The following is a 72,089-nucleotide window of genomic DNA, read 5'->3' as shown; positions in this document are numbered from 1 at the left end:
CAGCGACGGGCTTTTACGAGTAAGATTATGGGAGGTGAACTCAGCACTTTGGTTACATAATGGGAGATGATTCAGGTCAGAATTCTGTAAGGAGAATCTGGCCACCCAAAAACTCTCTCTCAGAAGATCTTCAGTAACCCATCACCTGTGAGTTACAGAAGACCCAGCCCAAGGGGAGGTCCTTTGTGATATTGCCCACCTTCTCCATTGGGGTTCAACCCTATTCCTCATTGAAATCTTTAGTGTTCCTCACTAGCCCACTGTCTGCTGCTTGAGCTTCCCTTGGGCTAAGCTCTGACCCTGGCAACGTTTCTTCCTCTTCCTGCCACCTCTCTCCCCTTAGAGCTCTTCCCTCCCTTCACAAGTGAATCAATACAAACTCCACCGCCTCACTGAATTTGGCCAGCCTTCCCTGGGCTTCTTCCCTTTCCACACCATCTCTCTTTACTCATTCATTCCACATCATTAAGAGCCCACCCTCTGACAGCAACTCTTTTCAAATTGCCTAAAGCATGTGTTCTTCTCTGGAAAATGTATTCCATGTGCTATTGGTCACAGTTCCATCTCCAAATCATCTTGAGGGTCCCAGTCTACCCATCCTTGACCCCTTCTCTTATCATTTTCTCTTCCTAAATTTGAGCAATCCTTGAAATCCATTTCTTCCAAGGAACTTACTACCATATGAAAACAACAGCAAAATCTCCCAGGCCACTCTCCCCAAAGTAAACATGAATGCTCACAACCATACTCACTCACTACTACCTTGCTACTTAGTGATGAGGCTAGTAGCTCACTTTTTCTTTTTCTTTTTTTGCTGAGGAAGATTTGCCCTGAGCTAACATCTGTACCAATGTTCCTCTATTTTGTATGTGGGACACTGCCACAGCATGGCCTGATGAACGTACGTCCATGCCCAGGATCCAAACCCATGAACCCCGGGCCACCAAAGCAGAGCCCACAAACTTAACCACTATGCCCCTGGGCTGACCCGATAGTTCACTTTTCAAAATATTCATCTAAATGTTTACATGGTTGACTTTACATTATTTAGTCTCTCATCTCAGCAGTGTATTCTATACATCAAGCTTTTAAGAAAGTATAAATACACCCTTATATTTTGTAGTGTCACCTTCTGACAGATGTTATTATCTTTATCTTAATGATGAAACAAAAAGTCAAGAGTACGTTGGTGCTGTCCTAATACATGGAAAACTGGAGCCAATGCGGTCACCACTATTCACCATTGGTCTTTGAAGGTAGGAGTTGTGCATTTTCCAGAGAACAGATCTAAACTTTGCATTTTGCAGGTCGCTACTGCATCCACCCACATTTGCCCTGAACAGATATAGGAGCTTAAAGCATGTTACACTCATTGCTTTTAAGTGTAGTTACTCCAACAGGCCTTGAAGGAACCATTTGCATATCAGTGCCGTGGAAGGATGCTCATCAATACCCCCGGGCTTCTTCATTAATCTGCTTCCTTATAATTATCATAATCAAAGAGCAGCTGCAAATACTGCACAATTTCTCAGCAGTCTGCCAATAAAGCAGAAAGACTTAGAGGATTCAACTCTTGGTGCCAGAAGTTGTGTTAAGCACAGCTGGCATTTTTCATGTCCTCCTCTTCTACTCCTCCCATGGTCTCTGCTTGTTTGGTGGTGGAGTCAAATAGGAAAAGGAAAAGCGAGATGAAGCTCCCTGAGGGAGAGGCCTCTGATGCCCTGAGTCCTTGCTCCTTGACCCACTGTCCACAGTGCAGAGTTCAGGGTGAGCACAGACTCATCTTGCAGTTTACAGCATCCCACCTCAGGTAGCCACCTTGAGTCTTTCCCTGTTTGTGGTCCAAGTTCTTCTCAGCAGCTGGGAGGGAGGAAGAGGTCAATGTCCGCAGTCAATGGGAATGGGGCAGGTGAGCAAAGGCTGCAGCCTCCTGTCCTTCAGATGGATCTTTCTGGGGGCATCCATACGCCTCACAGGAACGCCCTGGGGCTGGAGCCCTCATTGTCACAGCAGCAAGCCCTATTGTCTCTACATACTATATTGATAACATCCATGCCCAGATATTGGCTTTTCCTCCCTCCCTTCCTCACTGCTTCCTACTTCCTGCTTCCTGCTATCACCTTCTTTAGTGGGGAATGAGACTCGAACTAAAATGCTCCCCTTCATCGATTTTGCTACATTTGTAGTGAGGAACTAACTGAATTATGAACCAATTATAATAAGTGACAATTTTGGATCATCCGAAAAGTTTCCTAATACCTCAAAAAGTCCTGGCCTATACTTTGGCTGCAATACAGCCAAAGAAGTGTAAAGCAGGCAAACCTGAAAAGCAACGAAGATGCTTCTCTCTTTCAGGTAATATTAGCTCATGTGAGAACCCAGACGCAAATCCACTGGGATATCCTCGTAAGCAACAATCAACCTTAAAACAACACCCTGACAAAACCAGTGACTTGAAAACTCTGTGTGGACAGTTATTCTTTGTGTCCTAAGGAACCTTGAAAAATCAATAAATGTTTATTGACTGACTCTGAAGCTTCGATTGAAGATGCAAAATAAAGGTCCTGAAGCAAATTTGGCCCTCCAACCATGTGATACTTCTGCAGTCCCAGAGAAGCTGTATCCCAGAGTGAATCAAGGGTTTATCTTGGAAGTTGGGTCACTCAACAATGGTAAGTCTCTCCTCAGCTATTCATTTTCAATTTTTATATAAGTTTCACTCACAGTATTTGCTGACTCACACGACAGAAAAATGTTTTATTGAAGTTTCCCTCTTTATTTTGCAAACCAACACAAATCATGTCATAGCAACAAATATTTAAATAACACCCCTTCTGTATTAAGATACATAAAAATATACTTCAGAAAAATATTTACATTAAAATATTTATGGGGTTTAGGCATGAATTTCTAGAATTCTGGGGATTTTGGTTTGGGCGGTTGGTGTTTTTTTGTTTTGGTTTTGGTTGTTTTTATTATGTGTGTGTTTCCTGGTACATAAAAGGAATGATCTAAAAAAAAGAAAGAGAGAAAGAAAGCAATGTCAGAATTAGGGGACTGCTTTGTTATTGACAAGCTTAAATTTACAAAATCCATGATTTACAATTATGGGATACCAGTGCTAGGATCTGACACATATCTTCATAAATTATTTAAATGAGGGACTATATTTGAATATCTTAAGTTTATAGATGATAGAAAATCAATTCAGAGGGCTAGGCACAGAAAACCTTAAGTAAACAGCCAGAAGAAAAGCAGGTGACTTTTCACATAAGCAAGGACACTACAGATTAGCAATGCATGTGTACAAAATGGGTGTAATAGTCTGCTCAGGCTGCCACACAAAATATTGCAAACTGGGGGGTTTAAACTGTAGAATCTATTTTCTCACAGTTCTGGAGGCTGGAAGTCCAAGATCAAGGTGCCGGGAAATTCAATTCCTAGTGAGGTCTCGTCCTGGCTTGCAGAAGGCTGCCTTCTCACTGTGTCCTCGCCGGGCCCTTCCTCTGTGGGTGCACACTCGGAGAGAGCTCTATGGCGTCCCCTCCTCCTTTTATAGGGGCACCAATCCCATCAGATTAGGGCTCCACTCTTACGGCCTCATTTAACACAATTATGAGGCAATTATGCCTCCCTAAGGCGGCACATCCAAAAATCATCACGTTTCGGATTAGGGCTTTAACGTGTGGATTTTTGGGATGACACAATTGATCCCATGACAGAGGTCACGCCCTTTGATGCAATAATTTCTCTTTTTAGAATCTATCCTAAAAGAACATTCCAAACTACAGAAAAACGTGCATACAGAAATTTCCTTGCAGAAAAAAAAGGAATTAACCATAAAATGTGCAACCAGAAGAGAGGACATAAGTATAGAATGAAAAATCTACTCGAAGAAATATTATGGAGCCATTCAACATGGCAGCTACAAAGACTGTGCAGCAATAGGGGAAACACTTATAGCATAATGACAGGACATTTTTTTAAAAGTAGGGGGGTTGAGTAGATCTAAGTGGGGATGAACTGGGCTTGGGCTTTGTTTTAGTTATAGTTACCATTATGAACTGAATTGTTTTCCCTCAAAATTTGTATGTTGAGCCCTAACCCAGTGTATTTGGAGATACAGCCTTTAAAGAGGTCATTAAGGTTAAACGAGGTCTTAAGGGTGGACTCTAACCAATCTGACTGCTCTTATAAGAAGAGGGAGTCACCAGGGACACGCAGAGAGGAAAGGCCATGTGAGGACATCGAGAGAAGACGGCCATCTGCCAGCCAAGGAGAATCTGCTGACACCCGGATCTTGGACTTTCTGCCTCCAGAACTGTGAAAAAATAAATTTCTGTTAAAAAAAACCCCCAAATTTATAGAAAAAGAGATCAGACTCATGATTAACAGAGATGGAGGATGGAGGGGAGGAAGAACAGGAAGATGGTCAAAAGGTACAAACTTCCAGTTGTAAGATAAATAAATACTAGGAATGCAATATGCTAACACTGTGTATAATATATGGTAACGTTGTTAAGTAAATCCTAAGAGTTCTCATCACAGGGAGAAAATGTTTTCCTTTTTTCTTTTCTTCTTCCTTTTCTTCCTATTCTATCTGTGTGTGAAGATGGATGTTAGCTGAACCTATTGTGCTGATCACTTTACAATATAGTAAATCAAACCATCATGCTGTACCCCTTAGACTTATACAGTGATGTATGTCAATTGTTTCTCAATAAAACTGGAAAAAATTCAAAAAAAAAAAAAGAATTCTAATTGTTCCACATCTTTGTCAACACTTGGAATTGTCAATTCTTTTAAGTTTAGCCATTGGTGAGGAATTTGTGGGTTTAACTTGCATTTACCTAATAAATAATGATGCTGAGCACATTTTCACATCCTTATTGGCCATTTTCATATCCTTTTTGTGAACTACCTATTTAAGTCACTTTTAACCAATTTTTTATTGAATTATGTGTCTTATTGATTGAACAGTTCTTTTATATTCTGGATACATTCTAATATACAGGCATACCTCATTTTATTGTGCTTCACTTTATTATATTTCCCAGATATTGCATTTTTTTACCAATTGAAGGTTTGTGGCAACCCTGCATCGAGCAAGTCTGTTGGCACCATTTTTCCAACAGCATTTGCTCACTTTGTGTCTCTGTGTCACATTCTGGTAATTCTCACAATATTTCAAACTTTTTCATTGCTTTTATATGCATTAGGTTGGTCTGTGATCAATGATCTTTGATGTTACTATTGTAATTGTTTGGGGGTGCTACAAACCACTCCCAGATGAGACAGCCAACTTAATTGGTAGATGTATGTGCTCTGGCTGCTCCACCAGGCAGCTGTTAGCTCATCTTTCTCCCTCTCCTCAGGCCTCCCTATCCTCTGAGACACAATATTAAAATTAGGCCAATTAATAACCCTGCAATGGCCGCTAAGTCTTCAAGTGAAAGGAAAAGTCATACATCTCTCACTTTCAATCAAGAGCTAAAAATGATTAAGCTTAGTGAAGAGGCATGTTGAAAGATAAGACAAGGCCAAAAGCTAGGCCTCTTGAGCCAAACAGTTAACTATATTGTGAATGCAAAGGAAAAGTTCTTGAAGGAAATTAAAAGTGCTACTCCAGTGAACACACGAATGACAAGAAAATGAAACAGCCCTATTGCTGATATGGAGAAAGTCTTAGTGGTCTGGATAGAAGATCAAACCAGTCACCACATTCCCTTAAGCCAGAGCCCAGTCCAAAGCAAGGCCCTAACTCTCTTCAATTCCATGAAGCCTGAGAGAGGTGAGGAAGCTGCAGAAGAAAAGCCTGAAGCAAGCAGAGGTTGGTTCATGAGGTTTAGGGAAAGGAGTCCTTTCCATAATATACAGGCACAAGACAAAGCAGCAAGTGCTGATGTAGAAGCTTCGGCAAGTTATTCAGAAGATCTGGCTAAGATCATTAACAAAGGCAGCTGCACTGAACAACAGATTTTCAATGTACACAAAACAGCCTTATATTGAAAGAAGATGCCATCTAGGACTTTCATAGCTGGAGAGGAGAAGTCAATGCCCAGCTTCAAAGCTTCAAAGGACAGGCTGACTCTCTTGTTAGGGACTAACGCCACTATTAACTTTAAATAGAAGCCAATGCTCATTTACCATTCTGAAAATCCTAGAACCCTTAAGAATTATGCTAAAGCTACTCTGCCTGTGCTCTGTAAATGGAACGACAAAGCCTGGACAACAGCACGTTTGTTTACCACATCGTTTACTGAATATTTTAAGCCCACTGTTGAGACCTACTGCTCAGAAAAAGAGATTCCTTTCAAAATATGACTGCTCATTGACAAGGCACCTGGTCACCCAGGAGCTCTGATGGAGGTGTACAAGATTAATGTTGTTTGCACACCTGGTAACACAGAGTCCATTCTGCAGCCCATGGATCCAGGAGTCATTTCAACTTTCAAGTCTTATTATTTAAGAAATACATTTCACAAGGCTATCGCTGCCATAGATAGTGACTCATCTGATGGATCTGGGCAAAGCAAATTGAAAAGCTTCTGGAAAAGATTCACCATTCTAGGTGCCGCCATTAAGAACATTTTTGATTCACGGGAAAAGGTCGAAATATCAACATTAACAGGAGTTTGAAAGACGTTGATTCCAACCCTCATGGATGACTTTGAGGGGTTCAGGACTTCAGTGGAGGAAGTAACTGCAGATGTGGTGGAGACAGCAAGAGAACTAGAATTAGAAGTGGAGCCTGGAGATGTGACTCAGTTGCTGTAGTCTCATAATAAAACTTTAATGGATGAGGAGTTGCTTCTTATGGATGAGCAAAGAAACTGGTTTCTTGAGATGGAATCTACTCCTGGTGAAGATGCTGCGAAGATTGTTGAAATGACAACAAAGGATTTAGAATATGACAGAAACTTAGGTGCTAAAGCAGAGGCAGGGTTTGAGAGGACTGACTCCAATTTTGAAAGAAATTCTACTGTGGGGAAAATGCTAACGAACAGCATCGCATGCTACAGAGATATTGTTTGTGAAAGACAGAATCAATCAATGTGGCAAACTGCATTGTTGTCTTATTTTAAGAAATTGCCAGAGCCACCCCACCTTCAGCAACCACCACCCTGATCAGTCAGCAGCTGTCAACATCGAGGCAAGACCCTCCACCCGCAAAAATTATGACTCATTGAAGGCTCAGATGATGGTTACCATTTCTTAGCAATAAAGTACTTTTTAATTAAGGTGTGTACATTTTTTTAGACATAATGCAATTGCACACTTAAAAGACTACAGTATAGTGTGAACATAACTTTTATACGCACTAGGAAACCAAAAAATTCTTGTGACTTGCTTCATTGGAATATTCTTTTTATTGAGGTGGTTTTGAACTGAACCCACAATATCTCTCAGGTAAACCTGTATGTAGCTCGTGTTTTAATTCTCTAAAAAGTGTTCTTTTATCTCTAGTTCTTAATTTTAATGAAGTCAAATTTATCCAAATTTTTTTTATGGTTAATGTTTTCTGAGTTCTATTGAAGTAATCTTTACCTATTCCTCATGTTACTGAAAGTTCAGTCCAAATAAGGAGAAAGGAGTCTTGAGTGGAAAGAAAAGGCTTTATTTTCTTTGCCAGACAGAGGGAACAAAGCAATGGCTAGTGCCTTAAGAATTGCTAGGTACCTGTTAGGAAGCGGGTAGAGGTTTTTAAAGTGTGGGAATGTGGCTGTTTGTAGAGAGGGGAGCATGTAACCTTGTTGGCTGACATTTTCCCACCAGTCTGCATTTGGCCTTGTGGGGCTATTTGCAGGGGGAGATAAGACAATCCACTGATGGGTGTCCTTGGCTGTTGGTCTCCATGGTGGACTCTGGTGCCAGGAAGCTGAGTAGTTGGCCCTGAGAAGCTTCAGTGTCTTGATATTCTCTGGACATTAGGTTCCTTGTAATAGACTTCAAGGACCTGTGACTAGTATAGGGCCAGCGTGAGGCCATCTGGGCTTTTAACCATTTATAACTTCTATTTGGTTGTAAAGCTCAGGGGATAAGAGGTTGAAGATACAAATATTTACATATGAGTGCAACTAAAGAAGCAGGGAACAGGGACGTCTGCTTTTGGTTGTAACCCCATATACGCTGAGTTCAACATAAGGGAATAGATAGCAGGGCCAGTATTAATTAAGAGCCTGTGACACTAAGGTCACAGAGACTTTTGCCCCTATGTTTGCTCTTAAAAGCTTTGTATCTTTCAAAGATAGGACCATGGTCTGTCTGGGATGATAAAGATGGCCCAAATTCTTTGCTGAATCTCTTATTGAGAGGCCAAGTCTATATCCCACCCCTGTGAATCTGGGCTGCCCTTAGTGGCTTACATGACCAATAGAATGTGCCACACACGTCGTTCTGAGACTTCTGAGGCTAATTATAAAAAACCTTGCAGCTTCCATCTTGGCGTCTTGGAACACTCTCTGGGAGCTCTGAGCTGCCACATTATAGGTCTGATTATTTGAGACCATCATGCTGGAGAAGCCAAGTATATGCTCTGATTGACAGCCTCAGCTGAGACTAGATTTCCAGCCATCCCCACCAAGGGGCCAGATGTAAGAGTAAAGTCATTATGGTCCCTCCGGACCATCCCATCCACTAGCTGACCACCAACACCTTATGGAGCAGAAGAGTTACCCACATGAGTCCTATGCAGATTCCTGGCACACGAAATTGACATACAATAAAAGGACTGCTGTTTTAAAACAAAATAACCATAAATTTCTGTTGTTTTAAGCCATCCAGTTTTATGGCACTTTGTTACGGCAGCCTGAGCAGACCAAAACAGTTACCTTCCTCACACCAAAGGCTGGCATGCTCTGCCAATGTTTAGTGCTCAGGGCAGGGGTTGGAGTGTGGAAAGGTTTTCCTCCATGTTCATGCACCACCCTCAGCTTTCGCCCATCCCTGTACGCCAGCCTTTCTGAGCTTCTCTGAGCTCCAAGCTCTTGCTCCTTCCCCTGTATCAGCCTGCTGTTTGTTACTCGGTTCTTGCTGGGCCGGTGAGAGGATGTGATGGGCAACTCTGTGGACCAGCCCAGAATCAGTCTCAGATGGTCCTGTGTGCTTGGGACTTCAGGGTGCAACTTTTTGAGCATCTTCCCCATGAAGGCCAAAGGGCTCTATATCTGTAGCGAGTCTCACACAAGAGTGTTTCCTACCCTCCCCCAATCCTGACGATGTTGGTGTCGGATTCTGGACCCACGGCTTTCTCCATCCATCTCCTAGATGCAGGGTTTATTTTCTCTCCTTCCCTCAGCAACAATGGTCTGTACCTGTACCTTGGAGGCTACAAATCTCACTGCCGCCTTTCCCAGCAGCTAAGGCTGTCGCTCTGAGTGAAGGATCAGGCATTAGGGAGGGAGTTTTTGCTTTTTCCCCCTACACCCACTCCCTGCTCACTCGGCCCCTGCAGTGGTGCCTTGTCCTGTTCTGCAGATCTGCACCACCAACAAGGCTCTCCAGCCTCCCACTCCCATCTTTCGGGGAAGCCCCTAGGGAAGGTCCTTAGAAAAGAGTCTGTGCACAAGTGTGACTGCCCTTGGGTCTGGTGCACCGAGGGTCTCTGCTGCCATGCTGGTCCCCAGTAGGCCTGTAGCAATTAGTAAAGTCTAGCTGTTGTCCTTGAAACACTTTTACAGCAGCCGAGAGTTGCCCTTGCGTCCTGTGCATTGCTTGTGTCTTGCCTTTTCTTGGGGGAGAGACTCCGCCTTCTTGGATTTCAGGTTCCTCGATTGCGCCATGATCTCGGCTCTCTGACTTTCTGATGGGTTCAGGAAAAGCTATGATTTTGTAGTCTATCTGGCTTTTTCTCCTTAAAGTCTGAGTGACGTTCTTTCCACCTTTCTACACCCTGGACAGAAGTGGAACCCAAGTCCAACTTTGAGAGGCAACTTAGCCACATGGAAATGCTGCATAAAGCACCTGCAGAAATGTATTTTGTAAGCAAGACAATGTCAGACACAGCACTATAATTACCCTGAAGCTCTGATGTCACTGATAATTCTCCATCGCATAAAAAATTTTCAATATGTAAATATTCAGTTAAGAGGAATGACAGCTGGAAAAAGAAGAAATCGATACTTAAATGTGTTAATTTGGGGATTCCTCTCTTTTCCCTGTGCCAACCCTCCTTTAGAAGTCAAATATGACACTTGAATGGGGGAAATACAGGGATATTCTAAAGCTAAGAAGACATTCACAGGCAGGTAGTCTAAAGGTGAAACTGAGAACAAGTGAGTTAAAACTTTCTCTGGGTTAAAGCACAAAAGAGAGAGAGAGAAATTTGACATAAGTTCTGCAAACTGCAGCTGTAGGTGCACATACTCAGCTACTAAAACTAACCAGGTCTTTCTTATATGAGTGAATTGTTTTTCCCAGACAGTCAAGGAAAAAAGAGATTCAAACTCACAAGGCCAAACGCAGGCTGAAGATGACCCCAGAGACTTAAGATAAACTTCATGAGAAGGTGTCAGGCAGCAAGGCCACTTGCTCCCCCTCCCGTACCTAAAACCCCAGATGAAAAACCCCTACCTTTTTCCCTTCAAGGAAGTGGATTTAAGTTGTTTACTCCCATCTCCTCATCTGGCTGCCTTTCGATAATAAACCTCTTTCCTTGCTATAAGACTGACATTTTGGTGACTAGCTTTGCTGTGTGTCAGAGAAATGAACCTATGTTTGTATTCAGCAACAAAGGCTCTTAACCTTTCAAATGCAACACTATTTTTAATAATAATTATTTTGCAACACCTAATTTACTATTCTGAAATTAAATTCATACATAACTTACTGATTTCTATGTAAATTTCAAGACAAAAACTCCAACTTAATCCCCTATACGTGGTATAAAGGAAATACAGAAGGGAAGTCATTTATAAGATAGCAATTGTAATGCTCAGCAGGACTCCACTGGAAGACATATGAAGGAGTCCACTGTATCTACAGCTGCAGCTACTCTTAGAATCACGAGGAATGCAACAGCTATGAATCCACGTGGACCCCTGTGTGTCATATTAGCAACTCAGATACTACAAGTGGCAATGCTATCAGTGATGCAGTTTTCCAAAAGGGTAAACCACTCTTGAAGAAGCTCCTCACAAAACCTACTTTAATCTTCCCTTGCTTTGCAAGCTAGTTGCATTCATGGAAAATTCAGTGTATCTTACATACATGACGTACATATTTTATGTTTTTATTTATTATGAAATATTTATAGTGAAAAATAGGCTCAGATAAATAGATTTATCACTTACATAAATGTCTGATGGGACATTTGAAAGTTTCTCAGGCTTTTCCCAAGCATTGGAGAACGTCTAGGAACCTGTCCTCAACTGAAGGTCACTAGCACCTGTCCTCAACTGAAGGTCACCGGCACCTGTCCATATTTAAGAAATTCAAGCGCTTACCCACACACCCACTGGAAGAAGAGCCATTACCACTGAGCGTATGGCTCAGATGTGTCAGATGACTTGCCCAAGGTCACACAGCAAGTCAGCAGCAAGCCCAGTTGCTCCTTTCCAGGCTCTTTCCTCTGCATCATGCTTCTGGGGGGCCTCTAGACTCCAAAGAGGGAAAATGAAACTCTACAATGACACCTGACCAAAGAAATCATGGTGATTATCTTAGAGGGATGTCCTTCAGCCACAGGTGGGTATTTGTGTCCCCTCAGCTTGAGATGCTGTGGCACTGGGTGAGCCAACGAGTGGAAAGTGGCGCTAATGTGCATTAATCAATGGCCCTTGACAGCCTGGAGATTCTGAAAACAATGTGAATGAATGCCTAAAAGCAACATCAATTTTCACGTCCCCTGGCTGCTTTTGGAATAAATCATTCACCCTACGAGTATTTATTGACCACACGGGACGTGCCTGCCCTGGTCAAAGTAGAATGAGGGCCACAGGGCAAACAAGGTGAACACAGAGCCCACCCACCTTCACAGAATTTAATGAGAAAGTAGGCATTCAGTAATTAATCATACAAGCAATTGAGTCATTGGCTTTAAGCACATCGAAGGGCCAGCATAAGATAGCATATTAATATAGTCAAGGCACTAACCCAACAGGGAGGATGTCAGAGTCCCATCCAGGAAGAAGCATGTTCCAAGCAATACAGAAAAAGGGACTCATTGTAGGAATTCACCTCACACAGTCATAGGAGATGCTGGGAAGAAAAGGCCCGGAAGGGGAGCAGGAGAGGATCAGAAGAGTCACCAACCAGGGCCAGTAAAGGGAAGCTGACGAGAAGTCCACGGCGAGCTGCTGCCTCTGCATCTGGGATTGGCCTGCAGCCACTGCCCTCAGCCAGAAGGGTTAGACATGACGTGCGAGTCAGCAGAGACACAAACCTGACCTGGGAGGAAAAACTGAGCACCCTGCCTTTCTCTCAGCTCACCTAACCCAATGACTCAGGCAGCCTGCAGAAGCTGGCACCCTTCCCCAAGAGCTGCTCACGCCCCCGCTCAGGAGCCACGGAAGCAGAGGGAGAAGGTCCTGGGCGAGCTGGAGGAGCTGCAGCCCCCACGGCTGCCCAGGATAGTGAGGTGAGCAGGCAGATCAGCCTCAGCATGTGCGAGCTTCAAGGGCATCTGGTCCACCACACCCATCCTTCTGAGCCTAAAGTCACCGGCCTTCACATCTACCTTCCAAATCTTGGACATATTTCTCTGTGGCCAGCTCCCACCCAGAACCACAGAAGGAAGAGAACTTAATTGACATAGTACAAAACCATCCAGATGGCTTCATCAAGGAGGATCTGAAGGATCAGCTGTAGCTGGACAAAGTGAAGAGGGAGGAGGTGAGTGTTCCAAGCAGAAAGACCAGCATGTGCAAAGGGCCTGAGGTGGACAGGACCACTGATCCCAGCAGAACTTCCTGCACTGTGGTGACTGGAGCATGATTTGTGGAGAGCAGTGAATGGCAAGGAAAGGCTAAGGGTAGACCCTGCAGGGCCTCACAGGCCACGATAGGATTTTAGATTTTATCCTAAGAGTGGTAGAGACCCAGGAGAAGATGTCACCCAGCACAGAGAGTAAACAGAGTACCAGCTTCAGAGTCAGAAAGACCTGAGGTCAGAAGACACGCATGTCACTCTGTGACTGTAGGTTTGAACCACTTTGCTCATGGTTCAATGGAGACAAAAGAGCACCACGGGATGAAGTGAGGATTAAGAGAAATAATCCAAGAAAGAGCCTGTGTGCTGGAGACCGGGGTTGGCACACTTTTTCCACAAAAGGCCAGACAGTAAAGATTTTAGGCTTTGTGGGCCATACACTCTCTGTCCCAACTGCCCGACTCTGCCATTGTGGTGCGGAAGCAGCCACAGACAATCCATAAATGTAAATAAGTACTGGCTTGGTTCCAACCAACCTTTACCTGTGGACACTGAAATTTGAATTTCATATGATTTCACATGTCATGAAATAGCATTCCATTTTTATTTTCAGCCATTTAAAAAAGTAAAAACCTTCTTAGTTCATGGGCCACGTAAAAATAAGCAGCAGGCTGGATGTGGCTCATGGGCTGTGTTTACTGACCCCCGTGATAGACACGAAACAATTGTCTCTCCCCTTCGCTTGTTCTTTATACACACACACACACACACACACAGAAGCACACACACACACACACACACACAAACACACACACACACACACAAGCACAGCACACACACACACATATGTGCCACACAGTTGTGAGGGCAGAAGGCACAACTGCGTTTTTCAGTCACCTGCTTCTGCCATATGACAAGCCTTCGGGCTGACTGCAACTCACCTAATCCAGTCCAATTTGCACTTTCTGAGGAAAAAAAAAAAGAAAACAAGATCAACTGTAATTTTTAAAATTAGTTTTTTATTTAGACAATAATTTCCTATTATTTGAACTACCTCAGACTTTATTAGCCATGATATTGAAACATAATATTACCAATTGCTTCCAAATTAAGTTATGCTATGAAATATCATCCATTCTTAAGCTTTCTGAAGAGCCATATAATCAATACATTCTGTGCTACATTTTCCCCATAGACTTTACTGGAATCTTATAAATTTTCTGCTTTGTCAACCCAATATGATCATAAGGCCAGGCGTGAATCTCTCAGTCCGAAGCCGTTGACTGGGCAATAAATCTCACAAGTCTTTTCAACAGTCCCCAGGTTCAGCATCTCATTGTATTTTTAGAAAGAACGTGGCTCACTCAGCAGAAAAGGGAAGACAACTATGGGGTCGCTTGCAGCTCAGCACCCAGCCTGCGGCCTCAGACCCAGCGTTTCATCCAGATCCAGGCTGTCAGGCTGGAGCGCCAGCTTCATAAATGCTGGAGACGAGTCTCAGCAGAGGCCGTAGCCCATGGCATGATTTACAGGCTGTGCTAGGTGAGAATTAAATATTTACCATCTGCAGAGAGGCGAACGCAGCTGCCTCCCAGGGCTGCGGGGATGAGACGCCTGCACGCATTCGGATGGAGCAGCCTCGGTTCTAACAGCTGGGCCGTGTCGGATGAGGATGGGACAGGTGCGTGCGTGTGCGTGAACATCTCTACATAGCTAGGCACCAGAAGGGACTTAGGGGTCCACCATCCAATCCCTTTGTTCTACTGATGTGGCACCGAAGATGCGACCTATTCAAGTTCAATACAGCCAAATGCCTTTCTTTCCACTGGCATCCTCTTTGGGTAAATGGATTCATCCTTAAAGAAAGGAAAAGCAGAACACAACGAGGCAAAGCATCTTTCCCCATGACTTTATAAACACACTCCCATTCCTTGAGTTCTGTTTCCTAAATGTTGCCTGGTCCTCCTGGCTGGTAGCTTCTGCCTGCCCCTCCACATCCATGACTTCAGTGGGCTCCCTGGACCTCTGGCTCCGGTCGGGCTTGGTCAACAGGAGACATGAGCAGGAGAGTGAGAGGATGGAGGGTTTCTCACCTGACTCTCTCCCCGTGGGGTTTCCATGGCTTGGCTGTGTCCCTCTACCTAAGGCCCAGCACTGTTGGGGGCCCTCTGCCTACAGATCTAGCCACTCTCCCTTCCCCATCATCCCTATGGATGGTAACAGCTCCTCAGGCCCACTAGTCCTGCCCCAGGCCTGCTAGGCCACCCATCTATTCCATTCTCCTTCCCCCTGAACCCTTCCTTACTGTCTTGCCTCTCGCCTACTTCTCTCCTCTCTGAAGTCCAAGTTCTCAGCTGTTCCTCAGAGAGGAACATCCGCCCTCTTTACACAGGATGGAGTGTTCTTCCCCAGTGACACCAAAAGCCCTTAAACGGCGGGTCCAGATGTTGACACAGCGCCTCCTGTATGCTCGGCAGCACTCATTCACCTCTTAGGTCATCAAACTCCTAGGAACTGGCAGCCCAAATGTAAGCCTTCTCACTGTTTTCCAAGGTCAAGACAGCACAGCGCAGAGGAAGTGCTTCTGTCAGAGCTCTCCAACTATCTTCAGTGTATTGACATTACCACTTCAGTGCTGCTCTAAGTGAACCATGGAAGATCGTTGACTTCATGGGCTTGGAATCTGACAGAGTAACCAAGGTGAAAGCCCCCTGTGACGATGGGCAGATGTGGTTTCCCTGGCTAGGATTTTATGACACAACGCTTTGAGAGAGATTTGTTTAGAGAAATCTGTGGCCTCATAGCCGTTCATTAGCAGAGAGCCGCATCTATCGTTCTGAGAAACACCCTTGGCCATGATGTTTTGCTGTGATGGACTCCTCTCCCTTCATCCCCCCGAGCCTGCTTCAGCTCTCTGCATTGCAGAAGAGAGAGGTGAATTTACCACATCAGCAAAACGCCATTTTCAGTTGAAAGCTGCCTTGGGGTTTGCAGGATTCCTAAATAGAAATTGGCGAGTGCACAGACCTAACGCTGAGAGAAAACACAGGTTGCGCGATTGTGTAAAAGAGACCTCGTGGACACGTCAAGGTCATTTCCGATTAGCTAACTCCAGGTCAGCACTGTCCAAGAGAACTTTCTGCAACAGTGAAAGCTGTCATCTGCACTGTCCAACACAGCAGCCACTAGCCACACGTGGCTGGTGAGTACTTGACAAGAGGCTAGTGGGAGTGAGGAAATGAGTCTTACATTTTATTGAATTTCCAATAGTATACATGGAAATAGCCACATGTGGCCGTGGTATTGGACAGTGCAGCTCCAGACAGTTCTCTTCAAATAACTTAACTACTTCTTGTGAAATAAAACCTGGCCACGGATCCCTTGGAGAAAAGTTACTCCTAGAATAAGCTACTGTAAGAACCTGTTCATTAATGACACACGGAAATTCGCCAGAGTCTGATAAATAAAAAATATTTTAAGGGTGATTCAACAAGCACATAGTAAGTTGGCGAAATTTCTATGACGATCATTTCGCATTGTTCTCCAGAGTTCAAAACTTAAAGTTCAAGTATATTCTTCATGAGACCCCCCCCGGCTCCTAAAATAATCGCAGAAATATGATTCTTACAGCAGGCAGATGGCAAATATGATACTTCAACATACAGTCTTTCTCAATATTGACCTGTCTGGTATCAAAATTTACCAAACGCCTACAGAATGCTAGGTTCTGTAAAGTTTGCATCAATGACATGACATTTGCCTTGTTTCTAGATCTGGGGTCTGCGGTAGTTTAAGGAGAGCAAACTATTAAGTGAGGAGAATGGAGTTTACTCATTGAACAGCTCTGCCCAAAGGGTCTCACGTACCTTCTTGCTTTTCTCCTTGACTTGTACTCATGCAAGGACGGTGGCAGGAGAGAGAATCACACTGGCAGGGAGTAAAGAAGTTATTGTACTAAACAAGAGTCTCATTTTTAAATAGTCAAATTGGCAATTTTTTACATATAAAGGACTCTTTGGAAAGCAATATTCACGGGTTTTTGAAATTCTGCATTTTTAGTCCTTCTCCAAAGGAAAGAGGCAGCCAACTCCCTCATAATAGGAACACAGCCCTAGAATACATGACTTTTTTTTTTCAGAGTCCTCTAAGCAGTGGTGATATTCAAAGAATATGACAAGCTGTAAGGCACGAACACCACCCAATCAGAGTAGACATTGGATGGGCATCGACCAATCAGAATAGAAATGCTATATGGGCGTCAGCCAATCAGAACAGAAACCTGCCCCGGCCCCATGCTCTGCCAGCAAATACCCCTTGTTAGTTGCTGATTCATAGGAGGGGGTTCAGGGTAAGAACTGAACGTGATTTAAGATCATAAAAATATTTTATAAATCATGGTAGTCTATAGACTTATCTCCCATTTATTGGATTAGCAAGCAGGAGTGCTGAGTGATGAGAAACATCGTCACAATGAATTTGCATCTTCTACCTAGCAACTTTAAGGAATTCACTAAATTCTTAACATTTTGAAAGTCAAATTCTACTTTGGCAATAGCATGGTTGGGCATGGGGAGCTCAGAGCAGTTGCTAATTACTAACCATCGTATAAATCTATTCTAACCAGCTCAGAGCTCAGCCAAAGAATAGCCATGCCTCTAGGTTAATATGGAGCGATGCGGTGGGCAGTGAAACACACTGAGAATATCTCCATGAGAAAAAACTTTTTTTTTTGCGGAAGTCTCCTGTTTTGCTTCTTGGACAATGTTTGATTTCTAAACACTGTGATTCTTTAAACTACCGTCTGAACAGTAAAGAGTTAAAAAAAAAAAGGCAATACAAGTGTCTTGGTGTTTTCTCTTTTATTTATTAAAGAACACATTACCCATCTCCAGGTTTTTCATGGCGTTTGTGGCGTGTGAGGGTGGTCCCCTCCAAAGCGTGATCCACATCTAACTCATTTGAGGACATGAGAGCAAGACGGACAAGGGAACAGAAAAAAAGGAATAACTTCATGTGAATATCCAATAATGAGATATTTTGCAAGGTATACATCAACTTTGGGATTTAATCGTATTTTTAACCTATGAGTTCTGATTTTCCAGGCAATTTTAGACGTCTGATTGATCCTAATTTTTATCCTCTTTTTCCACTGACAATACGCAATAATGCCCACATATTAAACATACATAAATATCATCTTCATATGATTTAAGATAATAAAGACATTTTAAAAGTCCTGGTTGGTTACAGACTTATCTACCATTCATTGGATTAGAAGCCGGAGTGTTGAATGATGAGGAACATTATCATGACGAATGGGCAGCTTTTACTGAGCCGCTTTGGGGAATTCACTGAAATCTTGAAACATTTTAAAAGTCAAATTCTCCTCTGGAAGCTGGGAAAATAGATTCCTTCTCTCACTATAAAAAATCCGTTCTGAGGATTCCAATATCACTTCTTCCAGGTGGTGCTGGTGAAGCTGGAGCACGGCATCGGGACAGAGAAGAAGGATGACTTGGTCGTGATGGAGGTTGTCAGCCAAGGGCGACATGGAGCCCAAGGGGCATCTGTCCTATACCAAAGTCACATTCCTGACCTTCCGAGGGCTGCCCATGATAAAGGAAACCTGTGGACGACTTGTTGGGCCCTGTTGACGGTCATCAGGTCCCTGGTAACAAAGGGAAAGAGATCGATTTAGTGGGTTGAGATCCATATAAAAGACTCACTTGAGAAGGAAGCTCCACTCCTCAGATAAGATAAAGGGAGGGTGCAGAAAAGAATAAAAGTGTTAATGCAGGCCCTGCCTTTATTTCACTATTTTCACTAACACACACTCTGGAAGTTTGCAAGTTCAGGGCCTAAAGAACCATCTACTTCAAAGAATCCAATGGTTGTTTGCATGAAGGCAAATTACTGCAAGGATTCACTAGTTTGTTTTTCAATTATCTTACGGAATTCTAGCTTTTGTATGAAAGTAGAAAATATTTCTAACCTTCTTTAAATAACACACATTCCTGCTAAAAGAAAGGGGCAAAATTTAGAACTGACTCCATGTAGATCGCCTATTGGTATCCTCGGACCATGCATGTTGCTGGCTCCCATCAGGGAGGCAAGGAGTCTTTGCCACTCTCGTTCTGAAATGTCCTCCCAAGCAAACCGCTTACTCCTCCAGACAGGCCAATGCCTGTGTCAGAGTATTGCCCTACTTAAATATATACAACATGCTTTCCTGCCAGTCCTGAGAATGCCAGTTCAGGTTCCAGGGCATGGTAGCTGCATTTAACATCTTAAATAATGCAACCAGGCACCATAAATTATTTACATTGCAATGGAATGGCAGTGAGTCTTGAGGATAGAAACTCTCTGGCTCGTGGTCTCGGCTTGTTGACTCCCCATCACACCAGGAGAACTGGAGAGCTGACGGGGCTACCTCAGCAACGTGCTTTACGAATTGTGCTTCTGCTGGGGCTATACCTGACATTTTGGGTCTTGTTTTTGCTTTTTGTTGTCATTGTTGGGTTGCACAAGGGCATTGCTATTTTCTAAATTTATCAGGAGTTTATTTCTGTTGATCTCAATAGGGGAGCAATTAGTGGGGAGGTCTTGATCCAGGTTTTGAGTTGTTCATCTGCTCACCCCCCAAAACTGACAGACTCAGGAGGAAAGAGAGAGTTGCCTAAAATAACCAGAAAAATTGACTGACAGTGAGTCCAGGCCCGGAAAGAGGAGAGGAAAAGGAGGGATCTTTGTTTTAAATATTCATCAAGATGCAAAATGTTTGTAAACCCTGCGGCTTTGTGTAAAAATAAAAGACACTTGCCTGTCTCATTAACTGATTGCAATTTTTACTAAAAATCTCCAATTTTACTTATTGGTTTTGTCCTAATGTGTTTCACAGACAGTTACACCCGAGTTAACCGTACTTCATCAACGGAAACCCTTGTCTGGAAAATAACGTCAGCATGATATATCCTAACTGTTGATTCATCCAGAATAGAAATAACGAGAGAAGAAAAGTGTCATGTTTTGGTATATGTCAGACTTGAAAATCAGTCTCTATTTCCTCCTTCTGATCCTTCCTACAATTCAATACATGATCTGGGGTCTCCACAGCCTGACATACCATTTCTTTCCTTCATATCGAATGCGGTGTGCCTTAAGACCCATCTAAAACTCCAGAGGTGTAAAAAAGTCTTCCTCAACTATGGTGCCACTTGCATTGTGGCGCATCTCAGTCTCAAGACTCTTCCATTTGACATTCATCACTGCCCCCCACAAGAATCTCAAAGTCTTCTCAGTGTTGTGGGGCCACGCAATACAAGCCATTCTAAATGCACGGTTTTAAGAAAGCCCCTAAACTTTCTGTCAGAGATGATTTTCCCTTGGAAACAACACTATTCACATCTGTGATGTTTTCACACTGGGCCACAAAAACGTTTTCTTCAAAGCAGATCATCTGCGGAACATAGCAAAAATATCCATTCTTTGGCCCTATCTCCCAGAGATTATGATCCAGAGTGTCTAGAAGAGGCTTAAGAGTTTGCATTTTAACAAGCACCTGGAGAGCTTCTGGTCTACCGCTATAACGAGAAGGACTGCTAAACCAGCAGGGTCCCAAGATATTCACATTTGTAGGTGATAGATGCATCTCCACGTGCATCAGGCTTTCTTTGGGAGCCAGGATACAGGAAACACATCCCCATTTCTGCCAGCTGGTGGCGGGAACAAGGATTGCCCCATCTCTCAGCCTCTAGTGAAGAGTTCCAAGTTCAGGTAAGACCCCAGCAGAGAGTGGGCTGAGAGGTGGGGATGAGCAAGGGAGCGGGCTCCAGGCAGCCACTAGGCGCCTCTTCTCATGGTATCTAACCTAGCATCACCCAACGGACCTGACCTGCATCAGCCATCGGCCCCCTTGTAGCTTCTGCCCACGGTGGCTGGCCTTCTGTGGGGCAAACCTCCAGCACACAGCCTGTCCCTGATGACACCGTCCCTGAGACGAGCCCTCACGCCTTCTGAAGTTTTCTAAGAACTGTCAGCACTGAAAGCATCAGGAGATAATTAGAGATTTGAAAAAAGAGCTTCCCCATGACATCTCATCTTGATCTTCCCCATGGCAGTGGGGGCCTCTGGCATTCTGGACCTTAACTGAAAGGATGTGGAAGGAGCAAGAGTTATGGGGGGCTGCTGCAGAGGCAAAGGCCATTTTCTATTCCTTCCTAAAAGTATCAAAATTCCAGCTTCCTGTGTTAGTAACTATTGAGTGTGGGATGTAATTAAATTCATGCTTGGTGATGCACGATGAAGACATGGCGTATAGAGCTCACTACAGCCTGGAGGTGTAGACACAGATGTGTAGAACCCTGAGTGGGACTGGAAGTCGTGGCATTGAAGGCGAGGGTGAGAGGAACCCAGAAACGCTGCCTGCTCCTCAGAGCCTGTGCTCAGCCCTGAGCTGGCTGTGGTCACATGCTCCAAGGCTCGGTGTCTGCAGCACTCTCCTCTACTTGTAGGGGAGGCCACATAATTCCAGCAAGAGCCCAGGCACCATCACCCCCTGGGAGGAGCTCCCTCTCCTCCCCAGTGTAGTTAGCACAGGTATCATGAATGGCTTTGGACTCTGAGCAAATCATAATTATTGGGTGGCGTGAAATTTCAAAGTAGGCAAGGTGATCTTTGGCAATGTCCCACTCGCCCTTCCAGCAACCCCCTTTTCTGTCTTGCTATGAGATAGCCAATAACCCTTGAACCCAGTTGTGTGTCAGAACCACCTCCAGTTGTCTAAAACACCGAGGTGCTCAGGCTGCCTCCTGAGCCAGGAGGTCAATAGGTGGAGACCAGGAATCTTGGCATCGCAAGGCCACCTCGATGATTCCCGTGTGCAGCCTCTGGCCCTTCAGACCTCCCCTGTCTTGGATCAAGGAGACCCTTGAAGGAAACCAAAGTGCCCCAGACCATAAAGGAGGGAAACGGCAACTTGACATGGAATTATTTACCTTTTTTCAAGAACCCAAAAGAAACTGTTATTTTTATGTTGCAGACTCACGTATACCAGTTTGATAATATTTCTTGTCATGATTGGATTGTGATTATCAGCAAAGGAACTGTGTCTACATGCATACAGGCTCCTTGTATCGCCTTGCTGTGACAACGTAACACTGAGCGTTTAATGAGCGCCTAGGAATGCTGTGCTAGACTGTGCATAGTCAATGGTCATCCATTGGATCTTCTGAAAATGCTGAGGGCAAATAAGGCCACCAGGTTGAGCGGATGAGAAGGCCAGCATGGGGAAAGTACAAACACAGGGACTCGACAGTTGCTGCCCTGTTGACAAAACCAAGATGGCCCTGCTCTGAGACCTATTAACACAGAGCAGAAGCTTCCATTGCTGCCATACAGGCTGTGTCTCCACAGACAGGACATGCTTCTGACCCACCCGGTCCCACAGCGATGGGGATTGGGAAGTGCTGTTGCTGGAGGCTGCCTCACAGCTTGAGCTCTCTCAGCTTAATCTACAGGCTTTTCAGGACCGAAGCCCAGTGCAGATTCTCTGCAAAATAGTGTAATCTGTAGTCAACAACCCTGAACTCTAACAAGCCAGCTTTCCGGGAGGAGTCCCACTGGGCCAGCGGTGGAAACACCTCACAGCAGCACAGGTGGCTCTGTGACAAATTGGAGTCACAGTGAGGCACGTGGAGAGGAGGCCAGGATGAAAGGACAAATGAAGGGGTTCTGAATAGCTCTCAGCTGCCTCTCCTGGGCCCTTTAGGGAGCAAGGCTCAACGCAGAATGGAGAAAGTTTATGAAAAAAGAAAGCACAGATTGCGTTGCCCTTGCACCGTGGCCTAATGAGTTCTGAGGAAGGTCCTCACGGCCTACACAGCAGGAACACGGCCACATAGGCCAGGCAAGGCTTCCTTTTAGAAAAGGAAGCTGTGTGCTAAGAGTCGCCTTGACCTGATTCCACAAGCTCTGGCTCAGCCACCTGGCAGCTCTCAAGTGGCCAGTTGACCACATGCAGGACTGCATCCTCTTTGGGCCAAGGACACAGAAGGGAGCCATCATGCTCCTAGGCCTGGCCCTTTCAGCTCCAGCCCATCTTGCTCCCTCCTTCCTTTGCCTCATGGGAAGCACAGCTTGTGTCCAGGTTCTCCAAAAGGGCATCCTGGAAACAGTGCCTTGGCTGGTACCTGCAAAGGCACCCTTCGGTTAATGATCAAAGATGGACCTCTTCAGAACTGTGCTTGTTCTAAGTTCCTCCACTCTAAGTAGAAAAATCCTGCTATTGAATAAACCCTCACCAGTTTTTAGCCCAGGCAAAAGCATCTTTCCTGGCATCCTGATTTGTTTCTTAAGGACCCTGATGCACTGCTCTCCTGGGAGCCTTACAAACACTTTAGGAAACACAGGTGTGTGTGACCAGCCCCAGGACTCAGCACCGCGATGGCCAATTTCCACCAATAGATTATTTAGCTGGTTGCATGTTTAAGTAGCAGACAGTTCTTAAATTTCTCTCCCTATGTACTTTCAAAACAACACTTGAAGCTTTCAGAAGCATCCACTCCCAGCTCTGAAATGTCATTCTCCATTCCTGTGTCCAAACGCACTGAGAGTTCCCCTTTTCCCTCGTTGATTCTTCCAGGGCAATCATCTGACATGACCCTCTTCTGAATCTCGTCCCCACCTGCTCCATCACCCCACCCCAGACCTGATCATTGTGGCTTGTCTAATGGAAAGACACGCGACAGAAAAAGGTAACCACAGAAAGGCCACAGAAATAATGGTTGGCTTGAATGTGTTCTTGGGGTGACCATGTTTGGCGCTGAGTGGGCAAGGACCCTTCATTAGCCTGTGGCCCCCACTCAGGTCTAGTCATGGGGGTTCCAGAGAAGAAACATCCTTCCCAGCCCAGCAATTACTCCCTTTCACCCCCACCTCTTAGTTAAGAGGCCAGACTTTCAAAAGGGAACCTATTGCATCTCTACAGCCATCCCTCCCAGTGCCAAATTAAATGCATTAAAAGATACGCATAGCAAAAGAGCAGCGTTGATGGGTAGACGTTTACCTCTCCATTTTCCTGACATCCAGCCTGAGGAAAGCAGCTTGAACTGGTAGCAGGAGCTCACCATTTGTCACTCAGGCCCATCTTCTTTTGTGCCGCAGACCCTTATCTGTCTGCCTGCCTGGCTACCTGGGTTGCACTAACAGCATCACTTAGATCCTCTCAATGATACACGGTTGAGCATCCATCAAAGCTCCCCATTCCCCAAAGACCTGGGAGGCACACATCACCAGGAAGAGGTATGTGTTGAGCTGAATCCCAACTGCATGGGGGAATATTACAGCCTGGAGCTGCCTGGAAACTCAAGTGAATATCTATGCCAACAAGAGTGATGGGGCTGCGAAGGCATGCTCTCCAGAGCAGCACGTCCATCATGCTAATAGCGACTCCCAGGCAGAACAAAGCCAAGACCGTCTGACCCAGCGTGGTGTCAGAAATGCAATCTGTGAGCTTGGCGTTTCCAAAGGCTACCAGTGGAGACCATCCGTACTTATCGCAGACACTATTGCAGAATCGCATCGAAGTACTTCTCCTTTGAAATTGCAATTATACAGGTCAGAAAACGGTGCCCGTTATATATTTTTTGCATAATATGACTTTGCATCTAAAGAATCGTGTTTTCTGCATGTAAACTCTAATGCATTTATGTATGAAAACCAACGCTGATTCTGTATCAGAAAATTAACATACTGTGTCCTCATGGCTCCTAATCGGCTCTTTTCTTTGAGTTAATGCCCCTTGGAAGGACAGTGCCCATCAAAATTTGGCCAAGAACTGACAACATCTACAACTCATGCCTCTCCTTGGACTCCAGACTTGTACATCCAGCTGCACACTCAACATCTCTATGTAGACGTCTAACCGATGAATCAAGATCTACAAGGCCCCAGGTAAACGTCTCATCTTTCCCCCCAAAACTAGCTACAAAGGGCAAGAGATACCACATGTCCCTGCCCCGTTCCCCCCAAGCTGAGCGGTTGACGTGGAGGTGAGCAAAGGTCACGTGCTTCCATCATGAACATTAAAAAAAAAAGCACTGTTTTATAAGCACTGATGACAATGCAAGAGTTTCTAAATGGCAGAAAAAGAGGAAAAATGGTCTAAATCACCTGATAAGGTTGCCTACTGCTGCGGTGTTCTGGAACACTGGGTTCAGAGGACCTCGGAGGGACAGAAGCACTCTCTGCAACAGAAGAATGATTTTAGAGCAAGAAGTGTCAAAACCCAAACTTGAACAATTCTGTTTATAAAGAAATCCATTTGCTTTTGTGTGGTACCCCTGGTATGAAATAATCCTTAACCATAAACAGACATTTTTTAAAGTTCCCTTGAAGTTGCATATCTTTAGAAATTTCTGATGAAATAAAAATATGCAAACAAACTCAAAATCAATTCCTTGCCTGACACAATAGTCTCATCCAGAGACAAGGATGAATTCCTAGCTTTCATGGCTGATCTGGGAAAACAAACACAGGGCCAGTGGGGGAAAAACAAGGCAGCAAGGTTTGGCTTGGGCCATGATTTTGGTCAAGGTATGGGATTAATTGCTCAAAATCCTAATGAATAAAATATTCACTCACAGGAAATTTTGCAAGAAGCTGTGATCAGATCATCCAAGGAAACAACCAATGCTTTGTGGAATTTTTTTAAATCTGAAGCACACAGATTGGACGTACATTGAAGACATCCATAATAAAATGGGAAGAATGGGGCAGGGGAGAATACAATCAGAATCTTAGTGAAAATCAGTTGTCCAGGCCTCTCAGGAGGAGTTGATTAATCAAAAATCTTTTGTGGGATTTATTTTGCCGGGTAGCCAGGTCTCCCTCCCCCACTGCTAAGGAGTAATTTGCACAGCCTTCCTCTCTGATCTGCCCTACAAAGGATCTCGGTTCAAATCCTGCTCCTGCCTCTTCCTAGTGTGAGTGCCTTCAGAGACGCTCGCCCGTGATGACTGCATCCTCTAAAAGCAAGACATTTAGGGGCTACAAAAGGCTGTTCAAAATTGAGCTTAGTCTTTCAACATTCTCCAACACCCTTTAAAGTGGAATAAGAACAGATTTCCTGCTGAGCGTCAGTTTTAATTGAAGTTTGGGGTAAGCTACCCTCAACATACTAAAATGCCTCTTCACACACTTTAAGGTAGAAGCTTTGAAAGAACGAGAAAGCCTGAAAAAAAAAAAAACTCAGAACTTTATTTTTTAAAACTCTTAGATGTCCACCTCACTGTATTTTAAACTTTAGACAATTATGTGGATTTTTACTGTTAATCTACTGCTAGAATATTTCTGGAGTTTCTCCTTCTTCTAAAAATTACCCGAAAAATAATGACCACTCATGGCTAAGTCATCTGCCTTGTGACGCTGCTGTTGGATTGGCCAGCCCCTCTCTGGACACTCTCCTTTCCAGGTCTTTCCACTGCCCCACCTGTCCACTCACTCGTAGTCCTTGGTTCATCAGAACTGTATCCATGGTTTTCATTTCCACTTTTTAACTTTGTCTGAAGAGTTTCTTTGTTTGTCTTTACAGTTGCAGATTTCCTAGAATTAGACAATTTTAAAAGCCAGACGTTAATTGGCCATGGATGCTGGGTTCACATGTTGAACTTACCACAAGGCCAAAGCTCAGTCGCTGGCCTGTGGGGAGTGGAGAGCATCAGGATGGACACTCACAGCTCTGAGCACAGCTGCGTAGACAGCCTGCATGCTCACACACTCCCATTATGGGGAGACAGGCAACTTCATCACGATAGGCCCATGGAACTCAACTCTCAGAAACCAGTGACCAAATAAAGCAGGGTTGGCAAACGATGACCCATAGGCCAAATCCGGCCCGCCACTTGTTTTTGTAAATAAAGTTTTATTGGAGCACAGCCACATCTGTCTGCTTCCATATTGTCTATGGCTGCTTTCATGGTACAGCAGCAAAGTTGAGTAGTTGTAACAGACAGCGTTTGGTCCACAAAACCGAAAATATCTACTATCTGGGCTTTTATAGAAAAAGTATGCCCAACCTCTGAAATAAAGCAAAAATTGGTGTAGGGTAAGGAAGTTTGGCATTGAATATCAAAAGATTTAAAAATATTTATTCTTGACCACTAAGATTTTATTATAGGGAAATAATCAAGGATATGTGCAAAGATTTACTTGAAAGAATGTTCATTCATGAGGTATTTATAACAGCAAAAACTGCAAACAATCCAGGCGCAGAACCATAGAGGACTAGTAAAATAAATGATGATACATCTCACCTATAAAAATTATTATAGATGAGAACTCTCATGCACTGCTCGTGGAAGCATACACCTGCTGGTACACCTACTTTGGGAAACTGTGTGGCAGTATCATCTAAAGCTGAACACATACCTCTCCTCTGACCCAGCTTTCACAGTAGATATATACGAAATGGAATACAAGACAGGAAGGAGTGCATGGGTATATGTCACCAAAAGACACCCACAAGAATGCTTAGTGCAGTAATATTCATAATGGCCCCAACCTGAAAACTATCCAAATGCCCACTGAAAGAAAAATGGAAAAATAAATTGCATACATGCCCAGAACATAGTCTTATATAATAATAAACAATCTACATTGACATTCAGCAACGTGGATCAGTCTCACAGCGTGAAGCTCAAGAAGGCAGATGTGAGTGAGTGCACACAATATGACTCCATTTATGTCAAGTTTACATGAATCTGTTCTCTGGGGCTCTGCAGACAGACGTCAGAAAACATGACCTTTGAGGCAGGGGAAGGCAATGATTTGACGGAGGCCTGAGGAGGGTTTGGGGTGCTGGGGGTGTTCCAACTCTGCACATCGGCCGTCGAGGTCCAGATACATGTTTTGTGAAAACTGTTCAAACTCACCTTCATATCGTGTACTTTTCTGTATTTATGTCACACTTCAATAACATACTTTATGAAGCAAATGAAATAAAAGTGTTGTGGGCAAGTATTTGTTAACAGAAACAACCTTCGGAATAGCGTCAAGAGAGAAGAACAAGCTATAGAACAATGTTTATGATGTTGCAAATTTCACAAAACGCATGTGAGTGTGTATCTATGTGCATCTATGTGAACACATGTGGGTAAGTATACACATACTCAGATGACAATGATTACTTCTGGACAATAGAATTATGGGTGATTTTAAAACCATTTGGTTTACCTATCTTTATTTTTAATCTTTTCTATAATAAACATGCACTGATTCTACAGGGAAAAGTATATATGTTCTTCCAATGCAGAATTCTGTGGGCAGCTGGAGTCAGCACGGTCGGCTCAGTGGGAGGAGAAGCAAGTGGGATACGGGAGTCCCAGTGAGTCACTCCGTCTTTCCTCCCCGGGCCTAAGTGTGAGAGCTGCATGTGGACAAGAGCACAGGCCCTGAGCAGGACTGCCTGGGTCACCTTCTGGCCTGCCCACTCTCTAGACGGACAAGCTGAGCTCCTGATCTAACATCTCTGTACCCTACAGTTTCCTCCTCTACAAACCCAAGACATCACGGTGAGGATGAAGTGAGAGAACAACCCTCCCAGGTGCACAACAGCCCCTGGCACACATATTAAGCACTCAGCATATGCCAGCTGTCATTGTTGCTACCATTGTCATGATTATTATTGCTGCCCTTGTTATTATTATTCTCCCCCGTTGCCCTGAGTAGCTGTTGATCACTGTGCTGTGTTTTGAAATCACCTAAGATCCCAGAGAAGGGAAATGCAAGCTGTTACACTGTCATCAATGCTGAACAGAAGAATGCAGAATGCCATCCTGCCAGTGACAGCAATCAAGAGAGATGCTGGAGTCGTGACCAGGCTCAGCTCTCCTTCCTCTCCTCTCGCCTCCCGTCAGGCCCCCGAGGAGATGCATTTTCAGATTCCTGCTCTGTGGTGTCCTCAGGGAGAGCACGGCCACCACTCTCAAAACCAAGTTATCACCAGGGAGTGCCCGACCAGGTCGGAGGAAGAAAGGACCGTATCCGTCATGCGATGATTACACACGTCTTCATTCACCACATGTAGCCGAAAGATATTTTAAAAGCCCAGCATTTCAAAAATTAAAAGTATCAAATAAAATACTGAAAACCCCATGTGGTTTTGTTATAACACCCCCAACAAAACCACTGCTGTCTAAAAACCCCTGCTCTTAGAGCACTCATGATTATGGAAACATTGCAGACGTTTAAACTGGTTATGGTATTATTGTAAGTCCCTGACAGAGTTACCTTAAAAGTGCTTGCAGCTACTTCTGGACAGCTGTGGGGATGGCAGGAATTTTTCTGTCCCCTCCCCCATCAGTGGTACAAGCAGTGAAAACTACTAATTTGTCCGCCTGGTCATTTCATGTGCCTCAAGCCATCCAGCTCTCCTCACTGTCCACCGCCACCCCAGAAATTCCAGCAGGACCTCTGCCTGGTTCTTTCACGTCCTTGAAAATGTGCTCAAGTCCCTAGCCTTGACTCAAAGCAGGAGGGCCAACAGTCATGGCGCAGAGTGTCCTCTTGTGGAAAGAGATGCAAATGCCAGACACCAAGTAGAAAATCCATTTTCTTAAGTGAGTGGTTGGCAGTAATAGCCCACCTACTCTGTTCCACAATTAATGCTGTCCTGTGAGTCTGTGACTGGCATACGTGTTTTTCACAGTGATCCACTTGCAGTACCTAATTCTGAGTAACGTAATCCTAAAGTCCCACAGGTTGGGAGCGGGGAGGGAGTTTGTTTATTTATTTTTGTTTTCAGAAAAATTGATGTGATTTCAAGCTTACCTTACTTCACTGTGATAACTAGATCCTGCAAAAAAAAAAAAAACACATTAGCAAATCAAGATAGTTATTCTGAAAGCAAAAATCTCATAGATTATTATAGACCCCCTGATTTTAATACTGACATTACTGAATATTTGTGATCCACTGAGTATTATGAAGTTCCCCAACATGCAGTTATCAAATGACTTTCAAGCATAAAGAAAGTAGGATCCACTATCAACTATCATAGATATAAATAAGCCCTAGGTACCTGAAATATGGTAGGCCCCTAATAAGCACTTACTAGCATTGCATTTGATTAGCTAAATTATAAATACTCCATTCACCACCAAGAGGTGCTCTGCATCCCCAGTCTTCGCTGACATTCACTCAGTACTTACCCTGCGACAGCACCCAGCCAGCACTGTGCAGTATTATTTCATTTAATCATTACAACAACCCAAGAGGTAAGCATTACACTAGTGTTGCTATATTTTTAACAGACTAGACATTGTTACACAAGCAGAACCATATTTTTAACAGATAAAGAATTCTACTGCTGACGCACTATGGTTCTTTAATTCTAAGATACATTTTCAATCACTATGTATCAATGGTACCAATCTATACAGTTGCGTCCACCCCCAAAAGCTGTCATTAAATTGCTAACGTTTTTACTCAATGGATTCTTGGACTAGAGGAAATGTGGAATTTGAAAATAGGGACTAACAGAGCCACACACCAGTCCCCCACCATGCGTCTCAGAAGTCAGTGTTCTTTGTAACTTTGCCTTCCTGTTGGGTCGTCTATTCATAAAGCTTTATTGGAATCCAAAAAATATCCATTTTCCTTATTTTTTAGATGATGTTATCACTTATTTTCAGTTGTAATAACATCTGCTGACTCACACTCCAGAGGGAACCTTGGGCAATCTTATTTGAATTGAAGGAGAGATATTGTCTGGTCCCCTTCTGATGAGAGGGAGATGTCGCTAGTATTCCCATAAGGGCCAGGCTGCAGGAGACGGCCTCTGGGTCCCTCTGCTGCAGAAGCTGTGATCGCAACTCCTCCAGGCCCCGCTGAGTGGGGTCCTCAGACGCCCTTAGTCAATCCCCAGTTAACCAGTTGGAGCACCGAGAATTCTCCAGGCACCAGCAAAGCAGAATGCCAGAAAATGCTTTTAAAAAAACTTAACGTTTAATATTTTTAAGCATGGAAATAATTATCATGGGGAAATCAAAGATTTCACTGCATCCCTTTTTTTTTCATTGATTTTTTTTATTGTCACATTGGTTTATGACATTATACAAATTTTAGGTGTGCAGCATTATATTTCAACTTCTGTATAGAAGCATCGTGTTCACCACCAAAAGGCTAGTCACCACCCATCGCCTTACCCATGTGCCCCTTTATCCCTTTCACCCTCCCCCACACTTTCCCCTCTGGTACCCACCAATCTGTTCTCCGTCTCTATGTGTTTGTTTGCTGTTGTTGTTGTTTTTATCATATACTTATGAATGAAATCATACAGTATTTGACTTTCTCCATCTGACTTATTTCCCTTAGCATAATACCTTCAAGGTCCAACCATGTAGCTGCAAATGGCAAGATTTCATCTTTTTTTATAGCTCAGTAGTATTACATTGTGTATATATACCACATCTTCTTTATCCATTCATGCATTGATGGGCACTTAGGTTGTTTCCAAGTCTTAGCTATTGTGAATAAAGCTGCATTTATCTTTATGCATCTTTATGCATTCATATTTTCATGTTCTTTGGATAAATCACCAGAAGTAGAATAGCTGGATCATATGGTATTTCCCATCTTTAACTTTTTTGAAGACTCTCCCTGCTGTTTTCCGTAGTGGCTGCACCAGTTTGCACTCCCACCAGCAGTGGATGAGAGTTTCCTTTTCTGCGCATCCTCTCCAACATTCGTTATTTCTTGTCTCATTAGTTATAGCCATTCTGATGGGTGTGAGGTGATATCTCCTTGTAGTTTTGATTTGCATTTCCCTGATAATTAGTGATGTTGAACATCTTTTCATGTGCCTGTTGGCCATCTGTATATGTTCTTTGGAAAAATGTCTGTCCAGATCCTTTGCCCATTTTTTAATTGGGTTGCTTGTTTCTTTATTGTTGAGTTGTATAGAGTCCTTTACATCTTTTGAATATTAAGCCCTTACCTGATATGTGGTTTGCAAATACCTTCTGCCTATTGTTAGGTTGTCCTTTCATTCAGTTGGTGGTTTCCTTTGCTGTACAGACCTTTTAGTTTGATGTAGTCTCATTTGTTTATTTTTCCCTTTGTTTCCCTTGCATGTGAGACATGATATTGAAAAAGATGCTGCTAAGACCGATGTCAAAGAGTGTACTGCCTCTGTTCTCTTGTAGAAGTTTTACGGTTTCAGGTCTTACATTCAAGTCTGTAATCCATTTTGAGTTAATTTTCGCATGTTGTGTAAGACAATGGCCCACTTTCATTCTTTTGCATGTGGCTGTCCAGTATTCCCAACACCATTTATTGAAAGAGACTTTTCATTTTCCATCGTGTGTTCTGGCTCCCTTGTCGAATATTAGCTGTCCATAGATGTGTGGGTTCATTTCTGGGCTCTCGATTCTGTTCCATTGATCTGTGTGTCTGTTTTTGTGCCAGTACCATGCTGTTTTGGTTACTATAGCTTTGTTGTATATCTTGAAATCAGGGAGTGTGATACCTCCAGCTTTGTTCTTTTTTCTCAGGAATCCTTTGGCTATTTGGAGTCTTTTGTTGTTCCATATAAATTTTAGGATTCTTTGTTCTATTTCCATGAAAAATATCATTAGGACTCGGATCCTTTACATTTATGGCAAGGTGAAGTGCCCATTGTGAATTACACCTGGTGGAGACTGGTGTCAGTGGGTTGTCACAGGCCCTGTTCAAAGCACTTACCTGGACCTGTTACAAACCAGGAGAACAAAAATAACTTGCTCTCATGTGAGATTTTCATCTCAAAGTTAAATAAAGGATAAAACCTAGAATGGATCACAGAACTATTTCATACATTAATTTATTTAATTCTCACAACCAATCTACAGGGTAGGACTTATTCCCATTTTGTAAATGAGGAAGCTAAGAATCAGAGAATCACCCTTCTGCACATCCTACATGGGCCACCAATGTCACAAACCTCACTAGGCTGTTGTGGAACAGAGAAAACCCTAAGAGAAGCAGAAATCCGAATAACCAGAATGTTCTCCAGCTATGCCACAATAGCTAACGTTGAAAATAATCATCTGAAGACACTGAACAATCCTGGTCACTTCTGAATTAAAATTTAAGTTATCCAATAATTTTCACTTAAAATTTGGTGTATTTTATTTGAGTAATCCATCTGTGCCATATAGGGTAACTCCCAGGCAAAAACAAATTCCCATCAAATCTGAGTCAATAGGCGTTTGCTACTTTTCATTTTATGTTTCCCAGGGAATAAAGTTATATCACAGAATTAATTCCCCAATCACAAAACAAATCTATGCAGGAGTTAAGGCTAGACCATTAGCCTGGTTAAGGTTAGACCATACACTTTACATGGGATATCTCGCTAAGACAGACATATTCCATGTAAAAGAGTTAGTTAACACAGTGCTTGGCACACACACAAAAAGTTCTCATCCAGTGGCAGTTAGTGTAATAAAATTAAAAATGTAGGCAGGCCCCGTGGCCAAGTGGTTAAGTTCGCACACTACACTTCAGTGGCCCAGAGTTCGGATCCCGGGCTCGGACATGGCACCGCTCATTAGGCCATGTTGAGGTGGCATCCCACATGCCACAACCAGAAGGACCCACAACTAAATGAAAATATACAACTATGTACTGGGGGGATTTGGGGAGAAAAAAGCAGGAAAAAAAAAAGAAGATTGGCAACAGTTGTTAGCTCAGGTGCCAATCTTTTAAAAAAATAATTAAAAATATAATTAAACTGGCATGCCTCCTAACATCAAACCTCTCATTTTAAGAAAAATGATTTAACTGTAGAAGATATTCAAATTGGAGTCGGTGAAGCTTTTATGAGAGAAGGAAAGATAATGTTGGACACACATACCCCACACTTGGAAAGCAGTGAGCTGTCCCCATGACAAAGATCCTTTTATTTCTGAAGTCACACACTGCCAAACTCTACAAGAAGCCCACCCGCATGTGGATGAGCCCACCCCCACGTTGAGCCCGACCACAAACAAAGCCACTGCATTCATATATCTTGGAGGACCTCAGAAGATCTCGTTCAGAAGAAATGCGTAATTATTTTTATTAATTTTATTTGTACTATTTTGATTAATAAAAGACTATATATTTCTCTCTACCACATCAACATTCACCCACCAAAGGTGATTTGGAATTATACAAAACAGCAAATGATCTTTTAATGTGCTCAGATAGGTAGGTATGATTCTAGAAAAAACACAGCATCTAAATAACAGATTACAGTAACCTTATTATCTTTGCAAATAAGCGCAAAAATCAAATAGTCAGTGTCTTTTGTAAGAGAGGTGCTGCCTCAAAACTTTCTCAAAAGTGTGAAGATCTGTCTTCCTGGAGGGGTTGCACCAGGCCCCGAACGAGTGACTTCCTTCCTTGAGAAAATCCCTCCCCTCTCTATGAACTTCACACATTTCCTTTCGAGGATGCTGAAAGTCAATGTATCTTTCCAAAGAGCTAATGAGCTAATGAATTTCAACCGCTTGTACCAAAAGTTCGAAAATACATACAAATCTATACAAACAAAAAAATTACCTTTTTTCTCTCTCCCGGGGACACGACAGCAGCAGAATATTATAATCAGAACAATTATCAGGATCAAAAGCAATGAAAATGAGACTGCGAGTAGAGCTATGGCCCAGGTAGGCAAGGATGCACCTGGTTTATCAAGACTGCCTATAAGGTTGAAAGGAGAAAAAAAAGATATTTTAGTGATGTTTGCCGCTGTCTAGGGGACGTAATCACTGATTCTCCCACACAAGAATTAGATCAGGTCTTCCAGACAACAACAAATGATCACATAGAGATAGAGATTGGATTGGTGGTTACCAGAGGGGAAGCGGGAGGGGAGGAGGGTGAGAAGGGTGATGAGGCTCATGTGTGTGGTGATGGATTATAATTAGTCTTTGGGTGGTGAACATGATGTAATCTACACAGGAACTGAAATAGAATGATGTACACCTGAAATTTATACAATGTTATAAACCAACGTGACTGCTATTTAAAAAAAAAATTTTTAATTCTTATGTTTTCTATTATTATTATAACTATTCAGCCTGCTATAGCCAGGTGTCCTAGGCCAATTTCTCTTTGTGCTTAAATACTCAACACTCTACAGTATCATCCACAATATTTATTGCTGTCAATAAATACCTGCTTAGTAACACAATCCAAGATCTAGTTGGTTAATGTCGCTAACATTCCTGAGAGGCGGATAAGGCTGGGGTGGGCAACGACTCCCTGAGATTGGGGTATTGATCACCATGTTCCACACCCTTTATTTAGTCAAGAAATGCTTATTGAGCAGCTACTGCTGGACAAGACCGGAAGAATGCCATCTGGCTCTCACTTCCGTATCCCCATCCATTGAGAGTCCAGAGCCCAAAGGAAACGAGGACAAATTGAGGAAGAGCCACTCCCAAAGGAACTTAGCGAAAGGCCTCACTCCAGTGCCATCCATGCCCCACCCATAGAATTCCTTTCTCATCTAGTAATTGCTCTCTCCGTGGCCCTTCGGAGGCCACCTTCACTAGTTTCTACTTTGCCCTCTTGTTTGATCCAGTAGTCACGGAGTCAGGAGACAGAAAGATTAAGGTGAGGCAGGGCCAGCAGGAAATGAAGGCGAGGTAGAAAGAGAAGGAGACAGAGAAAAAGCCATTTTGATTTTTTTTACAGCCACGCCTTAGCCAGAGCTGTCGGATAGACTTCATGTGGTTATCTAAATTCAAATTTAAATTAATTAACATTATAGACACTTAAATACTCAGCACCTCAGTCACACTGGCCACATTTCAAGGGTGTAGTTGCCGCAGACTAGAACGGTGCCTTCACCACGGAAAGTCCTGTCGGACAGCACGGCCTGGCTGTGGGTTTGTGGGAACTGCATGGATGTTCCGAAGAGCCCTTATGGGCATTTCACTCCCCGCTACTGAACCACGTCAAAGTCAAACCACGTTTAAGTTGATCTGTCTGAGTGTGAATTGCTAGTCAATAAAGTCCGTCACTCCTCCCTGAGTGCTCGGTACTATCTCAGTGTAAACGCATGCTATTTTGCTAAATTCTAGTCGTTCGAAAATAAAACAACAGACTTCCTATGAAGAAGATAAGATTTGCTTTGAAATCAATGGCCTTCCAGCACTTCAGAACCACAGGTTTGTAGCGGAAAAACAGCTCTTAGGGGTTCTTCCTTAAGAGTTTTCCTTGAAATCATAGTTTGCTATTCCTGCGTCAAAGTCAAGTGCTGGGAATAAGCTGTAGTCAGAGATGGTTAGAGATGGTCACTAATGCTCTGTGTCTACAGTCGTCAACCACCGGGGTGCTGACTCATGGAAAAGCAAGGATCCGATTGCAGAGCAATCCACAGACATCTCAAGAAGTTTGCTTTGAAGAATTACATAATATAAAAAGATATTTGTCTTCTGCCCTTTGTGCAAAGCTTCTCCGCATTACCTGTGATGGTTTTTAAAGTTTCCTTCTTTTTTTAACGTCTCACATTCATTGCCATCTTTTTCTTTTTTTTTTAAGATTGGCACCTGAGCTAACATCTGTTGTCAATCTTCTTTTTTCTTTTTCTTCTTCTTCTCCTCAAAGCTCCACAGTACATAGTTGCATATTCTAGGTGTGAGTGCCTCTGGTTGCGCTATGTGGGACGCTACCTCAGCGTGGCCTGATGAGTGGTGCCAGGTCCACACCCAGGATTGGAACCAGCAAAACCCTGGGCTGCCAAAGCGGAGTGCATGAATTTAACCACTCGGCCACGGGGCCGGCCCTCATTGCCATCTTAAATGTCCATGAAATTGACTATTGTGGCTTCCATTTCTTCTTACATATCTGCTACTATCTAAACTAGACTTTGTCCCCTCAAGGTCAAGGACTGTGTCTTACTCTACCTATGCCACAAGCACCTGGCACATACTGGGCACCTTGAATGAATGGACGGATGGATGAATAGGTCGATGGATGGATGGATGGATGGATGGATGGATGGATGGACCTCCGGATTACCCACCATTTTTCTGAGATGAGCTGGGACAGATAGAGAGAAGAAAAGAGTTCCCCAAAAAATGTAGGGGGGACAGGCTTATACCCTTCCTATGCCACCTTTCCCCAGCCCCAGAATTGGGCCTTTAAAACAGTCCCTTCACATCCAAAGAGTAATACGGCTTATCCCTTTGTTCCACAGACAGCAGGATCCCAAGCGTCACCTGGAAAGCTTTCTGCACACGCAGATCCAGAGCCCACCTCCAGTGGAGCTGAGTCGGGCATCTGGAATGGCACCCAGGTAATTGTGATGCAGGTGGGTGGTGACCCACACTTTGAGAATCCCTGGTGTGCAGGCAAAATGCTAACACTGCCCAAGCAAACTGCCACCTTACAGGATGCTCCCATACTCTCCCTCTCACAGATGTGATAATAAGATTATGAAGTCCAGACTGCATTTATGATACTCACAATCTGGAGTTCAAAATCAGACCACCGTACAGAAGCTTCGTGACTGACAAAAAGCTTTGGGCTTCGCATCAATGGAACCAGTGAAATCTCACGGCCACCACTGACTTGGGCTCCCTTTGGCCTCTGGCTCGCTCATCCATAACAATTCTTGCCCCACCAGGCTGTTCAGAGACTCGAGAGATGCACGTGAACGAGCTGAGAACACCGTAAGGTACAAAGCACACATTCGAGATTGCCGCAGCCATCCTAAATTCAGTCTGACGAGGTCTTTTACAAACCGAAGTTTGCAAATATTAGAGGTTTTCATAATAAAAGAGCCAGCTGGGGTGAAACACTAAAGTCTGGCTCAGGACTCAAGAGATAGGCCTGGAATTCTTACTGGCATAAGTCAACATACTTGTTGACTTCCCAAACACTCGCTCTCAGGGCGTTTTCCTGCCCGCTGGAGGAAATCATAAGCATGCCAAGTTCTGTCAACCGAGTCCTGACATACAACCCTTTCCTCTGACCCAGCACAGAGACACCTGCTTATCCTCAGGGCAGACCTGTTTAAAGGAAGGGAGGGGCCACCTTGCTGGGGTTGCAGCCGAATCAAGGACGACCTCACTCACTCTCATGTCCATAATTCAACCACCAAGGCAAACAAAGTGATGCCAGCACTCACCTCAAAGCCCCAAACTCTCACCGAACGGCAACTGACATCAGGAACCACACAGCTCATTCTTTCACTTCCTCTTTGCTGGGACCGCACCCCACTGGGGGTCAAATCTCCCACAGAGTTTCACATCTAGGAGAGGCTTGCTCTCCCTCTCCTCTGGTGGAGCCCAGAGAAAAGTGTGGGCTAGGTGCCATAAGGAGGCACGATTGGTACTGGAGCCACACGGAAGAAACTGTCTTATTTTCATAAAAATTTTTGATTTGTCATCTATTACATATATACATATACATATATGCAGATACATCTTGGGTATTTTGTTTAGTATGAGGCTAATTTTTTAAACGAGTCCATTTATAGTGGAGTGAAAGAAAAATAAATGATACTCATAGATTGATAAATCAAAAGTCAATAGTGGACAGAAAACACAGAACCTTGGAATTAGCTCACCCATAATCCGACCCCTTCCTCGTACAGAAAAGACACTCAAGACGAAGAGACTCAGTAAATTGGACAAGGACACTCAGAAAAGAAAAACCTCGGCACTCTGACTCGTGTCTTTCCATCCTGCCATGTTGCATCTTCCATTTGGAATAATCCTTCCAGGGAAGATACAGCCCAGGCCTTAGAGGAACGGGGAGTCTAGGCGGATGCTGGTCCCTGACTCGTGCCGTGGTGGAGGGTGTGGCATGATGGTTCGAGGCGAATGGCAGATGCTGGAGGGGACGTGTACACCATACCTGAGCAACCCACAGCCAGTGACTAAGGAAGATTACCTCCAAGCTCAAGTCTGCTTGCCCTCCTCCCTACGTTCCTGCACACAACTGCGTGCATGTTAGGGCTGCGTTACCGAATTTACTGTATAACTGTAATCTCAGCTTCGAGAATGTCCTTTTCCCATCTGTGAAGAAAAGGAAAATAGTGTTCCCCAGATGCTCTCACAGAAATGCTCAGAGTTTTTAACAGGCAACTAGAATTTCTAAAAACCAACTGGATTAATACAAAATGTCACCACCGGCACGTGCAAGCAGGCCCCGGTGCTGATGAGAAGGGAAACAGGAGATCTCTGAATCAATGTGATAAATGATAACAATCACTCACTCTCCTGTCCTGTGGGCTCTGGGGCAGGGACTGTCCTAAGTGATTCTATGTTTTAACCTGCTTCTTTCTCACACCAACAACAACCCTAGAAGGTAGGTATTATTATTATCTCAGTTTTACAGATGAGAAAACTGAGGCACAGAGAGGTTAAGTAACTTGCCCAAAGTCACACAGTGAGTAAGTGGGCAAGCTGAGCCCAGGCTGTCTGATACCCAATTCTGTGTGGATAGTAGCACCTGATGCGGCTGGGCCAAAAGGCACGGCCTTTGAGATTTTCCAGATCAGCAACCTCCAATCCTGGCTGCCCAGTAGAGTAATTTGGAAGTTTTTTTAAAGTGTCAGTTCCCAGGCTCCAGTTAAACCAGAACCTCTGGGGTGGGGCTCGAGCATCAGCAGATGCACTAACGTCTCCGAGAGGCAGCCAGGAAAGAAAACTTCTGTCCTGCTCTTCTCCCCTCTTTTTACAGGTGAGAAAATGGAGCCTCAAAGGGTAGTGACTTGCCCAAGTCGCACAGCTGGTGCCAGAGCTACGACCCAGGACCGTCCCTCCCGCCACTCTTGTCTGCCCTCGAAAATGCCACTTCTCACCAAACTGGATTCTAACCAGGAATCGCTCCCTTCTGCAAGGTGCTCCGATTTCCTAAACGTCCTGCTTCGTTTGAACATTCCACAGCCCGTACACTTAAGCAAGTACACGGAGAACAATCCAGATGGGCAGACGGAAGGTGGAGGGTGGTTGTCTCAAAGTGGGCATGAGAGGGGCTTTCCTGCTGGTGGTATGCATGTCTGCAATGCCTGAACTTTGTATGACTTCTGGCATCAAGAAAACCGATCTTTCAGAAAACTTTAGCATTAGCCCTTTCAATATGCTTTTCCTTCAAGAATCCATAAGTGCGTCCATACAACTTCTTGGCTTAAACCAATTAGGCTTCCTAAATGCCATTGCTCTTCCTCTTTCATCGATTTACAGGGGTTATTCCAGAAATGAAGACAGATTCCTTGCACATCTAGGAAATGGGTGTGGGGGTTGGTGTTTATTGCTTCCTGAAGACGCCCGAACAGGCACCACCTCGTTCACCCCGGGCTCTCCGTCACCTGGCGGTGCGCCTTGAAGGCTCGCCGTCGCCAGCTGCGCCAGCCGAGGCTGGAACGAGGTCCTCAGCTACTCAAACTTGCATAGAACACACAACATGCAGCCAGCCGCCAGCTGCTCTGGATCTTGATGAATAATTTAGAAACAAATTACCCTTTTCCAAATGAGTCCAATACAGCAAGACTCATGGCAACACACCCACTGTGCTTTCCTCTGAGGCTGCCGGGACTCCAGCTGCCATAATTAAGGCCGCTCACTTCACTGGTCCTAGACTAAGAAGAACTCAGCTGAATTAAATCTGATCAAGGGCAATTAAGGGCCCCTTGCCCTTCCCCTACAAAAGAAAAACTTTGCAGGCAAGCTAATCTCTAAACTCCATTTCTGTGGGGCGTCATCGATCAGACGAGAGCTCTTTGCTGCATGATTACCTTGTTAAGATGTGTGGTTTAAACAAGCAGTCTCATTCCATTTGGTGCTAATGGAACTTTTTTTTTAATCTTCCCTTTCAAAGCCTGGACCATGTTTTATCATATTTAAACAGCTTAAAAGCAAGCGAGGCTGGCTCCTTGGCGAAACGGCTGAATCCAGCCTGGGACAGAGGAAGTGTAAAGTGAGTCTGGGACATCTTACTGGACCAAGTGCCCAAAAACTAATAGGGACACGTCAAAAGGACACCAGAGCCAGCTGGAAGGGATTCCCACTGGCCACACATCTGGAGAAATATGAGCATAAAAATGAGTAATGACAGGAGAAAATTATAATGTATTGAATAAAACGAGTCCATGCTAAAACTATTAAAAAAAGAAAGAACGAAAAGGAAGGAGAGGGAAGTCTCTTTTTTACAGAAGAATGCCAACTAATAAATACAGAAAAATCAGGGAACCAGAAAGTCACTCTTTCACAACCACTGTAGAAATGATCGATTCAGGCAATGACTAATGACAGAATACAAAAGTTATTAAGTAAAAGACTGTCAAGAAACAAGATATTCAGACAGTCTGTGTAGATTCTGTGTTAATTATAGTTATGATGAGGTCATACTGGATCTGGTGAGCCCCTGACCCAACATGACTAGTGTCCTTTTAAAAAAGGGAAATTTGGACACACACACACACAGGGAGAGCACCACATGAAGACAGAGGCAAAGATCGGGGTGAAGCATCTACAAGCCAAAGATTGCCAGCAATCACCAAAAGCCAGGAGAGGGGTCCCCAGGAGACTCTCCCTCAGGACCCTCAGAAGGAATTTCTCCTGCTGACACCTTGACCTCAGACTTCCAGCCTCCAGAACAGAGAGAGAATACCTTTCCGTGGTTTAAGTCCCTCAGTCTGGGGGGCTTTGTTACAGCAGCCCCAAGGTACTCATACACCACCCAAGTGACTGCTCACAGCGGAGGGCGGAGTTGATGGGTGAGCAGATTCCGGAGACACACTGCCAGGGCCACCTCCCACCATCTACTAGCTCTACAGACATGGGCAAATTCCAAGCCACACTGTGTCCCTGTCACCTTGCCTTTACAACAGGAACAATAGCAGCATCCACTCACAGGGCTGTAGTGCAGGGTAACTTAGTGAATAGTTGAGAAGCACTTCAAACAGTGTCTTTACATGGTAACTGCTCTCTAGCACTGTTCTCTTATTATTATTATTATTGTCATCTTGCTTTGGATGTAGCTTTGTTCCAAACTTGGAACAATCTCATGTAATGGTGTTTTCATAGTGGGAAAAGCTTTAGATGTCCCCTCTGCCCCTTCCAGCCGTATGACCTGGAATACAGCCCAGCACTTCTCCAGGCCTCTCTTTCTTTCCTCTTTTGTAGAATGAAGGACTCAAAGTCAAGCTCCAGCCCCTTTTCCCGCCACCGTTTTCTAGTTGGCCCAGGCTGACTCGAGTTCAAGCAGGCTCTCGGGCCTTGGGAAGGTGTGTGGTTAGAGTTGCTGGCATACCGATGACTCTATAGCAGAGTTTAGATTCCCCATTCTTGGGGAATCTAAACTTTAAACTTATGTCATTTAGTTGAGTTAAAAATAGACATCTAGACTTGGTACTTTCACACACTGTGGGTTTGCTGGGTAAAAAATGAAACATCGTAATTCCACTGAGATTGGAAGGAACCGGAGAGGACCTACACGCCCTCCTCAAATATTAGAAGAGTTCGCCTCGTATTGGCCTAGCGGACGGGGTCAAACGAGAACAATGGGTAAAGCTAGAGAAAAATGTGGAATTCGAGTATTTATCTCTGAACTTCTTGCTGTTCCTGATAATCATCAATATTCTTAACAGTTTTCATCTGAAGTAGAAAAGAGAGAAGCTCTTGAAGATGGAATTTTAAAAGCAAGTGAAATTACAAGGTCATTAAGCCAACACTAGGAGTAATTTGTCTCCATTACCATCCCTCCCCGAAATCAAGGTCATTGTACGATTTTCCTAGGTGTTGTTGATTAAGTAGCATGACATATAAAATAGAAGTGCGAAATAATAATTCACATTCTATAAAGCAAGAGGTCTTCACTTACCCACGGGAGGCTGAACCACGGTAAGATTTACAGTTACAGACTTGTGGACCTGCAGTGCCTCCACGGTAGCCACACAAGTCAGAGTGCCGTTGCCCTGTGGCGTGAGAGCCAGGATGCTCACTGTGCTCTGAGGCTCATCAGGCTCCCGAACAGAATAGTAGCTTGAATGGTTCACCGGAACACCAATCTCCCAGGAAATATCTGGGAGTGGGGTCCACCCCGATGCACGGCAGGTCACATTACAAGGTTCATCCTCAATGACTGTGAGAACACCACTGGAGATGAACAGTTCCCCCATAACTAGAGAAGAGAAGAGAAATGTTCGAAGGAATGACCATGCCTCTCAGTTCCAGGTTTTCATTAGTTTTTCTTTCAAATTGCTTTTCACGGGAGCTGTCTTCCCAAGCCCAAATTGGCTGTGTCTGTATCGAAAACCTTAACTCAAGGTTTATCTGTGTCTCTCCTTACACCTGCCAGGTTCACAGGAGAAGGTGAGGTCGCTCACCAGAAAACATATAACCCCAGAGAAAATGAATAAATAAAAATCAGGATCCAGGGAAAGAGAGGGCAGATGCCTTCCATAGTGGGCTATGCAATCATTGAAGAGGTGTTGCAAAGTTGTACTGGGCTGTCCTGGGAGCCAAAGCAAAAAGGGAAACACCTTTACATTTTTTTCACTGGAAGGAGAACACATCTCATAGTCTCATGGGAAGTAAGTCTATCCTGGCCTTTGGTCTTTCAGATTCATTTAATTTATTTTTGGGGTCACATATTTTTAAACATAACGTCCTATGATATTGCCTTAAAATATTTTTCTAGGTACAAATTAAATCTAATCTAATAGAATTATAGAAATAATGACCCTAAATCATGTATCAGAATATTTTACTCAGATAAAGTATTTTAAAGTTTTTATGAAGGACCCACTTGCGTATGCCACTGTTCACACTGTAAAGAGTCCATCTGAAAATAGCACTTGTGTTGCTGATATTACTAAAAACCCTGAGGGTTGGCCCTGGTAAAGACACAGCCTTAGTGAAATCTATACACCTTGAAACGTTCAAAGGAAAATATCCTAAACCCCCTGCTGCATGATATAATGGAAAGAACACTGGAATAAGAATCAAAAATCCATTCTCAATCCGGGCTTTCCCAAAACGCTAGTGTCACCTCGGGCAAGTCACTGAAATTGTCAGGATCTCTGTTTTCTGCCTGTCAAATGAGAGGATTTGACCAGGTCAGTGGTTTTCAAACATTTTGGTTTTGGTAATTTTTGTATTCTTAAAAATCATTGAGGACTCCAAAGACCTTTTGTTTTTGGGGAGTCCATCTACCAATATTTACCATCTTTGAAATTTGAATTAAATATTTGTTTATTTTTAAATAATAATTGATCATTAATTATTTAATAATAATAAAATTCATAATAATTAAATAAATAAATAGTTATTTTTAAAATAACAGTATTAACCAATTACATGTTAATATGGATTAATGTATTTTTATTAAAAATACTTTTTTTTTTTGCAAGGAAATATTGGCCCTGAACTAACATCTGTTACTAATCGTCCTCTTTGCTTTTTTTCCCCCAAAGCCCCACTGCATGGTTGTATATCCTAGCTGTAAGTCGTTCTAGTTCTTCCAACTGAGCCACTGCCACAGCATAGCAACTGACAGACAGGTGGTGCAGTTCCAAGACCTGGAAACGAACTTGGGCTGCTGAAGCTGTGAGCGCCAAACTTTAACCACTAGGCCATCTGGGCTGGCTCAAAATACCTATATTTTTAAACCAACATAAATTCATAAGAAGAACAACATAGTTTTATATTTATGCAAATCTCTTTAATGTCTAGCTGGATTCTCATATGTGCTCCTGCATTGGACATCTTGCAATATATTGCTTTGTCTGGAGTTTATAAAGAAAATCTGACTTCGCTGAAAATATATTTGGAGCAGTGAGGAGGCTTTTCAGATAATCACAGATACTCTTTGATACCACACTAAAACTGGACAAGCGGTGGTTTCTTAAATGTTAGTTGCACTGTGGAATCTGAAACTAGATAAGGAACTTTCATTCTCTGTTACATTAAAATCCTTTACCCTTGGTGATTTTGTATCACTATACATCAGTCAGTTGGAAAATGCTGATCCACTGAGTTATGCAGACCTTTCCAATGGATAGTGGGAAACTCCCTGTACACGTGAGAGAAGGAGAGTGGGAAAGGCAAGTGACACCTTGGTATTATTTTGAAAATCATCATGACCTCACAGACTACCCTCAAAGAGTCTGGGGAACACCTGGAAGTTCCCAAACTAGATGGAACTGGATCGGCTCTGAAAGCTCTTCCAACTCTGAAATGTTAAATTTTCAACTATTCCTTTCCCGAATAGTCTCTTAGGGTAAGTAAAGCACCTTTGCTAATTCAAAGACTTCTGTAAACGCACTAGTAACAGAGGAATGGATTTGTCCCTTAAGACAAAAGAGTTCTGTGCTTGCTCTTTTTTGTTCACTCATTGTTTCATTGATGGAGAGGTTTAAGATGACAGAAATGGGAGGATGGTATTGCCTCAGTTAACAACAGGAGATCTTGAACTCAAGTCTTAGTGGCCCTCAAAACACAAGAGATCACAAGAGTTTAGTGTGTGATTGTTTGGTGGATTGGTCAATAAACAGACAAATGCAGCAATCTGAAGCATTTCCTTTTTCTGTGTGTATTTGCAATTCAACTTTTCCTGTTGGCTTTCACAAAAGTTATCTGGTAGCATGACAGACTTTATACAAGGGTGATGGCTAGGACGTTCACATGGATTTTGGAGGACTCAGTGTGGAGTTATGTAAGCTCTCTTTATTTTTCTTGTTAACACATGAAAAGGAAAAGAAAAACAATCTTTGGATAATTCACTTTCAAAATAAATTGGATGCTTCTTCCTTTTTCAGGATTCTTTTCCCTTGAAAGAGACTCTGTGGCTCAGAGGACATTTGTTCCTCTAAGAACAAAGTGCCATTGAGACCGATGGAACCAGGGTAAATGTTCGGGTTCCATCCCTGCTCTGTGGGTTCCTTCCGCATGAACTTGGAGAAGACTTTAACTTTCCTAGATGCCTCTTCTTCCATCTGCATTAAAACCAAAGCTACAGTAATTATCAACATATCAAAATGCGTCTTAGGGATATTCAGATAACTTTGTAGGTTTATAGCTTTGGGGAAAGATGCTATAAAACCAAATGGATTTATGAGTTTGATACGCCATCAGCATACCAGTAATAAGTCACGCCTTTGACAGATGTTTCCTTCATCCAGGGGTGCCATCCTCCTCTCTCGCTTCCCCATTTTCCTATCATCTACAGGCCTTCGAGGCACATCTTAAATGGTGCCTTCTCCACAGAGTCTCCTTGAAGGCTCTGCTGATTCTCTCACCTCCCTTCCCACTTCGAACCTGAGTTTGTCTCCCTCCCACTGCCTTTGCCAGCATCTACATTGCTCCAGTGTTATTCACGCACTTGCATTATCCACTCTTTCTGTAAGGTTCTTGAGGGCAAGACTGTGTCCTATTCTATTTATCTTTGAGTCCCTCTTAAATGCCTAACATGACAGTGGGCTGCTATTGGGAAGGCAGTAAATGACTCTGTGGGAATTGCTATGAGCCAGGTGCTGTTCTAAAGGCTTTGCATAATCTCACAACAGCTTTATGACAAGGAAACTAGGGCACAAGGTCATTAAGTAACATGTCCAAGGTCACACAGTTAGTCAATAACAAAGCTGGAACTCGAACCTGGCAGTTGGGCTCCCAAGTCCGCACTATTAACAGTAGACCACTCTAGCCCCTCAAGTCCGTGTGCAGTAAATTGACTCAGACAGGGATTTAGAGTCTTCAAATCATCCTCAGGCATGTTTTTATCTGATCCTCACAGTAAACCTGAGCCTTAGCCCCATTTTGAAGATGAAGAAATTGAGGCATCCCGGGGCCACCAAGGCAGATAATGGATGAAATCAAAACCAGAACTCCTATCTTTGATTCATTTCCCTGTGTTCTTTCCTTTATGCCACAAATTTATATAATAAGAATATAACCATGCAAACTAGGCTTCACCAAATGTTATCAAATTTGATTTGATAGCAACATGAATACACACCAAATTTCTGGGAACTTCTCCTAGACATGCAAATAAGTAGACATAAGAAAAAATTTGAAAGACACGATGTGGTCTATCATAAAAAATGCCACCATAGAAATCAGGGGCTCGACACGCTCTGATGCATCTAAATTGGAGTAAATACATAAATAATTGGAGTAATTACATAAATAATATGTAATTACATTTTTAAGGAATGCAAAATGATTAAACTTTGATAAAGATGTTCTGAATCCTTGTAAAGCATTCTTTTATTGTTTTCACTATATAGCATAATCTGAATTCAGCACCTTAAAATTAGCTTTGAAAGTGAAAAACGTTATCCACTATTATGAATTTTTTTCACTTTTTTCTAAAAGTCTTGGTAAGTTTGGTAAACACACACCTTTGACTACTTCTTAAGAGCCAATGGGGCAGGAAAGAGTAATACAGATTGAGGGGACTCAGCTGGAAAGAGGAAAAAGTCAAAGCATGATTTGAAGCTGACAAATTATGTAAGGATGTAAGGCAAAGAAATAAGAGTCACATATATGAAAGACTAGAGAAAGGGCAATGATTGTCAACTGTCTCTAAATCAAAGACAAATCATTGCAACTGGTCCCAGAAGAATTCCAGGATGTATTTCCAGAAAAGCTATTAGGTCCTGAAATGGATTAGATGGGAAAGTGATAAAACCTGTCTTTAGGAGTCTCAATAAGGGAAAAAGGAAAAGAAAGAGGGAAAGAGAGAGGGAGAGAAAGAGGAGGAAACGAAGTAGAAAGAGAGTCAGTGAGGAAGGGAGGAGAGAAATAAACACATAATAAAACATAAATATTAGCCAGCTCAGAATAATTCTAAGCTAACACGAAGTGAAAGTAGACCCCATATGTCACCTTATGTGACATGAGCTTCAGAAGGTTCCTTCCATTCCTGTGACATTTAACCCAATGGACTCCAAATGCTCCTTTTTGGAGCCACCTGCATACACACCTATGACTGAAAGGAAAGCGGACGCATCCCGGTCACTGTTCTGGAGACTGCATCTGACATGCCCCGCATCACTGAGTTGCACATCATGGATGATCATCTCAGAGATGAAGTTACTGCCCTCTTCATAACTTGCAGTGGTAAAGCGGTCACTGGTGATGATGGGCTCTGTGGGCGTGATGCTCAGAACCACGGTGCCATTCAGAGACCACATGATGAGCCTCCAGCCAGGCGAGATGGTGCAGTTGAAGCGAGCCTCTGAGCCCTCCAGCACCATAGCATTCTTGGGACCTTCTATGATCTCATAGCTGGATCCAGAAGCTGGAAGACAACCAATGTTTCAAGACTGTGGATGAATCTACATAAGTCATCTGTACAATTTAACCCTTCTGTACACCAGTTGTGACCCCTGGGTGACCATCCAATGGCTGTATTAGATCAGGAGCTTCCAGTAGACAGGAAGCCACCCCATCCCTCCTTTCCACCCACCTCTGCTCACTCCACAGTCCACGGCGCTCCCAGCAGGATTGGGAGTGAAGGAAGCAATGTTCTGGAGGGATGTTACCTCAAATATCTTCCCCCAGCCTGGTCCAGAGAGCCACCACCAGCCCAACTCTCTTACTTTAGGCAAGTTTTTCAGCCTCACTGTGAAATGAGAATTTTCCTCCCAGTGAAATGGGAAGGACCTTTGCTTTCCACCTCCAAGAAGATCCCAAGGCTCAGAGGGGAAAGAAGGAAGTAGCTACTCTTCACAAAGAGGGTGGGGACCCCAGCATGCTGTGATCACGGCCCACCGCATGCCCTTGCATCCTTAGAGCCCCCAAATGGGTGCTTAGGACAGTGTCTGGGGCTGGAGGATGAACAAGGCTGAGAGAGAAGGAATACAGCTGAAGAGACACAACAGTTGGGTCCTGAGTTTACTGTCATGGAATGAAAGGAAAGTCAGTGGCCAAGGCTCAAGAGGATGGTGCTGTCATTGAGGCCACGCCCCTCCTCCTAAGCACTAGAAGAGACACAGGTAAGGGAGACAGAGAGAACGAAACAGGTAGAAGGACACAGGAGAATGAGATCCCCTGCTGAGAACATTCAAGGGATGCATTTGGCAGCCTGGATGTGACCACATCCTAGTGTCGAATCTAAAACTTCAACAGGTGAGCAAGTGGTTCTACAGTGTAAGACCACAGACTCCAGAGTGAGGGTTTCAGCTCATTGGGCAAGTTTTCTCAATTTCTCCATATTCCACTCCCCTCAGCTGCAAAACAGAGACACTAGTACCACAGCAAATTGTTTTAGGAACCAATGAGACGATTCACGTAAAGCCCTTAAGATGACCCTCAAGCACTCAGTAAACAGTCACTATGACATGCCCTGCAAGAGGGGATCGTGTTGACCTGCAAGAAGTGATTGTGTTGACCTGCAAGAAGCAATTGTGTTGACCTGCAAGAGTGGATTGAGTTGACCTGAAAGAGTGGATTGAGTTGACCTGCAAGAACGGATTGAGCTGACCTGCAAGAATGGATTGAGTTGACCTGCAAGAACGGATTGTGCTGACCTGCAGGAAGGAATTGTGCTGACCTGCAGGAAGGAATTGTGCTGACCTGCAAGGACGGATTATGTTGACCTGCAAGAAGGGATTGTGTTGACTGACAAGATGAGCCAAGAAAACCATAGATTAAAATAAAATTGTTTCTTTCACACCTTTATCAATCTTCAGCCTTTACTCACCAGATGCACTCTGACACTGGTTTTAACTGGAATGACAACTTCTGCCTGGTCTTCCACATCGAGTGCATCAAGGGCTTTCCAGCCCACATGAACTCAGTCACAATTACTTGAGATGGAGGGTGTTCTGCGACTGAAGAACTCAAGAAATCTTTTGACCATTTAGGACTGATATTCTTACCACCCTAGAAGAGCAAATTGGCAGCCAGAGTTTTCCAAGACTTTCCCACGTTTATAATAACAATCAAAGCAGAACTTGCAGAGCACTGGGTAGTCTTCAAGATCTCTTATTCTCATCTTTTTCCCACCTATGTTTTAACAATGAGGAAATGAAGACCAGCAATATCTCAGGACTTACAATCACAGTGGTGAGCAGGGACCCAAACTCACAACTTCCCACTCTGAATTTTCCCTCTTTCCCACTCTTTTCCCTCTAATCTCACTCAGAGTTTATAACAAAAAGACCCCCTGGCAGACCACACACCTTGGTTTCTTCTCAGCCATGCCTGCCACATCAGCAAGACTGTGATGGGTTCCTATTACCTTCTGGAGCTGCATGATCCCTGTGGGTCGACCAGGCGGCCTGTCATACACATTGGGAGCTCCCCATAGACTGCAGGCCCCCTTTCCTCCCAACCTTAAAAGGTCAAGTTGTGCGGGCTGGCCCAGTGGCACAGTGGTTAAGTTTGCACATTCTGCTTTGGTGGCCCAGGGTTCACCAGTTCAGATCCCGAGTGTGGACCTATGCACCACTTGCCAAACCATTCTGTGGCAGGCGTCCCACATATAAAGTAGAGGAAGATGGGCACAAATGTTAGCTCAGGGCCAGTCTTCCTCAGCAAAAAGAGGAGGAGTGGCGGCAGATGTTAGCTCAGGGCAAATCTTCCTCAAAAAAAAAAGTCAAGTTGTAAGGCAGGTTCTAAAAGAATCTCGTTACACCCTTAAAGGTTTCTGGGGAGGAACCACACCACTGGACACATATTAACACATTAACACTGCACCTGAGTACCCACAATGCACTGCCCACTGCAGGAACAGGTCAACAGGGGAAATGAACCGCTGCACAGACAGGACCCAGGAAGCCAGCAGGACCAGGTCGTGAGGCAGCCGGGGAAGGAGAGAGGACACAGGCTCCAAAGAGGCAGGACTGAGGGGAAGTCAGAAGTAACTATGACTAATCCCAAGTTTGGGTAAACATGCTCATTATCCTTTGATTTGTCCCTGGACGAGATAGAAAGAGAGAGAAAATGTGACTCTAAATAACAACACAAATTGGGTCTTCTCCCTTACCCCCGGGCACGTCTCTCCCATCCAACGATCCCTCTGATCTGGGATTTTAAGCAATGAAAAAAGCCTAAGGAAAGGAAGCCAGAAGTGATTCCCCAGGAAAGCCATGGCTGCCATGCCACCTTGGCTCTTTCTGAGCCCTGAATGGCATCTTAAGAAGAAGGACAAAAGACAAGAAATAGCCCAATCTACACCCCAAGGAAAGAAAGACGGGACGAGGGGTGTGCTCATACTCCGTGCTGTGATAGGGACCGTCCTCCTTGCCCCTGACTCAGGTGGATGGGAGTTCACGGGACAGAGGCCGGCAGGACAGGATGCGGGAGTGCGCGAACAGGTGAGACCCAGACTCGCCATGCGAGGAGCTCCGTCTATGCAACTCCAACAGAATAAGCAAACCCATCTGAAATCATGGTTCCTTCACTGCCTTGTGAGATTATTTCACTCCTGCACGCTGTTCACTCCAAGCCAGTCTTTAAATATCCTGTGGAATGCACGCGTGACCCAGAAAACATTCAGGCTCCACACCTTACCTTGTGGCTGGGGAGGTGAGAGGGAAGGAGGGACTTGTGCTAAATGGAAACCCTTCCAGTTTGAACTTGACCTTTAAATTAAACAGGAGGGCCCAAATCCTCAGCACCAAATCCCCTGATGACATTCCCTGCGATCTTTGTTACCATGATAAGTAAACTCCCGTCCAGCTCCCTCGTGACTCAGAAGCTGTGCTTCTGGTAAGGTGACATCCCGGAGTCCATTGCTCTCTCACTTGTCCTGTCAGCTGGTGGTGGGTGTAACCCTGCCCCACACCCAACAAATACTAGAAAATTGTAAATAAGACCTTTAAGCAGACAGGCAGCTCCTCAGCACAAAACCACCCTCCCGCTTTGTTCTCCCTTTCACTTTGTAGAGCAAAGAGGCAAAGCCGGGCAGAGCCACGGGAGACATCAGCATCCTACCCCCCAGGAACCTCCCTGGGCCACCAGCTACAGTGGTCCCCCAACACCAGGTCCTCCCTTGTAGGAGTTTATCCACTTGCAAGATGCTCATTCACGCCGACACTCTCCATCCGATTCCCAAATCTACATCTCCAGCCCCGTCCGCTGGCTTTCTCTCCTGCCCCACGGGCGCTGCTCCACCAGGCTTCTCCGCGGAGATGACTGGCCGCCACCCAGGACTGAAGAGCTTGTCTTCTTCTACTCGCCGCCTCCTAACATCTGCAAAACTGAAATCCTTCGTACAGCAGAACGTCGGCCAGCTTCGCGGCTCCCACCTGTCCTCCTTCAACCGATCCTAAGCAGAAGTACCCTTCTTCTGCCACGGCTTTTTCTCAGCTTCCTGGAGTAGCAGTTGGTTGTCTCCCTGGTGTGGGGGGCATGACGGGTCCATGTCAACCAACCATTCTGTTCTTGCGCTCTGCTCTTCCCCAGCTTTCCTCACTGCACCGTAGACCCGGCACCTTCTCCCATCTCTTACTTAGCGTTGGAAATGAGTAGAAAAGTAGAAAATTGAAAGTCAGAAGGGACAAAGGAAAATAAAGTGGAGAGCAGTGGGTGAGAACAGCTCTGGTGAGGCAGCTCCAATGGAGAAAATGGAACTCAAAACCTATCAGGGAAACAACCCAGATGCCCATCAAGGGACAAAGGGATAAAGATGTAGTATATATACATAATGGAATACTACTCAGCTACAAAAAAAGGTGAAATCTGGCCATTTGTGACATCATGGATGGACCTTGAGGGTATTATGCTGAGTGAAATAAGTCAGAGGGAGAAAGTCAAATACCACATGATCTCACTCATAAATAGAAGATAAAAACAACTACAAACAAACACATAGAGACAGAGATTGGATTGGTGGTTACCAGAGGGGAATGGGGTGGGGGGAGGGCGAAAGGGGTGATTAGGAACAAGTTCGTGGTGGTGGATGGCAATTAGTCTTTGGGTGGTGAACATGATGTAATCTACACAGAAATCAAAATAGAATGATGTATGTTAAAATTTATATAATGTTATAAAAGTAAATAGATTTTAAAAACCATATCAGGGGTTGGAAGTATCGGAAGGAAACTGGGAGGGGAAGGAGGAGGTCCCCAGGCAGGTGGGAGTCGGCTGCTGAGTCCTCTGACCGTGGCAGGGCTGCCAGCGTCTCTTCCAGGCTACCACCACCACCCAGAGCTGCTCCCCACGTGGCAGCCAGAGGCATCTTCCCAACACATCAAAAAAAGTGGGATCAGGCACCCTCCCCTACTGCCCACCTCCACACCCCAGACTTTGTTTAAAACATTTCCATCATTTGGGATAAAGACCAGATAATCCTTAACAGCGTCTCAAGATCCTGCTTACTGTCACATCGACTTCCTCTCCAGATTCATTTGCCCCAAACTCCACCCTCTGACCACCGGACTTTAATTTATCAAACTCTTCTTTAATTTATCAAACTCACCAACTCTTTCTGGCACCAGGGCCTTTGCATAGGCAGTAGACCAACGTGGTGGGCAGTGTCGCTTACTCCTTAGCTCCTGGCCAAGACATCTCCTCCTCAGGGAGCCTTCCCAGATCACCCTATTTAGGTTAAATCATCCTGCAACAGGCTTTTGAATCGGTGAAGCAGTTGTCACAGCGGTGTTTTTATATTGATTTTTTTCTGTCAGTTAACGCTTGTTTCCTCTGCTAGGCTCTAAGCTCTGTTAGCAAGGACGATGCCTGTTTTTGCTCATCACTGCACCCCAGCGCCTGCAACTAAATGGCACACAACAGGCCCTCAGTGACTGTTCACCGAGTGAGTAAATAAGATGGTCCAGTTCTACATAATCCGTTACACTGGGGGCAAGGCAGAGAGGAGAGGGCCAGCCGGAGCCCTCTGGGTGCACGTGGAGGTTGCCCTCAGCTTTTCAAAGTCAAGTGTTTACATGAAGGTGTCTGCACCCCAAGACTTTCCAAGAGGATGCAGCCGCGGGGCTCAGTCTTCTGCAATGGACCCCATTCCCCGGGGGCTCTAGAATTAGCCCACAATACTCCCCGCTGCCGGAACAGCCATCTCCAGGCCTCAACCAAAGCATCCTTGCCTTCAAAACGGTACTTTAGGAAAAACGTCTCAGAAAAACTATAGACCCAGAGTTCGTCAGTTTCCCACCAAGCCCCTGAAGAGATTTTTGCAACCGTCACTGAAACAGGCCTGTCTGGAGCCATCTCCTTAAAACATTTGCTGAGCGTGGTCTGCTCGCCCCACAATGAGTCCCCGAGCTCCACCTGAGAAGGGACCTGTGCTCCCGTCCACTCTGCAAACTAATGTCTATTAAGCACCTACTAATGGCTTAGCCCCGCCTACCATAAGGAGGGGCTTCCAAACGTCTCTGCCCCCAAATATATTTTATCACCACAGCCCAGGGCCCACAGCCCGAACGAGCAAATACACCCCAAACCAATGGAAGTTTATGAAAGGGTCCTTACTGCCTGTAAGCCCTCTCATACTCCCTATTCTATTCTATTCTGTTTTAATTTTTCCATGCTGCCATGGCCAGACTTTTTTTCACAAAAACATTACCCGGCCGTCTGAAATAGAGTTCGTACATATATGAAGGGCAAATTAAGCAAAATTTGTCTACACAGTTAGAAGTCAGAACCACGGCCGCACTGGGGGAAGGAGAGAGGGAGTGGTGAGAGGGCGCATTCTGGAATGTTCTGATCTCACAGTCGACATGCAGAGCGTTCAGCTTGTGATGGTTCGTTAATCACTGTGTGTCTGTATTCTTCTTCAATCCAACGCCTTAACACCTCTGCAATGAGGAACACGGTGGGGGACACCCTGAGGAGGCTAAAATCCAGCTGGGAAAACAAGACAAACGCACCCGAAGCGATGACTCTAGACGAGACATAGTGAAAGCAAAGCTGGGGGTACAGACTCCAGTGACCCAAGGATGCCGTGCATGCCTGCTCTGCCTCCTGATCTGGAGAGCCTGGCTGGGACACTCTGGGGTCCACTCTGACTGACACCCTGGGAGGGTCCCAGGACGAGAAGGAGCCAGGGTGGGGGCCGGATCACACGCAATGCGCCCCTCACCCTGGCAATAACAGGACCTGGGATTATCACCCCGAAAACTGCAAGGCAAGGAAGGGTTCAAGGAGGAGGTGAGGCCTGAGTCGAGCCTTCCTTGAAGACCAGATGGAAATGGAAGAAGAGAAAAACCAGACAGGGGAGGGGCATTTTGACAAGAGCGAGGACTTGTGGGGAGGTACTGAAGGCGGGCTCCCAGGACGGCGAGGACCCAATGAAGAGGACTGGTGGGGTCAGATGTACCTGGAGGACCACTCCTGGAGTCGAGAGGATGCAGCAGAAAACGGACCTTGCTGGAGAGGGCGCTCAGGGAAGGTGAGGAGTGCCCAAGGAAGAACCTTCTGGAGGCCATGTGCCCCGGCGGCCTCCTCTAAGTTCCCATCTGCCCAGGACCGTCACCCAGAGCCCCCGGGATCCCTACCTGCCAGCCCAGCCAGGACGACCAGCGTGGCCAGGATGCCTGTCCGGCTGCTCCCCATCTCTGTGTGTTCTTCCTCACCCTGGAAGACAAAGCAGCAGGGAACGGTCTGTCACAGATGGGCATTCACCGTCAGAGCGCGGGAGCCCCTCGCAGCTCTCCGAGTCCGTGCATACATCAGTCAGGGCTTCTCAGCGGCACCTGCCTCCCCTGGGAACTTGTAAAAAAGGAGATTCTAGGACCCGCTCCAGACCTGCTGGATCAGACATGCCATGGGGAGCCCAGCAATCTGTCTAAACAATTAAACAGTGTTCCACTTCTGGTCCACGCTCAAGGTTGAGGATCACTGTGTTACATGATCTTACCCCCCAGCCCACGGATATGTAAAGGGATGCAGACGGTATGCCATTCCCACTGAATCACGGACCCGGAGGTAGGAGCGAGGGCTTCCTGCTCTTCGTTTTGGTCACGATACTTTAATCATTGAGGAAAAAATCCTGCCCACAATGAGTTTACATTCTAAAGGGAAAACAGGCCACAAAATGAAGGAATTGATCATGAGCCTATGAGAAGGTAGCCAGAGGTATGGCGAAAAATAGAACAGGGAGGAGCATGTGCGAGGAGGTGGGTGCATGAGATGGGCTGGCTAATGTTTCAAATAGGGGGGTCAGAGAAAGGATCCCCAAGAAGGTGCTCCATGAACAGTGAAGGAGGGAGGGCAACAGTCCACGTCAATATCTGCAGAGGAGCTTTCTGGGCAGAGTCACAACAGGTGCAAAGGCCCTGGGGTGGGACTGTGCCTGGTATGTTTGAGGACCTGCAGGGAGGACGCCGGGGCCAGGGCAGAGTAGGGGGAGTGGAAGAGGGAGAGGGCAGAGGTCAGGGTAGGTGAGGAAGGCCTTACTGGCCCCTTGGCAGCACACCGGGATCCCATCATGCATGCCTCCTGGCCCTCCTTCCAATCCCCTTGTTCTTTGACAACCCTCCTGTTCATCCTCCATCCTTGCATTTCCTCTTTTTACTTTTTCTTTCTCCCCTGGGACAGGCTTATCCAAGGCGGTCCCAGCACTGCCAGTCCTGCTAGAGGACTTGGAGTTCAGTCACCCACTGAATGTATCAGGAACTGCCTGCAAAAACAGCAGCTCCTGAGCCCCGGAGAAGGGTCTCTTTATTTCAAACATTTCTCAGCCCCAGCGACCTGTGGAGCACGGTGTGTGGGGGAGGACAGTCACTTTGGCCTTGGCATCCACACAGATTTCACAGCCCTGCTGGGGGATTCCAACCCCTCCCTCCAAAATACAGGGTGCCAGTTTCCATCAGGGACCCCGGGCAGGACTTTGTAATGAGTGGATGCCCCGTCCAGGATCACAAAGGCGCTCAGGCCTGTGACCCACATTGGACATGTCGGCCAGTTACTGGGTGCTCACAGCTCAAGAGAAGGAATGTGGGGTTTCCATCGTTTGTTTCTCGCTGTCTTTGGAAAGTAGGATCCAGCCTGTGTGCTAAACGGTAACAACTTGTGTGTAAGGTACGAAGCGTCTCTGCTACCGTCCATTCTGCGTGAACCCAGCCCCGTGCAATGATCTAAAACAGACCCAGCAAACCCCTAGAACGATGCCTCCATAGCGAGCTGTGCAGCAGCAGTACACAGACCGAAGTGAAATCACGGCCTTCCCAGATTGATTTAAGATCCCGAATTTTGATGCCCCAAAGAAATCATTTACTAATCTTCAAGGTTCAGCGAACACAACTCGACAAGTCAGTTGCTCTACTAGTCGTCGAGAATGCTAGAGCCGAGCAGAGGATGACTGAGAAATGGAGCTGTTGAGTTACAAAAGGTTACGCCTTTTACCAAAAGCAGTAAGTGCAAAGCATGGGGGCCAGCACGGTGGCGCAGCCGTTAAGTGCACACGTTCCGATTCGGCGGCCCAGGGTTTGCTGGTTCGGATCCAGGGTGCGGACATGGCACCGCTTGGCAAGCCATGCTGTTCCAGGCATCCCACATATAAAGTAGAGGAAGATGGGCATGGATGTTAGCTCAGGGCCAGCTTTCCTCAGCAAAAAAGAGGAGGATTGGCAGCAGATGTTAGCTCAGGGCTAATCTTCCTCAAAAAAAAAAATTTTTTTAATATAAATAAATAAATGCAAAGCGTGGACTTGGCACTTTTGAAATGGCGGCAATAGCTTAAGGTCCACTAGGAGATGCTTCCAGTTGCTGAGAGCCAAGGCAGCAGGCTGCAGATGAAGAACAGCTCAGCTAACTCTCAAATGCTCCATCCTGCCAATGTCCTGACACGCCATCCTCCCTTATTTTCTCCGTATGAGAGAATGAATGACTCCACTTCCAGTGAGCCCAGCAGAACTCAGCAGGTGGGCTGTGTCGGACCCCACTCGGAGCCACAGGAACCCAGCTGTAAGGTTGCCGCAGACGTGGGTTTGTGCAGAGATGGTCCGGCGTGTGCAGGAAGGACTGTGGGAAAGCTGATTTCAAGTGTCCACTGAAATCAGCCAAGTCGCTTTAATTAAGTGGGGACCTATGCGGAGTAATTGGCAAGTCACCTTTCTGTGGAGCGGTTTGACGGCCCCGAGATTTGACTTCTCATGCATTTCATTATGGAAGACTCGAATTACCTACTTTTAGTTGCAAAACTGCGAAGTCTTCTTAAAATCTTAAAATCTTATTAAAAAAGACAGGATTTTAACCCCCAACCAATTCCTTACTGCCCCAACAAGATGAAAACACCCAGAAGATCGTTTGGACCCAGCAAGCTATTCATCACAGGACGAAAACTGCTGAACTTGGTCATCTCACTTAATTAGCCACACACACAAACCCTTCTTGGAGGCTTCCAGGAAATAGCTGGATGTCATAACATCCAAAAGTGCCTGCCAGCGTCCTGTTTTAGGCAATAGCATGAAGCCCAAACCCTAAAAGAAAGGAGGCAAGTGCTTCTCAGGGGTGGCGAGAATTACAGGAACAACATCCATGCCAGGGGCCCGCTGCAGACCGCCGCGCCTCACAGGACGGCCCAGCGCTCTCCTCCGCTCCCCCGACCCCAGCTCCCTGCACCCCTCCATCAGGAGGGGCCTCAGCGCAGCCTGCCAGACCCAGGGCCGTCCCAGCACTTCCAGAGACATGGGAGCAAGGCTCCTGTCCACAAGGCTTCTCCTGAGCTGGGAGAATAATGGCATTTCAAAGTCTGTGCGCTGAGCGTGAGTCACAGCAATTTCCCCGCATTTGAACCCTGACCTCCTAAACTCCAGCGAGCCTTGGCTTTCAGCGCATCCCTGAGAACAGCTCACCGCGACAGGGCCTTCGCTTGATGGGAACCCCGCTCGAACTCCTACACCCTCGGAGCAGCCAGCTCTTTTAATCTTTAACTTTGTGGAAGTTGGGAAACAAAGAATGTGTGTTGGATCGTCCAACACTTTCCCCCGGAGACGGCTCCCCGCGGTGGCCTCCCGAGGGCTCGGCGCCCTGCTCCTGGGGAGGAGACGGGTCCCCTGGAGAAACCCACCAGACACCCGCACCGGGGAGCCACACCCAGGGGCTGTCTCACCTGAGGCAGGTAAACCTCTGCAGGACATCAGAGAAGGTTCTAGTTCCCAAAAGTCTTCCCGGCCTCTCTCCATGCAAATGCAGGAACAAATCTGTCTGGCGACCAGAGAATCTCGGCCCACCCCACCCGGCTAACAGGAAGTTCCTCACGAAACGTTCTGTCACGTCACAGGCCAGGTCCTAAACCCAGAGGTGGCCTCCGCCTGCCACAGGCCCCTCGCTTCCGGAAGGTGCGGGTGCCCTAGAGCGGCATATCTCCTGTTAATCATTAGCCAGCCCCAACCAGCGGCCCAGGAAGTCCAGGCCGGGCTGAGAATGCCAAGGCCACAGGGCCAAGGCTGTGCTCCCAGCCAGCCTCGGTTCGGTGTTCCTCCTCTGAGCCTTGCTCAAGCCCTGCAGAGCCAAGACGCAGCTGGGCCCCACGCCGGCCTGGTGGTCCTCGTCCACAGCTGAGCTCCTTCCTGCTTGTGGATGGCAGACTGGCCAACCCTGCTCCCTTCTGGCCTCTGACACAGGCCCAGGGGCTGGTGAAGCCGGTTCCTTCTCCCAGCCAGGCGCCTCCATGTCCACAAGAATAGGTTCTTTTATGAAAGAAAAAAAGGCCGAAGGGTGAGTCTCGGCTCCCAGTGCATCACGTGCCCCCGTGAGGAGGAAAGCGCAGTTCCCTGTGGCATATTTGCACCAGGACTGTTAGGAGGTTTAAGGCACGCCTCCCAAACCCCTGCCCCAGCTCCTCAGAGCAAAGGAGCTTGGTTTTTCAGAGCCCTGGGACAATTTCTGGAAAACACCGTCTCCCAAAACCCTGATGCACAGCACCGTTACTAAACTGTCTACCCCCATAAGGTTCATTTTGAATATCTGGCTTGTCCCCCTCGTTACATTCTAATCTTGTCAGGAGACTCAGGGTCAAGGGCGTCTGCACAACCCAGACACGATGTGGATCATATGTGTAGAATAAGACCCTGAAATAAATAAATAGGGGGAAGTACTGTCCCTTCCAGCTGAAGGGGGTCAGAATAGGCCACCCCAAAATGTGTCACTTTGGCATAAAGATTATTTTAAACTGAAGACATTTGAAATTCAACAGATGCAAGAAAAAGCCTTTTCAGTGCTTCCTTTTTCTGACTAAAAGCAGCAACTTCAGGGAAAGAAGGCCGCCATAGATTCTCCTTTAGAGTGGAGCCACCCCCAGAAGGGAGAACGTAAGTAAAATGTACTCAAGATCCCTTCTTCAGGAGTGTTTATGGCCCGGAATAAGATGGAAAGACCACTCATACCTGTATAGACAAACATTATCACAAACTTTCTTATCTTTTGTTTGTTCTTCCAAAAATCTATTTGTCTTTCCTAAATAAACCTATTTGTTCTCCTCCCTTCCCTTTCTCCTACTAAATTATGTATGTAAGCTTTTAACTCTTACCATTTAATGAGGCTGCTACTTCCTTTGTTGGTTCCCATATGCATGCAGAGTAAACTTTTTCTCCTGTTAAACTGTCTTGTCAGTTTAATACACAGGCCCCAGGCACTAAACCTAAGAGGGTAGAGGAAAACATTTTTTCCTCCTCTCCTACAAGACTCCGTGCTGGGAGCTGGTCAGAAAAACGGTCAGTAAAACGTAGACTCAGGGAGTCAATATATTAGTGAAATAATCTAACAAATATACACAGGGTTGTAGCATCTTATTCATAAGCTGTGTCCCTGAAGACCTAGCACAATTCAAAACGCAAATAATTGCAGAACAATGAGCCACAGAAATAAAAGTCTAAGACCGGTGTAGCTCATTTCTGCCCTGATGTGCTTTTTTATTTTCTCAGCTTCAGTCCTAATATTGAGACTATCAATCAGTGCAGGGAGTCGTGAGAAGGGGCCTTCAGGGCACAGTATAGCATCTGACTTTCCAGACCAAGCTCTCCAGCCCCAGCCTTAGCCTCAGCACTACTACTGGAGAATATTGTTAGAGCGTCTAGAAAATTCTAAGTTATAAGAACAATGAGTGTGTTGGGAAGGAAGAAAATTTTTTCCTCCACCCTCTTCAGTTCTGTGTCTGAGCCCTCGGAAATTAAAGTGACAAAAGATAGGTTAACAAGAGAAAAACAAGAGATTAACGAGTTTATGAACTCATGCAGTGCACATACACCCAGGAGAAACGCTGTGATGAGCAACTCCAAGAATTGGTTAGAATTCAGCCTTCGATGGAATCTTAACAAGACAATAAGTTCGTAGAGAAGGGACAAGATAAAGGAAAAGGAGTTTAGGCTTTTAGGGGTGGCAAACTGTGGCCAGGTGAATATATAGGGGAAACTAATGGAAGATAAGGATTGTTTTTGGTAAAGTTTTTTATGTAGATTCTGGCAAGAGTCTGCAGTGACCAAGACCATTTTGCCCCTCCTGGTACAAGAGACGGGAGGGCAGAGAGTTTGCTTGGTGTCTGTTGTTTCTCAATTATCTTCAGTTTAAAATAATCCTTATGATGGGACCAGCCCACCGGTGTAGTGGTTAAATTCGTATGCTCTGCTTTGGCAGCCCAGCTGTCACAGGTTTGGATCCCAGGTGCAGACCTACACACCACTCATCAAGCCATGCTGTGGAAGCGTCCCACATACGAAGTGGAGGAAGATTGGCACAGATGTTAGCTCAGGGACAATCCTCCTCAAGCAAAAAGAGGAAAATTGGCAACAGGTGTTAGCTCAGGGCCAATCTTCTTCCAAAAAAATTTTAAAAATAGTCCTTATGCCAAAGAGGCGCATTCTGGGGTGGCAGATTGTGACCTCCTACAAGGGCCATAACAAAGTGCATATATATAACAACAATAACCACTCTTAGAAGTTCTGTAGCAAGTGGAGGGTCCCCCACTGCCAACCCTGGGCCCTGGGTACTCCTGTCCACCAGCTCCTGAGCAGCCGCCCCAAGACCAGAGTGAAAACACGATTTGCAAAACATTGGAAAGGCAGCTCTGAAAGTGTGTAGTACTGAGGGACTTTTTTTTTTGGAATTTGGGAGGTTTGCATTATTTCAAAGTTTGAGCATAAAGAGAGATTTTACTAATGTTTTTAGCCTGTGCTATTTTAAAATCACAAAGTTCAGGTTTACATAAAACATATTCACACTGTAATTCAAACTGTGGTAAAGGCTCTGAAGTAAGTTTTGATGGGGGGGGTGGGGGGGGAGTGGGAGTTCTCCAAGGAGATTGGGTTTGAGCTCAGATCGGGGTGGGGGGCAGGTTAGGAGTTAATCGGGTACAAGGTGGAGTCCCCAGAGGACCACCTCCTGCGGCAGAGGGAACCGTGTGCGTCCAGGCAGCAGGGTGGGCGGCAGGAAGCCTGGCTCAGCTGAGAAGTTAAAGAGTCTCCTGGAAACTGATGCAAAGAGCTGGGAGGCAGCAGGGCCTTAGAGGAGTCCAGAGAGGGGCAGGGGCCAGAATAAACGTAAAAAGGAATATCAGGAAAGTAGTGAAAAATTTTCAAATAAACTAAGAAGATTACTGGATTATCTGATAATAGGGCCTGAGCTGTCTTTGAACTAGTTGAAACTCTAAGTTCATGATGGTTAATTTTATGTGTCAACTTGGCTGGGACACGGGATGTCCAGATATCCGGTTAAAGATTATCTCCGGGCGTGTCTGTGAGGATGTCTCTAGAAGATGTTAGAGGATACGAGAAGACGTTAGGTTTGAATCAGTCAGTAGACTGAGTAAAGCAACTGGCTCTCCCTAATGTAGGTGGGCCTCATCTAATCTGTCGAGGGCTTGAATAGAACAGAAAAGTGGAGGAAGGGTGAATTCATCCTCTCTGCCTGACTGTTTATCTGAAACATTGGTCTTCAGCCCTCAGACGTTGGCAGTCCTGGTTCTCAGGCCTTCGGACTCAAACTGGAATGACACTGCCAGCTCTCCTGGGTGTCCACCTTGCAGACAGCAGACCGTGGGACTTCTCAGCCTCCGTAATCGCATGAGCCAATTTCTCGTGATAAACACATCCATATAGATAGGTTCTCTTTCTCTGGAGAAACTTGACTAATACAAAATTGTAAGAAACTGAGAGTAACACAAGTGATTCCAGTACATAGAGATGCAAATGACCTTAGGTGAAGATGCAGTTGATTTCTGCCCTGCAGATATTGAGCAGTTTTGCCCCTATGTGTACAGCCACACATCTTTTAACGATGAGGATATGTTCTCAGAAATGCGTCCTTGGGCAATTCGGTCATTGTGCGAACATCCTAGAGTGCACTTACACAAACCCAGATGGTATGGCCCACTGCCCACCTAGGCTACATGGTACAAATCTTATGGGACCACCATCATATATGGGGTGGTCTCTCATTGACCAAAACATCGTTCCGCAGCACACGACTGTGAATGTTTCAGCACTCAATTATGGGATATATATGTGTGTTCTTTGAATTCTCCCCCGAATCAGTTGTTATATCTTGCTGGTTCCCTCAACCAATTAATGAGTTAAATAAAATCTTGGACGTGTGTTCCTTTCAGATTTGCATGAGAGCCACGATTTTAAATCCTTTCACAGGAGCCCTTTGAGGAATTTAAGTGTACGCGTGGCACGATCTCTGTAGAACATTTAGCAAATATTAAAATATAAAGTAGGTCAAGTCACATAAAAATGCCCACATTTAACTGTTTTTCACCTACAGAAATGGCAATTTCATATTAGGCTCAACCTAATACAAAGAAGAAAATAAAAATCATCTATATTCTCTGTATCACCCAGAGATAAGCATTATGAATTTTTAATGAATACCTTCTATTATTTTCCTTATTACAAAAGTGATCCATACTCACTACATAAAAATTAGAAAATGCAGGTAAACAAAAAGGAGGAAAACTTTAAAACGGATTGCTCTTAAGACTGCCACACAGAGACAAGTACTGCTAGCACCATGGCAAGCGTCTGCTAAAGTGTTCGTACGGTACCTACTGCTTAGTAACCAGGTTTCATCTGCTTAATACATTGCAAACCTCTGCCCCCTGTTAGGAAATACATTCTTTTCAATGACTAGGCATAGTTCCACCGACTGAAGGTCGCATCACTTACCTTTGCAGGTTCCTCCTGTTGGGGTTCACATCGCTCAAGGCGGTGAACACCATCACAGCTGGATCAGAGAGTGTATGCACAATGATTTCCTTAGGATCACTTCTGAACAATGCGGTCTCATCAACTAAGGACCTCGGGGCATGATGGTTTAGTGGAGACAGTAAACAGATCCGCGATCGCTGGAGGGGAGGGATAAATGAGAGGAGAGGATTCTTAGGGATAAATGTATGATACTGTAACAGTGGATCCATGTCATTATACATATGTTCAAACCCATAGAATGTACACCAGGAGGGAACCCTAGGGTCAGCTACGGAGGTTGGGTGATTATGATGTATCAGCGTGGTTCATCAATTGTAACAAATGTACCAGTCCGCTGGGGATGTTGACAAAGGGGGAGTCTATGCATGTGGGGGACAGGGCACATATGGGAAATCTCTGTACCTTCTGCTCAATTTTGCTGTGAACCCAAAACTGCTCCAAGAAATAAAGCCTATTTTTTTTTTAAAAAAAAATGCAATTGCTGGGTCAGAAGACATGCACATTGTAAGAAGCCTGAAATATCCTGGATTAGCAAAAAGCTCTCCAAGATAGATACATTGCCCCTAGCACCTAATGTCCAAGGTGATCAACACACTCAGCTATTTTAATTTTTGATAATTTGAATGACCAAAAATTGTTTTAAATCATTATTGTTTCAATTATAAAAAGAATGTGTTGTCAATGTGGAAAATTCACAAAAATTCCAGAGGTCGTCAAGCAGAACCCAGAACCTTACCACCCAGGGAGACCCACTATGATGTGTTTGTTATAAAGCCTCCCAATGCTTTAAGTGTGTGAATGTGCATCTATGCATCTAGGAGTGTGTATGTGTGTGTGTCATGTATAATTTTTCACTTTTTATTGAAGTATTATATATAATTTTAAAAACAAGATCTGCATTTTTCACGTAACCCACTATACTTGGTTGAACAGTGTCCCCAAAAATTCTTGTCTACCAAAACCTGAGAATGTGACCTTCTTTGGAAGTAGGGTCATTGCAGATGTAATTAGTTAAATAAAGGTGAAGTCACACTGGATTACGGATGGCCCTAACCCAATAATGTCCTTCTAGGAAGAGAGAATTTGGACACAGAGAGAAGATTCTGTGAAGACACACAGGGAGAAGGCCATGTGACCACAGAGGCGGAGACTGGAAGGAAGCTGCTGTGAGCCAAGAAACATCACGAACTGCTGGCAACCCCCAGATGCTGGAGAGGCGAGGAAGGACCCTGCCCTAGAAGCTTCAGAGGGAGCGCGCCCCTGCCCAGACCTCCAGTTCAGACTCCTACCCTCCAGAACCGAGAGAGTAAACGGGTATTGTCTTAAGGCATCTAATTTGTAGTACTTTGTAACAACAGCCCTGGGAAACGAATGCACCCACTTAAGCAAACAGGCCTAGATGTCTTTCCATCAATTTCTAATATAGAAATTTCTAATATGAAATGCTTTTAAATGGCTAAAAAGCATTATGTTTCATGAATGTACCATCAGTTATTTAAAGAATTCTTTATGATTAAACATGAAGTTGCGTCTATGCTTCAGCTACTAGAAATCTTTTTCTTAAACAACCATATATATTTTCACGTATTATATAGTAAAATAGAGTGTTGTCTCTGCAATTTTATATCCTTTTTAATTTAACACTATTTTATAAGCATTGTTCCCTATCATTAAAAACCATTCATGAACATTGTTTCGATGGCTTCATAGTACTATGCTGCATTAGGATACATAACATCATGTCATTATGAGTGTATCATAATGGCTGTAAGAACACCCAGGTGGATAAACATTGTGTTGTTTCCAGCTTTTCAATATTGCGAATAATACTGAGATGAATGTATTTATGTATATAGAGGGCTAGGGTGCTTTTTCTTTTCTTTTGTATTTGGTACTATATCTTACAGTAGGCTCTTTTAATTACAATCATATATCAAAACATTAATCAGTTTAAAACTATAAACAGTTAAAATAGTTTCCAGAACTATGCCGACTTGAGATCCTGCATTCAGTGCTTGAGACGACTTATGTCACCACGCCCTCAACAGCATTGAATATTGTCATTTTTGTGAGTGTGGTTAACGAGGGTACAAAATTAATAAATCCCTCTTTAGGTAGGAATTTGCAAAATGCTCTCTGTCCGTCACATGCCTGGATTCACAAAATCCTAGGAGAAAAGTCAACTAGGAGAACATGCCAATAAAGTTGCAAGGGCCATTTCTGCCCCTCGTGTAGGAATGCCTTTAATGGCTTTATTTAAGTTACTTTAACATCAACCCTATCAGTAGAGACATGATTAGCAATTTTGGCCCAGGGCAACAGCAGAAAATTCACCCTCTGTTTAAACCACCCCAAACCTTAGTGGCTTAAAATAAGAACAATTACGTATTTTGCAATCTGGGCAGGGCTCAGCAGAGATGGCCTGTCCTGCTCCACAATGTCAGCTGGAACAGATCAGATCAGCTGGAGGACCCACCTCCAAGATGGCTCATTCACAAGGCTGCAAAGTTGGTCCTGAGCAGTGTCTGCGCTGAGGGTCTGCATTTCTCTCCATATGGAACTTTCTATGGGACTGCTTGGGCTTCCTCACAGCATGGCAATCAGGTTCCAGGAGTAATTGCTCCATTAGACAGAAGATGGAAGCTGCTAGCCCTTTAAAGCCTGGACCTAGAAATTGGCACAGCGTCACTGCATTAGTTTTCTGTTACTGAGTAATAAACTGCCGTAAATGTAGTGGCTTGAAACAGTACCCACTTACCATCTCACCGTTCTGTAGGTCAGAAGCCCGGGCAGAGTCGGCTGGGTTCTCTGGCAAAATCAAGGTGTCAGTCACGCCGGGGTCCTTACCCGGAGGCTTTGGGAACAAATCCACTTTCAAGTTTATTCAGTTTGTGAGCTGAACTCATTTGCTTCTGGTTGTGGGGCTGAGGTCCCCATTTCCTTGCCGGCTGTCAGCCGAGGGCCACTCTCAGCTCCTACAACGTCACCCTCTCCATCTCCTAAGCCAGCAGCGAATCCCCCTTCTGCTTCAAATCTCTGACTCCCTCTTGTGCTGTCAGCTGGAGAAAACTCTCTGCTTCCAAAAGGCTCATTTGCTTAGATGTGGCCCACCTGGATATTCTCCCTTTTGCCCCATAACATAACAGACATGAGAGTGATGGCACACCATATTCACAGGTCCGACTCACACTCAAGGAGGAGGGGGTTACACAAAGAAAGAGGTGATTGGGAGTCATTTTAGAATCCTTCCTACCACAGTCACTCCTGCTGTGTTCTATTGCCCAAGTCACCGAGTCCAGACTCAGGGAGAAGGGGCTTAGACCCCTCCACGGAGGGATGTCGAAGAATTTGGTGGTCATGTTTTAAAACCACCACATCCTCAAATCAGTTTGGCTGTGAGAAGAGGACATGAAGGAATGGGAGGATGTGACCTGTGTTTATAAAGGCTTCCTAGACAAGCAGGCTCCCAGCCCTGGACCTCGGGTCTCAGGGGTCACCTGTCCTCCGGGGGACAAGATGCCTTGTGAGAACGATTTGGTTTTGTCAATGGGCAAAGAGTGGTGTTTGCTGAGAGATGAAAGGGCTTTAAAATGTGAAAAATCTTTTAAAAGAAGTCATTAAATTTGGGGGCCTTCTGCTGGTATCCTGGCCCTAAGCCAGGAGTTCCCCGCACCCTAGTAACTGTCTTGTGTATCGTACAGTTCACACACTAATGGTTGGACAAAAAGCAAAATAAAAGTGGCTCTTGAAAAGGAACTTAGATCTTCAAAGACAAACAAGACATGTTTTTGAAAATGAATTCCAAAGCACAGAAAAGTATAAATTGCCTTTGAAACATCATCATCTAATTTATTCTATTCTATTTTTACTAGAGAATTCTCATTTTAGGCATGTCAAATGGCTTGACACATCACAGGTGCGTGTGGCTAAGAAATGAGCACATTGCCCTTTTTTGGCAATTAGTATTTGCTTGGTAGATTAAACACTCTGGATGCTACTGTTGGCTCTCGCGGTGGCATTTTTCTCGCTTCTGTGGATGAGAGTTAAGTTTACTTTGACTTCAGATAGGAACATCCATCAAGCAAGCTGTTGTGGGTTGAATTGTGTCTTCCAAAAAAGATATGTTGAGGGGCTGGCCCCGTGGCCGAGTGGTTAAATTCGCGCACTCTGTAGCAGGCGGCCCAGTGTTTCGTTAGTTCGAATCCTAGGCACGGACATGGCACTGCTCATCAGACCACGCTGAGGCAGCGTCCCACATGCCACAACTAGAAGAACCCACAACGAAGAATACACAACTATGTACTGGGGGGCTTTGGGGAGAAAAAGGAAAAAATAAAATCTTTAAAAAAAAAAAGATATGTTGAAGTCCACACCAGCAGGACCTCCAAACGTGACCGTGTTTGGAGATAGGGTCTTTACAGAGAAGTCAAGTTGAAATGAGGTCATTAGAGTGGGCCCTAATCCATTATGGATAAAAAGGAGAAGTTTGGACACGCAGACAGACATATGTAGAGGAAAGACAAGGTGAAGAGTCACAGAGAGAGGCTGTGTGAAGACAGAGAAAGAGATCGGAACGAGGCTGCCATAAGCCAAGGAACGTCCAGGCCTAGCAGAAGCTGGAAGAGGGCAGGAAGGAGTCTCCCCCACAGATTTTGGAGGGCGCATGATTCTGCACATACTTTGATTTCTTACTTCTGGACTCCAGAACCTTGAGACGACAAACTGACTTTCTTCTAAGCCACCCAGTTTATGGCTCTTTGATCCGGCAGCCCGGACTCTAAGAGACCAGTGTTTCCTGAATTTACTGCTCTCTCTAGTCACTTTAGATGGCCGGTGAAAATGCTGCTGTCCGATGATCTTTTGCTGGTTCCGTGCTTCTCATGGTCCCACTCTGTTTGATTCACCTTGTGTATCTCCTTCAAAAATTGAAGTCAGCATCAGTGGGTTGTTGGGGATTTTTTGGAATATCCTAAGACTCCAAAGGGCTGTTCTTTAGGACATCTGTATTTCAAGTCTTGAACTGACTTAATGTTGCTTTCTCTTCCCCTCTTTGTTTCTTCATTTGTTTATTTTCTGTATTCTCCTGGCCAGGACCTGCTGACTGATCATACTCAGATGTCTACACTCCCCGTTTATTGTATTCTTGCCATTCTGTGGACCGCACTGGCTATCTCTACTTGCTAATGAAACTTGACCGTGTTGTCTGCCTCTTCTGAACTCAGGGATTCCGATGTGGTCATCTTTCTATTCTCCAGAAGACTTGACACAGGGCCAAGCAGAAAGGGTGCCCCAAGAATAGCTGCTGGCTTGCTCCAACATCCATTTTTCCCCATTCTCTGGCAGTAGAACCCTACTCTTTAGCTGGGCGCAAATACAGACCCATCTCCCAGCCCTCTCTGCTCGCAGCCACGCATGGCCGTGGCTCCAAATTCTGATCAATGGGATCGAGTTGATCCTGCCCTTAAGAGAAATCTGTTCTCCTCTCTCTTCTTTTCCACCTTCCTACAGGGTGGAAAGTGGAAGTGGCCATGAGCCACCACAACTGCACCCGAGAGGTGGCAGAGCGAGAGGATGGAAGGAACCTGAGCCTTCAAAGGCTCCAAAGAGCAGGGCTGCCCCATGTGGGCTTTTGCAGAGAGAAATAAATTTCTACTTTAACTTACTGTTGTTTTGGTCTCTATAGCAGCCAAACCTATATACTAACTGACTATATAAGTGGATATATAGACAAAAGCTAGAGACCACTAGGGAAATTCAAGGTTTACTGGGCAAAGTTTTAGTCCTAGGTAGTTAGAAAGAACGTGGATTTGGAGTTATAAATGGTACAAGTTACTTAGCCTCTACCAGACTCAGTTTCTCTTTTGTAAAGTGGTGATACTAACATCTACCACATGGGGCTGCATTGGATTAAATTTGATATGTTTGTAAAGCGTCAAGCACATAATAGCCGGCAAATGATAAGTATCATTATCATTAAATGTTTCACAAAACAAGAGTTCATTCAGAAATGTTAAGTCTCATTTAGACATAAGTGTATCCCTCTTTACAGTTTCTTGGCCTGGGTTTCTAAAAAAGAAGATGCTAAATGAAAAAAAAAAGGGGGGGGGATTGGTGAGCAGGTGGTTTATTTGGGAGATGACCCAAGGAACAGGAGAGGGGAAGAAAAAGAAGAGTGCACTAGCTTCCTAGGACTGCCATGACCACAAACTGGGGCTTAAACAATACAGATTTCCTCTCTCCCAGTTCTGGAGACCAGAAGTCTGATATCAAGATGTCAGCAAGGGCGTGTTCCCTCTGCAACCTGCAGGAGAGAATCCTTCCACACTTCCTCCTAGTCTCTAGGGTGCTTGCCGTCGATCCTTGGTGTTCCTTGGCTTGTGGCTGCATCACTCCAGTCTCTGCCTCTTTGTCACACAACCATCTCCCCACATGTCTTCACATCATCTTCCTATAAAGACACCAGTCGTGATGGATTATGGCCCACCCCACTCCAGCATGACCTCATCTTAATTTAACTGCATCTTGCAAAGACGCTATTTCCAAATAAGGTCACACTCACAGGTACCAGAGGTTGAGACTTGAACACCTCCTTTTGGGGGACACAACTCAACCCACAACAGTGAGATGGTGAAGGAAGAAGAGACGATCTTGTCAAGGAAACTGCTGTGGACAGTGTTGCTCCGTCCTGTCTGGACCTCCTGAGAAGTGTAGAGACTGCCTCTACAACTGTTCGCCTAAAGGACGGGAAGTGTGAACACTTACTCACCAGCTTCTGCTCCCACAGGTATTTCCTCCAAGGATATTACTCCCCACATTGGGCTTCCCCATTCACAGCATCAGAGGAACCCTGGAGCAGAGGGTAAAAACCTGCAGCATACGCTTGCAGTAAGCTGTTATCAGCATGAAGTGGCTTGAACATAGAGCAGAAATGTAGTTCTAGCCCCTGCTGAAATCAGAGGTCAGGCCAAGAGGACACAAGTCCAAGCACGACATGCTTCCTGAAGGACACCCCTCTCACCTCTCAGATTGCTCTTCTCTGCATTAGTTCCACTTTGTCATCAAGTCTGTAAGCTGGTGGCCAGCCACAATCCCTACAGACGACTCCATGGCGAAGGTGTGGGTGAACCAGCAACCTGCAACCAACCAGGAACCATGATGGAAATGTATCCCCTCCCTCCTCCACCGCTCATTCTAGACTTTCCTCATGCCCTCTCAGTGCTTCCACTGGTCCAGCTGGCTTGTCTAAGAGCTGCCCAACCATCATGCCTTCTCAGCTGGCACACTCTGATGAAGCAAGCAGTCATGTTGGAGAGGTCCATGTGACAAGGGAATGAGACTCCTGAGGGCAGACTCCAGTCAACAGCCTGCAAGGAGCTGAATCCTGCCAGCAACCACATGAGCTTGAAAGTGAATCTTTCCCCAGCCAAGCCTTCAGATGAGACCTCAGTCCTAACCACACCTTAGTCTTGTGGGGACCTGAGCAGATGACCCAGTAAGTTGTGTCTGGATTCCTGATCCACAGCAACCAGGAAATAATAAATGTGTGCTGTTTTAAGCTGCTTTTGTGGTAGCTTGTTACACAGCACTAGCTAATGAATACATTTCTCATAGGTAAACTGAGAATAATTCACCTATAAAGAAAAATAAGGACAACAATACTATCTATCTCATACAGCTTTGTGAGGACTAAATGAGATACCGCATATAAGCTTCTTGTGGAATACCCCATGCTTACTAAGTGTTTATTAATATTCTGGATGCCTTCAGTGATGTTGACTGATTTGCTTATTGAATACGTACTGAGCTTCAGTAGCAATGAGCACACAGAAGAAGTCTCTGCTTTGGGGAAGCCCATATTCTAAGGGGAAAACGGACAATCAATAAATGAACAGATAAATGTATGTTGGGTGGTGGTAAGTGTTATGAAGACAAATAAGGTAGGGTACAAAAGGTAGACTGTAACAGAGGATGCTGTTTTAGTCAAGGGTTGTTGTTGTTAAGTGTATCAGTCAGGATACGCTAGGCTTTGCCATGGTAACAAACAAGCCCAAAATCTTAGCAGCTTATCACAGCCCAAATGTATATCTCACTCACATAACGTGGGTTGGCAAGGGAATTCTGCTCACCTTTCTTA

At 44.9% G+C, this 72,089-nt stretch overlaps 1 protein-coding gene across 7 annotated transcripts; it reads right to left on the bottom strand.

Moving 5' to 3' along the window:
- Nucleotides 1-17,707: 17,707 nt before the first annotated feature.
- On the bottom strand, nt 17,708-67,602 carry IGSF5 (immunoglobulin superfamily member 5). Of its 7 annotated transcripts, XM_044750966.2 has the most exons (11): nt 66,714-67,602; nt 66,432-66,622; nt 63,914-64,092; nt 55,307-55,385; nt 47,830-48,147; nt 42,727-43,026; nt 34,447-34,587; nt 29,692-29,716; nt 26,354-26,466; nt 25,036-25,109; nt 17,708-18,535 (listed from the first exon to the last, which is right to left on the bottom strand). In XM_044750966.2, exons 4-11 carry the CDS (start codon nt 55,362-55,364, stop codon nt 18,440-18,442), a joined length of 1,125 nt encoding a protein of 374 aa, XP_044606901.2. In that variant the 5' UTR covers nt 55,365-55,385; nt 63,914-64,092; nt 66,432-66,622; nt 66,714-67,602; the 3' UTR covers nt 17,708-18,439. The 7 variants fall into 7 exon arrangements, with proteins under 7 accessions (XP_044606901.2, XP_014694771.3, XP_014694770.3 ...); XM_014839285.3 differs by lacking the exons at nt 63,914-64,092; nt 66,432-66,622; nt 66,714-67,602 and adding an exon at nt 58,864-59,124 and having other exon boundaries at nt 26,366-26,466; XM_014839284.3 differs by lacking the exons at nt 63,914-64,092; nt 66,432-66,622; nt 66,714-67,602 and adding an exon at nt 58,864-59,100.
- Nucleotides 67,603-72,089: the final 4,487 nt, after the last annotated feature.

This window comes from Equus asinus, chromosome 18 (assembly GCF_041296235.1).
Source record: "Equus asinus isolate D_3611 breed Donkey chromosome 18, EquAss-T2T_v2, whole genome shotgun sequence".
NCBI lineage: Eukaryota > Metazoa > Chordata > Mammalia > Perissodactyla > Equidae > Equus > Equus asinus.
Note: the sequence above shows the minus strand (reverse complement) of the source record. Positions and strands in the feature narration are given on the sequence as shown.

Excerpts from the sequence above, each read along its gene's own strand:
- IGSF5 (XM_044750966.2), bottom strand. The coding sequence starts at position 55,364 with ATGGGGAGCAGCCGGACAGGCATCCTGGCCACGCTGGTCGTCCTGGCT. Across the intron at positions 48,148-55,306 it reads CGTCCTGGCTGGGCTGGCAG|CTTCTGGATCCAGCTATGAG; the intron begins GTAGGGATCCCG and ends GTTGTCTTCCAG. Across the intron at positions 34,588-42,726 it reads CGTGGTTCAGCCTCCCGTGG|GCAGTCTTGATAAACCAGGT; the intron begins GTAAGTGAAGAC and ends TCAACCTTATAG.